We start from the raw sequence: 72,089 nt of genomic DNA, 5'->3' as shown, positions 1-72,089 counted from the left end.
TTTTAATGACTCATATTCATTTGAAATAGTGTTTGACAATGGCATCCCAGAATTTGTTTTGTTTGTGACCAATTTATCTCACATTAAGAAAACTAAGGTGTGAATGAAATGACAGAAAAACGCGAACTCAAATTAGATTCAGATGATTACATTTTTATCGCTTGCCACAGATCCCTGGGAAGATTCTCTGATTGACTTTCCTGAGTGCTGGATGAGGTTAACTGCTTTCATTTAGTGAAAAGAAATGTATTTCTTTGGAGACCTATTAGTGCCAAACTCAAAACTCATCATTTAAAAATATGTGTCTTTGTCCCCAAATTTACTCACTTCCTGAAAACCAAAGATAACAGGCCATCCACATTATGAAGCAGATAATTATCACATCCCAACTTATATGAGATAAATATCTTTTTAATGCATGTCAGGTAATGATATGATTTGAGCAAGGGAAAATGCATTTAGCATAATAAGAAAAATAATAGAAAAATAATAGAAAATAATATGCACTGAATTCCATGATTTTGAAAGAACTTAATCAAATTGTTCATGTTGTATATCAGAGCTTTTCAAACATTATAATAGGCAGGCCATCAAAATATCTGAATTCATTTGAGAAATGCTTAGCAACCTAACACTGGAACTGGGAACCATTCTTTCCTTCCCCTTCAGTGACATCCCGCTCAAATCAGGGGTGGTCCAAGACATTTTGCTGCAAAGGTCAATATGACTCTCCCTATGTTGTGGCTTTGCCTCTGGTGGTGGGGCAGCATCCCTGAACCCTTCATCCACCCACACCTGAGGCAACCATCTCACCTTACCTCATGAAAGGGCTGCCCATGTCTCAAATGTTCTTATCTGCAAATAACAAAAATCTCAAATTTCTCTCTGCCTATCGAGTCATTAAGGCCATTCTCATGTAAGAGTGTACATGAATGGTTCATGCAGAACTGGTTCACCTCAAGTTCAGAAGTTCACTCGGGGACCAAAATGAACCAGGCCCAGTTCAGGTGAAACAATCTGGCACAGTAAGGGGTGGCTGGGCAGGGATGGCAAGAGAGGTAAAAGCTGTTTACCCAGCAGGTGCGGCTGCTGGCACTGCTGCTTGCTGCCGCTCACCCTCCCTGCTACAGCCCCAACAAGTGCACTTTTCCCTCCTTTAGCAAGCTGCTGGCTTGGTGGTAGCTTAGTTCTGGGTTCCACACATGCGTGGAGGCCACTTGCATGGGGTCCGGGCGTATGCTTGTTGGGGATACAGGAGGGAGGGCGAGTGGTGGCGAACTATGGTGTTGGCAGCCACGCCAGCCGGGTAAGCAGCTTTTTACCTTTCTCACCACCCCTGCCTGGCCCTGTACTTATAAAGGGGAATTCTCACCAGATTCCCCTTTACAAGTATATCATTTATTTATTTATTTATTTATTTATTTATTTATTTATTTATTTTTTAAACCACCCGAACTGGTTTAGTCACCTGAACCACCCAAACCGGTTTAATCAAATCAATCAGACCAGACTGGCTTGTTGTTTGACCAAACCAGTTCAGAGTAATGTAGTTTGGTTCAAATTGATTTTAATTCAAATCAAACCCTGTTTTTTGGTTCATGCACACCCCTATTCTCTTGACCAAATGTGTGTGTGTGGGGAGAAAGTAAGCAGGTTTCTACCTTCCTGCTCACATACAACATGAGCTTCCTCTGGGCTCTGCCACTAATTCACCCACATGAGCAGTGCGGCATTGGGCTCCAGAAATCCAATGGGAGGAGGAAACCTTGCATTAGATCCTCCAGGATCCAACAGTGCAATGTGTAAGCAATGAAATGGCTGTTCTCAGCATTGCAGCAGATCTGCAATGCCTGAATGTTCTTTCCCCCCAACTCTTTGAAAAACATGGCCACCAGCCCACTGGGAGCAGTGATGGAAGCAGCTGTGGAACAGACAACCAGAAAGTGAGTTAAGAAGAGGTTTGTTCTCCTCCTTCCTCACTTTTAACCTGGGTAGTTGAGCTGGGCTATCAAGGGAAGGAGCTTCTAGTTCTGGAGGGCTCCCGCTGGGTAGCAAAGGGATAATCCAGGTAGCTCTGGTCATGAGAATGGCTTTACTGAGAGAGAGCTAAAAATTATGATCTAATGTGCTCGTCTAATTGGAGAAGGAAAAACAGCTTTAAGAAATTACAGCAATTGTTAACTATCCCTTAACATTCAGAACATATGAAACTGCCTTCTTTTGAATCAAACAATTTTCATCTACATTGTCTACTCTGACTGGTAATGTCTCTCTGAAGTCTCAAACAGAGGTTTATCCCAGACTTACTGACTGAAATTCTTTTAAATGTATAAATGCCAGGGGTTCTTGTTGGGATGTTCTATAAGCAATGCATGTGTTCTTTCAATGAGTTATGGCTTCACTGGAGAGGCGTAAATAGATATAGCCATGAAGCCAACATCATTGACCAGTTGCAAATCATTGCTACAATAATAGCTCCAATATTTTTTCTACAGTAAGATGCATAACAAGAGTAAGACAAGAACCAGGAGGTTAGAATGGAAATTCAACGACTGCCTAAGGATCTGTGGTAAACTCTCGGGGTATATATCCCATCTAGATAAAACCGAGTTAATAAGCCATTGTTTTAAAGATTGAGGACTACTACTACTACTACTACAACAACAAATATTTATATACCACTCTTCAACCAAAGTTCTCAAAGTTCTTTACACAGAAAAATAATACATATATAAGACTAGATAGTTCAGAACGCAAGCACAGAGCTCACACTGATCCACTTCGGGGGGACCTCAGTCTCAATGAAAGTTGCGGGAAGGAAAGGGTCCAAGTCAGTAAGATCTCTGGTGCAGTAGAAAGGTAGCTTAGGCTTCCCAGTTCACCAGCAGAACCAGATTCAAGGGAAGCAATCCAAGAATAATCTAAGCACAGTCTGTAGCTGATTTGGGGGATTGGGGGAAAGCATGCACATCATGCAATTTCACATGTGTACATACACACACTACACATGGACTGAAGGAAAAAGGAGAATCCTCTATAGAAATTCTTTACCTTATTACCCATGTTGAAATGACCCTCAATGGCTGGTAACAAGTGGTTTGATTGGGTTTAGGGCTGGTGATGCCCACTACTCCATCCAGGTAGTTAACAGTCAAAAGGCAGATGCACTCTCCCTCTTTGAAGATCAGCAATTCTCAGACAATCAATCTGGGGGTACTTTAGCTTCTATAAAGGGAAAAAGGTATGCTAATCTTGCATACTCCCTGGAGACATCTGCTGTTCTCATTGTTGTCCTATTTGAAAAAGAAGCCACCTAATGGCACAGCGGGGAAATGGCTTGACTACCAAGCCAGAGGTTGCCTGTTCGAATCCCCGCTGGTATGTTTCCCAGACTATGGGAAACACCTATATTGGGCAGCAGAGATATAGGAAGTTGCTGAAAGGCATCATCTCATACTACGCAGGAGGAGGCAATGATAAACCCCTCCTGTATTCTACCAAAGACAACCACGGGGCCCCGTGGTTGCCAGGAGTCAACACCGACTCGATGGCACACTTGACCTTTACTTTAGAGCAGGAAAGCCAAATTAATGTCAGTGCCCTTATCAGCTCAGGATATGCTCAAACTTTTTAAAATGGCTTGTTCTTAGTCCTGCTCAAGTCACGTTTTTCTCTGGGGCACTGGGAAGGCCAGATCATGCTGATTGTGTTCCCATGCTCAGAGGCCAATCATGGCTACAGTGGGGGTTGGGTAGTAAGAAATGGGGGTTCAAACTAGCTGCCTTTAGCAGACTCTCATTTTCATTTTAAAGGGAAAATATTTCTTTACTCAGCTTTTTCTGCCTTCCGTGTAACACCTGTTGAAAAGAGAATAAGCTATTTTTCATTATTTGCTTCCATATTCCTTTACTTGTTTGTCTTGGGTTTTTTAAAAATCAATTACGTTGCCATCCGGTGCCTTTGCTCATGACAGAAAATTTGATTCCTGAAGATTTTATTTTTTCTTTCCCAAAAACTCATGTAAGATTTGTCTGTCCCATCAGAAGAGCAGTGTGGGAAGGCCTAAACACACAGTGTCTGTATTGGTTCATTGATGCATCAGAGTGTTTATCTTGTTACTGCATTTTACGATTGAGCAAAGCTTCTTCATCTGGCATGAAGCAGGGAGGTGAACAGTACTTTTGAAACCAATTTCTTCTGTGGATGTGTGAAATGTTTCCAGTGAAAGCCAGTGCCTGATAGGCTTTGTTTTGCCATCAATTTTTTAAAAAGAAGACCTCACTGATACTCTGTTAAGGGATATTCCGATCAGTGTTTTTGCTACATTTCGTCAACCATTTATTCAAGAGTTCAACTTCAGAGGATTTCAGGTTTGCAGCCTGTTTGCTATGTTGTGCTCTAGTTATCCTAGACAGATAATGATACTGGCAGGCCTAATACAGACAGCAATTATCACCAGTGCTTATGCAGCCTACTCATTATATCAAGGGGAAAGTGCATTTATATACATGCTGGTTAAGGATGAGTATGTTGTTATTAAGGAAAATAGCATATCCTCCAACACCTGGCTTTTAAGGGCCAGGTTGAATTAACAAACATGGCTGCTGTTGCCACCTTGAATGGCATGAAAGGCAGAAATTATCAAGTGAAGCTCTTCCCATCACTTTGTATGCTGAAAAAACTTGAACTGTTGATTTTAGGGTGAGTGGATGCAAAACAGGTCAAGGATACTGTATTTTTAATGGCTGTTTAGAAGGAGGACTTGGGCAAGTGCACTTTCTCATGGGTAGGAAAATGAGGGCAATTGAAATGCTGCTTGACTATGAAAGGTACACAAATTTTGTCCTCTTTTGCATCAGATCACACATGTTCATCTTTGCCTATCTCGAAACAGAGGCACAAACCCTCTGTACACAAAAAAAGGGAGCACTGCTAGATAATTCTAGGTGTACTTTGGAAAATCCTATCATTCTATGTATCTCAACCATTTTTTGACAACCATTCACTCCAGTGACTAGCATTTTTGGTCTTAAATTGACACCATGGGATATCTAATGTGGACCAGGGGTAGAAAGATTTTGCTGTTTCTATTCCATCTGAATTTGGCACAGTCTCCTTTGATCCATTCTGCCCTGTTCCACTGGGGACTAAAAATCCCCGGATTATTTTTTGGTGACAGAAAAACAATATTTTAGGGTATTTTTCACTAATGTTCATATATTTCCTACCCTAACAGCTGGAGCAATAATATGTTGGAAAGCACACATTTAAATACGTGTTTTTACACAAACATGGAATACATAGGATAACTCCATCCATATCTCCCAAAATCTGATCCACTGGGGAGCTGAAGTGATATGATCCATTGTGAATTTTTTCAAGAGTGATATGTTCCATTGTGAAATTTTTCTAGATAGGAATTCAGTAACATCTCTACTGTGGACTTCTGGGTTTTACAGCCTGAATTATTTAGTCAGTTATGCATCAGTTAAGAGCTGCTGCTCAGGTGACCTCCACCATAATGTAGATCGTATAATCTCAGCTATAATGCCAAGCCCATTTGCACAATACATTCAGACATGTCAGCAGAGTAGGCTCCATGTTATAGTGTTGAAAGGCGCTCTTTTTATACAGAGCAGCTATTTTGTTCCATGCACTGCACAATGTCCAAAGCTTACTGTAGTTCCATCCTCACTGCGCAATAAGCAAACAGGAGCCACGTGCTCTTTGAGGAATGTAAAATACTGGCCATTTTTACAACCTTAATCAGATGTTTCATATTTTATACCTCCAGGACTCCTTTTTCACACTGACTTGTCTGCCAAGGAACTCCGGAGCATCTGACACAAAACTCTGCAGAGTAACAGGGCACATACTCAGAAGTATTCATTCACTCATTCCCAGTGTGCTTTGCACAGAAAAAACATGTTGGTTTTCTATCCCCAAGGAGACCAAACTCTAAAAAGAACACAATGGGCCAGTTCAGAGGATACTTCTTCCACAAGCCCAACTCCATGGGATTAAAGACATGTGGGTAGCCACATCCTTCCCCCTTCCGGCATTTATTTGGGTGGGGGAACTGGTCATCTGAACTGCTCTTCTACATGTGCCATGTGTGTAGACTAGAGACCAGCAGCAGTCATTGGAGGGAAGCTAAGCAAAGCTATGCTGGGATGAATAGAGTCACTGGCTCCTCCACCCCAACCCCCAAAATATAAGAGAGTAAAGTAAAGTGTGCTGTCAAGTGGATTTCGATTCCTGGCGCCCACAGAGCCCTGTGGTTTTCTTTGCTAGAATACAGTACAGGAGGGGTTTACCATTGCCTCCTCTCACACAGTATGCCTTTCAACATATTCCGATATTGCTGCTTCCTGATATAGTACCAGTGGGGAGTCAAACCGGCAACCTTCTGCTTGTTAGTCAAGTATTTCCCCACTGCTCCACTTAAGGTGGTTTTTTAAATATAAGAGAGTCACCACTTTAAAAGATGACTCTTTGGCTAGTTAGCAGGGTTTGATATGAGGTTCTGGCTGGGTCGGGCCTCACTGTTTCCCCATGTGAACAGAGTGGGGCCATTCACAGGACCTACTGGGTATTTGGTTGTTTGGATGGGGCTGGGGGGAGCCAGTTGATGCTGCAGCTGCAGGTAATGACCCCAAGCTACCATCACCAGTTTTAAGAGTGGTGTGCCATTCCAGCGCCATGCACTTGCTTGCCGTGCCTTCATGGTGATCCAGAGGGAGAGGCTCCCAGGCATACCTTGAAAAGGCTGTTCTCACTCTCTGTGCCTCTGTACTGCTGCCAACAATCCTCAGGAATGGGGCTGTGGGGTCTGCCAGTACAGCACCACCATCTCTGCCAAGCATCCCTCTGCCACCACTCTTGCCCTCTGGGTGTGAGGGTTAGGCCAACCCAATTTCAGCCAACGCAGTGTTGGCAACCCTATCTCCTAGTCACCACAACGAACCTTGCTCCCTTGTCACGGGCAGCTCCTGCACCTGTGGGCCCCCAATGCCCCAGTGCCTGCAGCAAGTGCCTCCTTTGCTGAGTTCTGTATCTTGCTTCCTCCTCCATGGTGTTCAGGGCCATCTCCATTATGCTGTGGATTGTAATGCTGGGTGCTGTGCCAAACATGGCAAAACCATCCCTCTCTTGTTGGCTTGGAGGTCGGTGTTATGGGCACCACAACATATTAGACTCAGAGGTACCAACCCAGAAATATATGGAATTCAGGCCTGTGTCTGATTTCATTTTATATTAAGAGTTCAATTAAATGCCTGAACTTGAGGTGAACATGATGCCTAGATCTCATGACTGCCCGTTAAATGATTTGCAGAGGTAGGGGAAATGTAGCATTGGTTATCAGTGTTTGTGGAACTCACAAGAGACACAATGGGTCAGGCTTAATTACCAGTCTCACACTGCTGAAATTAACCTGCTGTCCAGTAATCCCCTGACCTCACTGACAGGATGCTTCTGCCTTAGTCAAATGTATTGATTAACTCATCCCACACATGTACCCCTTTTTAATGTTACTTTGAACATTCTCTTGTTATAATTACACACTAGATAGAGGTACACAAGAAATAAGGTAATTGCTGTCTCACACAAATAGAACTCATTCTCTCACTAACCCCTGACTTTTAACACCTTTTGGGAAGGGGCCCATTTGCAACTCAGAGATGCAGATTTGCTTTGGCAATGTCCCCTCCTCAAGATAGCAGCTAACAGAAGATGGGATTAAGATCTCTCTGGACAGACCAAATATCCTGAGCTAATTTTGGTAATTAAAAGACAATATTCAGAGGATAGCAGGAATAGACGCCTTTTGTGATCCAGAAGACTCAAATGGACATCAAAGGATGGAACCACTATAAGAAGGAGTCTCTGGACATGGCAGATCAGCAATCTTGTGCCTACATGCAAGGTCTGCTCACAAGCAATCCCAGAGTTTGCTGCTAAGCCACGGGGCAACAAGCAGGAACTCTGTCCATGGACAGGAGCTGTCTGTGACTTCCACTGCACAGTGGAAAGTCAAGACTTCCCCAGCCATGGTGCTCTGACTCTCAGTGCTCTGAGCAAACTGCATGCTTGATCCAGAAGATCCTGTCTCCAGCCCAAAGGCCTTGCTCCTTCAGCTGAAGAGATCCACCGCTCTCAAGTCTCTCTGATCCTGGTAATATGCTGTCCTTACAAGCCTTGGATCCCTCCATCTTTCCCCCTCCTTCTCCTCCCCCCCTTTCCCTCTACTAATTCTTGATCTCCCCAAACCATGCCAGTCCTCAACCTTCCTTACCCCCCCCCCCCTTTTCTGTCTATATCTGAATTATATTAGGCTTTAGGAAGATTTAACACACACACATATGTTAGTTAGGAACACTGGTTGAATATTGGTGCTGGCTAGGATGTTCTGTTTAAATACTGTTATAGAATGTTCTGCTTTCTACTCAGCTAGATTGATGTTGTTATTCCTTTATATTCAATAAAGCCCATTGAATCCTTTTAGGATTGGTTTGATCTCCTTTCTTCCTTGCGCCCAGATCCTACATGGTCACTATATAAAAGAACTTGGTCACTTGGTGACACTATGAGACAGGCCTAATTTTATATGCTAGCTAATGAGCATATTTAGTATATAAACCAGGCCTGGATGGTAACATCGGGTGATGACGCACACCTACGTGGGAGCTACCTGCTTGGGGCATGCCTCCCACTTGGGGCATCCAAGAGCTTGGTGATGGGCGGGAGTGCCTGCCCACCCAACTTGCACAGCTGGCAGAACAAGGGGGTGGTGTCCCTACAAGGGAGGGGACTTTCATTCTGTGTGCCCTGCCTGAGGCATGGTTTTGACCCACTGTTTGTGGCACCAGCCCTTCCTCCCACTTCATGCCCAGGAAGCACATTGGCATGTCCCATTTATGGTCCAGCACACTTGCCTTGGTTATTGGACAACTCAAACACAGCTATGTCAGAATGTGTGTGGGTTCCCTCTCTCCCGCATGTGCTACATTCCCAACCCATTGATTCCTTCCTTGCCAGGGACTTTTACACACAGCAGGCTTTACTGTGTGTGAGAATAAGTTGTCCAAAAAAACCAACGCAAATAGTGGATTTTTTTTACCCCAGATATAAATTGGGCTACTCTCTAACCCACAGTGAAAAACCTGAATTGTGTGTGAACAGCACCCCCATCTGGGTAAATCTGGCAGATATGTGAATGCAGCCCCTCCATTCCAGAGGAGATGCATGTTAAAGGGCTTTAAAAGCCCCGTGTGAAAAACCTCCAGGGGAGAGTGTGCTACTTGGAAAGGAAGTAAGAGCAAGACTGTCTAAGTTGTCTATTTCGCCCCAAACTCCATTTTGGACAAAGTGGGTACATCCATTATTTTTTAAGCCACCAAAGGGGCCCTCCTAGAACTTGTGTGCTGCCTTGTGCATGCTGCCCCTGCATGTGTCAGCAATGGCTCCCCTTCCAGCACTGGCAAGAACCCTATCGTCCTTGGCAGGCTGGCAATGGTTGCATGGTCTGCAAGAAAGAAGTGTGCTATACTTTTCAAAGCAAAGGAAAATCCTTTATTTGAAGGAACAAACAGCCTTTGCAAACTGCAAAGAAGAAAACATCCAACAGGAAAGATGTGCACATAGGACATGAACCTGTGTGTGGGCTGAAAGGTTTGTGGTTCGTGTTTGTTTTAAACCACTATGTTAAAAACAAGCTGAAGCTCCTACAAAGTGCCTTCTGAAAAAACTGAAAAGCAAGGTGGGGTGCTATGCATGATAAGTGGCATCCACCTGTGAAGGAGTACATAGAACACTGTTGAGCAGCAAGCCTACACAGTGGCGCACCTAGACAAAATAGGCGCCCGGACTGCCCCTGTCAAGAGGCTCCCCGCCACCACGATGCCCCCTCCTAGCCGACACTGCGGGCTTGCGACACTATATTGTAACTGCAAAGGCACACCATAGCGCTTCACAGTTCTCAGAGGTTGCTGAGCTGGACGGTCACACTCAGTGACCATTCCTGCTCTGCCTACCACCACTGCCGCCATGGGTGGGGGGAGGCCTGCTTGCTTCACCCCACCCCCACCCCTGGGTAGTTGGATTATCGAGGCGGGTGGGGAGGGCAACTCACAGCGACCGGGGCTCATGGGGGCAGGAGGCCTTCACGGCCTTTGGAGGCCCCCCAGGCCTTGGAGGCCATGGGCCGGGCCCCAACGTCCAGGGGATAGAGTGCCTCTGAGCCTGCGTGGTGGAGTATGATGTTGTGGGGGTTTATACGGACTCCCCTCCACTCTGCTCTTGGGGAGCAGTGGCTTGCACATGGCCATCACTGTCAGTCACCAAACTCCTGCAGTCATGCGACTGGCAATCTGGGCAGGTCTATGTAAGGCTCCATCTGTTATGTGCATGCTTGTGCAGCACTGGGCACTTGTGGGCGTGGCTGGTCAACTACTCCACACACAGCAGGAGCAGAGACATGCACTCAAGCTCTCATAAAAAGTACATACTGCATACAGGCCCTGATAGTGCAGTAGAGCACTTCCACCCGAGGGGCAGCTGCAGGGCAATAGATCCTGCCAAGGACAACTAGAGTGGGCTTATAGGGAGGAATTTGAAGGTTGATGAACATGTCAAAGGGTGGCCTTGGAGGCCCCCAGACTTTGCATCTGTGCCCTATTCTTGAAGCAAGACAAGGTTTCTCTCACCTACCAAGCCCCTCATCCCACGATTCCCGTAATCACCCCCACATTGTGAGGCACAAGCATAGGAGGTGAAATAGCAGTACAGGTGAAACTCAGAAAATTAGAATATCGTGCAAAAGTCCATTAATTTCAGTAATGCAAATTAAAAGGTGAAACTGATATATGAGACAGACGCATTACATGCAAAGCGAGATAAGTCAAGCCTTAATTTGTTATAATTGTGATGATCATGGCGTACAGCTCATGAAAACCCCAAATCCACAATCCCAGAAAATTAGAATATTTTCAAGCAACCACTTATAGTTATTGAAACTCTAGTTGCAAATCCCCAGACTGTGATTTGCACCTTCGATTTGTAGTGAGGTCTACTGCCTAGACCTCAGGTTCTCCAGTGCCAGCATTACGTCTGGATACTGGCACCACAGTCTGGTTGCTTTGCAACTAGAGTTGAGGGAGGAGCTCCTCCCTTGCTCTGGCTAGTATTGTCTGCCTGGACTGTCCTTCAGTAATGAAGGAAGCCCAGAGAGCCACTTTCCGCTCCACTCTGCAGTCAGCGAGACTGCAGATTGGGAGCTATCCTGAATGTCTGAAATGGCATGGGAGAGAGCGGGGAGGGGGAGTGGAACCTTGGACCTGCTGTTCCACATTACATTACATTGGATCTGCTCTTCCACATTATGTCTGAAGGTGGTCATACATTTTTCATAAAGGAGAACTCATTGAGAAAATTACTCAAGCAACCACTTATAGTTATTCTGCCCATGTATGCAGTTTGCACTTGGCTACAGATCTTGAGCATGAGGGAAGTGACTTATGGATATATTAACAGTGAGCATTAACAGAAGTGGCATTAGAGAGAGAGGTGTATTTCAAGGGAAGTGAAAGACTCCTTCCTGCAGTGATCACACATTCTGAAGCAAGCCCCCCCACACACACCTGTTAAGCAAATTTTCCAGATCGGAAGAAAGGAGCCATTCTCCTGCACAACCCACACCTGATCTAAAGATTAACCAGTATCAATGAGAGATTTTAGAAGAGATCATAAGAACAGCCCTGCTGGATCAGGCCCAAGGCCCATCTAATACCGCATCCTGTTTCACACAGTGGCCCACCAGATGCCACTGGGAGCAGACAGGCGGGAGTTGAGGGCATGCTCTCTCTCCTGCTGTTACTCCCCTGCAACTGGTATTCAGAGGTATCCTGCCTTTGAGGCTGGAGGTGGTGTATAGTCTTCCAACCTTTATTTATTTATTTATTTATTCATTCATTCATTCATTCAATTTCTATACCGCCCTTCCAAATATGGCTCAGGGCGGTTTACATAGATAAATCCTATACCATAAAATGGTTAGGTGTGCGGCCGTGCTGCCCGTGTCTTTTTTGGGCTGTTCTGGGCATGCGCAGAGCGCATGCCCAGATCAGCCCCAAAAGATACGGCCGCCCAGACACGGGCAGCCATGTTGATTAAGATTAAGGGCCAAATCGGCCCATGTATTTCCCCCCACGGCCACCACCGGCGACCGCCCTCCCTCCCACTTTTTCATCCACCCCCCCCCCCATGTTTAAGAGCCAAAAAAATATACGGCCGCCCAGACACGGGCGGCCATGTTGATTAAGATTAAGGGCCAAATCGGCCCATGTATTTTCCCCTGCGGCCGCCGCCAGCGACTGCCCGCCCACCCTCCCTCCCGCTTTTTCATCCAACCCCCCCCCCCCGATGTTTAAGAGCCAAATCGGCCCATGCACTTACCCCCGCTGCCGCTGCCACCGACTGACCGATCACCCGCCCGCCCTCCCCCCCAGCTGCCGAGACCTCTACAGCCCCGGAGAGAGGAGCTCGCATTCAGAGCTCCACTCTCTTTAAAGCCTCTTCCCTAACTGGCGCTATGGACGCAAAGGACGTCCTTTGCGTCCATAGCGCCAGTTAGGGAAGAGGCTTTAAAGAGAGTGGAGCTCTGCATGCGAGCTCCTCTCTCCGGGGCTGTAGAGGTCTCGGCAGCTGGGGGGGGAGGGCGGGCGGGTGATCGGCGGCAGCGGCCATGGGGGTAAGTGCATGGGCCGATTTGGCCCTTAAACGTGTGTGTGTGGGGGGGGGGTTGGATAAAAAAGTGGGAGGGAAAATACATGGGCTAGCGCCCGTTATTATAACGGGCTTCAAATTACTAGTAATAAATAAATAAGATAGATCCCTGTCCCTAAAAGGCTAGATAGACACTAGCAACAGTCAGCGGACATACTGTGCTGGGGGTGAATAAGGCCAGTTACTCTCCCCCTGCTAAATAAAGAGAATCACCACGTTAAAAGGTGCCTCTTTGCCAAATTAGCAGGGGTTGCCAACCTAGCAGGGACTAGTAGCTGATGATAGACCTCTCTTTCATGAAGAAGTTATCCAAACCCCTCTTAAAGCCATCCAGGTTGTTGGCTGTCACCACATCTTGTGGCAGAGAAATCCATAAGTTGATTATGTGTTGTGTTAAAAAGTACTTCCGTTTGTCCGTCCTAAATTTCCTGTTAATCAATTTCATGGGATTATCCATGGTTCTAGTGTTGTGTGAGAGGGAGAAGAATTTCTCTCTATCTACTTTCTCCATACCATGCACATTTTATAGACCTCCATCATGTCTCCCTACAGTCATCTTTTTAAAAATCTAAATAGCCCCAGGTGTTGTAGCCCTGTCTCATAATGAAGGTGCTCTAGGTCCCTGATCATCTTGGTTGCCCTCTTCTGCACCTTTTCCAGTTCTACAATATCCTTCTTTAGATGTGGTGACCAGAATTGTACACAGTACTCCAGGTGTGGCCGCACCATCGTTTTGTATAAGGGCATTATAATATTAGCAGTTTTATTTTCAGTCCCCTTCCTAATGATCCCTAGCATGTAATTGGTTTTTTTCACAGCTGTCGATCCTTTGTTGACCATGTTGAAGGCGTTCAAAGGATTTCATGAAAGCATACCAGACTATATAAATAGTGCACTGAACAAATCGTCAGCTTAGAAAGGTCCTGTTTCCCAGGCAATTAGAAGCTTAAAACAAGTGGATGATCCCAGAAGCAACAGGTACTTGTCACCTGTTACAATGAACTGATCAATGAGAATGGTATGTTTCTTACATTATTATCCAGCTAAATGAGCCAGTATGATATCAATACATGCCAACTAAACATAGATGTGCATAACATTATTGCTACATTACATTTTTATCCCCTCCTCCCCTACATTTTATCCTCACCCCCACCCTATGCTGTAGATTCAGTTAAGAGGAAGTGGTGGACCCAAGGTCAGTTGAGGAAGGTAGCTCAGTAGTAGAGTACATGCTTTGCACGCAGAAGGTCCTAGGTTCAATATCTGTAGGTAAGGCTAAGAAAAGCCCCTGTGTGAAATTTGGGTGAGTAACTGCCAGTCACTGCTAGGCCCTGTGCTAACTAGGGAAAGAAACACCTTTCTAAATGGTGATTATCTTATATTTAGCAGGGGGAAAGCAAGTGGCCCTGTTCAGCCCCAGCACAGCATCCTTTCAGTGGCTACTGCTAGTGTCTATTGTGTTTCTTTTTAAGCTGTAAGCCCTTTGAAAGGCAGGGAACCATCTTCTTTTGTGAGCTGCCCAGAGAACAATTTGTTATGGGGCGGCTAACAATAAAGTTATTGTTGTTATCCCCCCCCCCCGCCATTATTTCTATGTAAACCACTTGGAGAAAATTTTAGTTGAAAATAGTAGAAAGTAGAATAATACTGAAATAGATGGGTCAGTGGTCTGAATCAGTGTAATAAAGGGAGCTTCATACAATTTGTTTATTATTTACTGATTTTTAAATTTATATCCTGCTCTTCCTCTGAGGAGCTCAGGAGCTCCTTCCTCTGAGGAGAACATGGTTATTTTTTATCCTCACATCAACCCTGACAGTTTTTGTTCCATCCCTTTCCAGCTTCTGTTTGGAAGCCTCTAATGAGAAGTCCCCCACTAGGGATGTGAACAAACCAAGGTTAGTGTACAGGATCAGCACCACTGAGAGTGGCAAGTAGGACCTTTAAAAAGGAGTATGGAGCCTTCAAAAGGAACCATGTGTATGCCAATGCTGCACATGGGTTCTTGGGTGGGGGACACACCATTATAGCAGGAAGCTGCATAGAGTAGTGGAGACCTGCTCAACTCCTTTTTAAAGGTCCACCTCACTGCTCCCCCCCCATGGTGCCAAACCAGTTTGAATCTCACCTGAACCAGTTTGGTGCTGAACCTGTGCATGAACTTCAGGTTGTGCACTTCAGTAAATGGGTTTGTAAAGCTGTTGTCAGGAGCCTGTCTGTCTGGCATCAAAGTCACTGTCTCTGTCAAGGTTGCTGGAAGGTCCTCAGAATCCTCCTTGGTCTGCAAAAGAAAGAGACATGTTACTATCAGCATTTAGCTTCAGCCTTTGGACTTGATTTATAGCCAGGCTTAATTGCTCTCTGACTTCTACCAGCTGACACAGATTCAGGATTTATATCTCACAAGGGTGCAAAGGCGTTTCACTGTTTACTTCAGTGTTCTGCACTGTAGAGATGTGCGAAACATTTCAGATACAAAACGTTTTGTACCCAAAACAGCCTGTTTCGTGAGTTTTGTAGACAAAACAAAACACCCATTTCCAGATCCAAAAGTTTTGTATACAAAACAAAACGTCCCTGTTTCGGCTACAAAACGTTTTGTTGTTTCGGACCTCCATTTTGTGTTGATCTCTGAGTCAGTCTCCATTTTGTGTTTGACATCTCTTTGAATTTCCCACCCTTCCAGCCTTCTGATTGGTGACCTAAATCATGGGCTGACCTGCTGACAATTCCCTCCTTGTTCCCCATTGGCTCTTTTGCTTCTTGCCACTCTTTACTGACTCCACATTGGCCAGGGGAAGGATTGCTAACCCATGGGGTGCTGGGTTCTGTTGATTCTGTGGTGTTCTGAGTGTAGATTTTCTGGTAGCATATGAGAGTGGATTCTTGTTTTTCACTGAAAATCTCATATGCTACCAGAGAATCTACAATAAACACCTCAGAAACAACAAAACCCAGTACCCCACAGGCTTGTGGGTATGGGGATGGTTGGCACCCTATGTGCACTACACAACCCCTCGCTCTGGGCAACCCCAGTGCCCCCCAAGTGGAATTATGGGGCTACTGAAACCTAAACCTCCATTATTCCCTATGGGAGAAATCTTAGACACGTAAACTTCATCAAATCACAAAAGATCAGCCCTTTGCCCAATTTCTTTGAAATAATTCTGGATGTTTCCTTGCCGCCATTGGGCACTACCACCCATCACACTCCGCTCTGGGTCATCCCTTTCCCCTCGATTTGAAGCGATACATTTGCTGAAATCTCCATTATTCCCTATGGGAAAATTCTTAAAGATGTGTAAACTTTAAAAATTCACACAAAAAATCAGCCCTTTGCCTAATTCCTTTGAAATTTGGCTGCTAGCTTCCACCCTTTGGACACTACCACCACCCACTCTTTTTGCCCTGAGACCCTTTTTAAAAATCCAAATTGATTCAGATTCAGATTCGGAAAATTCAGCTACAAAACAAAACAGGACTGATTCGGATTCAGGAAATTTGGGTACAAAACAAAACGGGGGTGTTTCAATTTGGATACAAATTGAAACAAGAAAATTCCAAAATGCACACCCCTACTGCACTCCATTCCCTGTCTCTGCTACCTCTGATTGTCCCGTTTGTCCAAAAGCTTTGACTGGACTTGCCTCAGGTATCTGCTGTGGGCTGACAGCCAGGCTCTGCCCTTCAAGTTCCCCTGCAGCTGCTGGCAGACTGCCAGCTTTCCCTTCCTCTTTGCTCTCTGAGGATGGAGACATGACAGTTGTGAAGAGTGGCAGGCAGTGCTTCAATGTTTTGATTTTGCTTGAAGTTCAGTGATCTCAATAATGCATGATGGTTGGTTTGTGTGTTGGTTTACTCACATGGGGCATCCTGGAACTTCTGGGGGCTGTGCAGCCCCCGATCCCCACAGCCCCCACTGTGATGGAGCCAGCAGTTGATCATCTGTGGGTAGAGTGGGCTAAGCCCTCTCTCCCTGAAGACCTCATTTCAGTGAGTCTCACTGATCACGAGATTCTTCTCTATGTGATTTGATCAGCTTCTCTTGGTTTGTGTGTGCTTCTTTAATTAGCTCAGGATTCCCATCTGCACATGACTGATCAAGATTTTCAGCTGCAGCTGTAATTATTGGCAGTAGATAAGGAAACTCTTCAAAGAAGGTAGAAGTTTAAAAGAGCTTCTGGTGTGACCACGTAAGCTTGTACTTCTCTCTTCACATGCTTGCCTTTGATTATCTGCATGTTAGCTGCCCAGAGATGTAAGTTTGGGTGGGGTATAGATTTGATTAAATAAATGTGCTCAAGGTTGACTCAGCCTTCCATCCTTCCAAGGTCGGTAAAATGAGTACCCAGAAATGTTGGGGGCAATATGCTAAATCATTGTAAACTGCTTAGAGAGCTTCCAGCTATAGAGCGGTATATAAGTGTAAATGCTTGGGTCTTCCTCAATAATTGGTTTTATCTGTTTTCCATATCATTCTTTGGCACATTTGAACATTTTGGTATGAGCATTGATAATATTTTCTATGCCACAAACTTTCTTATACTTGAATTTCTTGTCATGTGACATCATCAAGGTGCCTACTAATTTCAGGAAATTTTTTGTCTCCCTACTGAACATGCTCCCTGATTAAGCTCAGTAATTTTTCGTGGGATATAGCAACAGGCTTGTCCTCCAATGCCTCATTTGTCTCTGTCTGACAGATGATACAAAGCGAGCAGTTATTTTCATATCTTGCTACTTCAGCTCCACGAACTTCAGGGTGGGAAATGCCTTCCATTGTTAATCAATGAACAACAGTCTCAATGATATTTAGGTGGCTCTGAGGATCTGAAACACACACACGAACACAAATTGAAAGATATACTAAAACAAACTTGTACACCTCAAACCCTTAACTAGGGGAATGTCATGATGATCTGGGGTTCAGCTGGTTTCCGCAACATGCAACTCCCCTCCCCACTCCAAACCTCTGATAATGTTGAATTACATTTGTATGTTATAAAGGAAGTTAAATCACTAACTGTGGTTAATTACCTTGTCTCTTGGTTTAACAGACATGAATATTGTTTTTACATTATAAAATTAAAAAAAAAACACTTTCTACTTTAATGAGGGATTATTTAAAAAAACAGGAGATTCGCAGACTGCCAATATGTTTTCTTGTTTTTAGAGGTATTCTGAAAATAATTACACAAGTGGTTTGCTTTCATCACAAAAATCCCACGAGTTTCCAAATCATCATATATGCTCCCGCACTATCTATTTGAGTGACCAGAAAGTTCTCAAAGGCCAGGAACCCTCATTCAGCAGCACTAGGTATCTTCAGTGCTTTTTCTCACCAATGACTCATTGTCAATGACCTCTGTGAACTGTGGCAATAAGTGGTTTCAAGTACTTCTTAATTAGGGTGTTTTATTACTTTATCCGTAGGTAAAAAGCATCCCCTTTTAGCATTTTTTTCCAGGGGTTGAATTAAAAGAGAGGCAAATGTGTTTGCTTAGAGTGAGAGTAATCATTGATCTGATTGAACAAGTTTATTCAGGTAAGCAGAAAAGCATTCCCTTGACCCTCAGTTGGCTTTGTGTACCCCAGTGCAATTTGATTTAATATTAAGCATTATAATGTAATAAAGGATCACTACACATTTGCTGGAAAGGAAGTCCTAACTAGAAAATAATAACACTGAAGCAGCACCAGAGATAAAACAATAATACCTAGCAGCAGCAAATTGGTCCAAAAAAGATGAAGTTTGAAGCCAAAAAGTTTTTTTTAGCCAAAATCTATATTCTGGCTAAAAAACTAAAATGGACTGAAAAATTGAAATTCACAACTACCTTACTTATTTATCTCTCTATAGAATTTCAGGGTGGCGATTGTGGTTGTTCAGACTTGGTTACACCTTCATTATGGTTGTTCAGATTTGGTTACACCTCCATACTTGGTTACAAGCAGTATAAAAATATGTTCAAGCAAACAAACTAACAAACTAAAACTAACATCCTTGGTTCACTGATCATATATAGGCTACTGTTTCTTGGAGTTCTGCTTAAGCAACTCCCATGGTAATCGGTTTCTCTGAGACAAAGTGAATAGCTTTTAATTAACCTGAGGATCTTTCTCTAGATCTCAACTTACTTCACTCTGAGCCCTTTCTCATGACTGAGTAAGAGGGCTTGATGGAGGGTGGCATGGAAGACAGCAGAAGCTTGCCTTCCCAGCAGACGAGCACCATGGAGTTGCTGGGCATGCAAATGGAGCACCTGGATGGTCCACGGCAGTGAGGAGGTGCAGGGGGTCAAGACCTATCATCCCGGCCCCCAGAAACCCCACAATGCACCATGCAAGTGTGCAGTGCATTGTATGGATCCCCCCAGTGATGGGCGAGCCCCCATCAGTGATTCAGAGCCACACTGACAGTTAAACAGGGTTAAGGGGGTGACCACATCTTCAACCTCACTTAAGAGCCCAGCTCCTTAGAGGGTTTGCCGTTAAGGAGCTGCCGGGAGCCATGTGGCACCCAAGCCTGGGCTTAGCTGTCCTAGCCCAGTCTTGGCTGCTCATGAGAACAGTTGCTTTGTCTTACAAAGAAAGCAGAACTAAAAGCAGAGTTACATATTACATTACTTTACGTTACATTCAGGATGTGCTGACATGTTTTGGTTCCCTCACCTCTAAATAGCAGCCCTGAACCTGCTTGATCTGGATTGAGACCAGAGCATGGAGGAGAAAGGGCACATTAAACCTTTGCCCATATAGCAATAGCAATAGCACTTACGTTTATATACCGCTTTATAGCCGGAGCTCTCTAAGCGGTTTACAATGATTTAGCATATTGCCCCCAACATTTCTGGGTACTCATTTTACCGACCTCGGAAGGATGGAAGGCTGAGTCAACCTTGAGCCCCTGGTCAGGATCGAACTTGCAACCTTCTGGTTACAGGGCGGCAGTTTTACCACTGTGCCACCAGGGGTTCTCTCATATCAGGCCCCCACTCCAGATTGCCTTCGCCATGGCTACCCTCCTGAGGCTACCTTGTCTGTTCTACCTACTTTTACCTTTCCTTACATGGCCCACTTTGTCTTATATAATTTCTCTGAGGAATTTGTAATCTATGTTGTATTTATTGTTGAAAATTATTCTATTAGCAAACTAAGCAATAAATAAACATGTGCAAGCTATTTAGGTTTCTACATCTACAATTGCAAGGTTTTCAGTCAGCCATGGTCATTTCCTGGGAATTGTAAAGAACAGCATAGAAACCATTGCCTGCCATTTTGTGGGTAAAAACCTGATGTTTTCATGACCTTTCAACAAAATTAGGAAGAGAGGTAATTAAGCCTCCTGAAAAAAAATAATTTCCAACCAGAAACATTTTTACTCCTTAGTACATTACTGATAGTTTTACCATACACATGAAAGCAATTGATTCAGCAAAATGTGGTTTATTTTTCTGGAAACCCACTTATAAAAATCACTCTTTGCTTGCCAACAGGGAAAAAAAAGTCCTTTCCTCACCACAGTTTCCATAATGACTTTACTCCAATTTTCAAAATTACAGTGAAACATGCAAGAGAAAACAAAACAAGTACAAAAAAAGCCATATCACAGATCACTCTCTGTGCAGATAGTTTGTGTCTCTTCGTGTCCATTTTAATCAGACTTTTCACTGGACTGGAGTAGGGGGTAGGAAGAACAGTAACTCAGAAGAGCAAACAAAACCACTCCTTTGAGTTAATCATGGGAAATGACAACATACTTTCATTTTCCTTCTTATGGGGAAAGATTTTCAAAGCAGCTCCAAAAATGACCAAGGAATATAAACTACAAAATTCAAAAACATTAAGTCTCTGACTTACAACCATCATGGCACATGTTGCCTGTTCCGTTTGAAAGTATGCATCATCAGCTGAACTTCAGGCATTTATCACATCTTCCTGAGCACATCGGTCCTTTCCTTTGGATTTGAGCATTTACCATTTGTTTTGTATGTTCTCTTTACATTTCCACATTTGAAGACATTCTGGACTCCATTTGGACATCTGCACAACGTTTTTGTATATTTTGTTACTTCATTTTGTAATTTTATATGGCCTTATGTTTATCCATGTTCACATGTGTGTTACCGATGTGGCTGTCTGCTGTTATGTATGTTTATAGCTGGTTTTTCATTTTTTCATAATACACATATATTTATTGCAGTCATTATTTCTTTTGTCTAGGGAGGTGCAAAAAATTTTGGGCACAGAATGATCTGTGCCCGAAACGAGCAATTTCGGGTGATTTGGGGCCGAACCAAATCACCCCCGATGTCCCCCGATATTTTTTGGGCCCGAGCCATATCACCCGAATTTCGGGCCCAAAAAATTCGGGTGATTCGGTTCATGGTTGATTTTGCAGGATTTTTTGAAATTTTAGCGACTTTGGGGCATTTCGGGGGCATAGCATGGGATCTGGGCAAAAGGAGTGGGGTAGGGTGGTAGTGCCTAATGGGTGCAGACTACCACCCCAATTTCAGGGGGATTGGGCAAAGGGCTGATTTTTGGGAATTTCTGAAGTTTTCATGTCTTTGGGGCAGATTGGGGCAGAAAGTGGGGCCTGGGGCAGAATAGTGTGGTGCAGTGGTAGTGCCTAATGGGTGGAGGCTACCACCCCAATTTCAGGGGGATTGGACAAAGGGGTGATTTTTTGAGAATTTTTGAAGTTTTAGTGACTTTGGGGCAGTTTGGGGGCAGAAAGTGGATCTGCACCCAAAGAGTGGTGTGGTGTGGTAGCGCCTAATGGGTGGAGGCTACCACCCCAATTTCAGGCGGATTGGGCAGAGGGCTGATTTTTTGGGAATATTTGAAGTTTTGGTGTCATTGGGGCAGATTGGGGGCAGAAAGTGTATCTGCCCCAAAGGAGTGGGGTGGGCTGGTAGATAGTGCCTAATGGGTGGAGGCTACCACCCATCCCCAATTTCAGAGTGATTGGGCAGAGGGGTGAATTTTGGTGAATTTCTGAGGTTTGTCTTCATAAGGTGAAGTATGCTAAATTGATTACTTCCTCATATTCATAGTAATTGAGAGTGTGAAAAAGTGAAAGTGGGGTCATGAGAGTTGTTTAATTGAAAAAAATCTCATTTGCTATGATAGAATGAGAATTCACACCTCAGAAAAAAAACTTCTGAGTCACCAACATGAGATGACTGCCCATAAAGGATGTGTTTTGTGGGGAAACCATGCTGTTGTTCCAGAAAGGGGTTGTTGGAATGTCGCCACACTACATGCAGCACATCTTGGAATTGTTTGCATGAAAACTTTGGCTAGAAGTTATGTCTGGTGGCCTAGAATTGACTCAGATATTGAAAACACTGTAAATGAGTGCAGCACATGCCAGACTGCTCAACGTAACACATCTAGGGCACCTACCTTTCCCTGGGAAGTGACCACAAAAGGTTGGTCAAAAATCCATATTGACTTTGCAGGGCCATTTCAGGGAAAGAATTTCCTGATTGTGATAGACTCTTACTTGAAATGGCTTGAAGTGGTCTTAGTGCCCTCACAAACATCTCCTGCAACAATTAGAGCACTGCACCATTTTTTTGTAAGCCATGGATTGCCTGACACTGTTGTCTCGGACAATGGGTCTGCATTCATATCAGCTGAGTTTAAGGACTTTATGGACAGAATTCTTATCCGGGCTGTCACAATTACACCTTGTCATCCCCATGGAAATGGCCAGGGTGAATGGATGGTGCAGACAACAAAGGATGGCTTGAAGCAAATTGTTGGAGGAGACTAGTCAACACGTCTTGCCAGGTTGCTGATTGCACAACATGTTACTTCTTGCTCAACAACAGAAGTCAGTCCTGCTAAGTTACTTATGGGACAACGTCTAAAAAGTTGTCTTGACTGTCTGCATCCAGATTTAACTGAGGACTTGCAAGGCAAACAGGAACATGCTCTGGATGCTGTTCTGTCAGCACCTACTCTCTGTTCACTTTTCCACATGAACAGGCTTTTGCAAGGAACTATGGATCTGGACCAAGGTGGTTCCTTCCACTATCACTGAGGTCATAGGACCAGTGTGGCATCACCACATTGATCAATTGAGAAAGCATTCTTCCCAGAATGAGTTGGCCCCAACTGATTCATCATTGGCCCCTTCCTTGGAGCAATCTGGAGATGATGGGTCTGCCACACTCCCTGTGGAATTACCAGAGCCATCAGAGGATGAGAGTAATAGTTGTTCCTTGCCTGGGGCAGTTGCTGAGGTGCAGTGCCCTGGACCTTCAACACCAACAGTAGACTTCAGAGACCATCCTGTGAAAGGGTTCTCCCTCACTGGATGAAGGACTATGTTAGCAAAGTGTGGAGGGGTGTTATGTATGCCAGGGGTGCTGTGTTGTTTTGTTGTGCTTTTTGTTCTTCTGAAGCTCCTGTAGTTTTTGGGAACTGTCGCTGTTGGGTAGAACTTCTGTAGATCCCAAGTGTATCAATAAAGAGCAGTTATGTTTTTTACTCCTGTGTGTTCCCTCCAGTTTTCCTGCTACCTATACAGCACCTTACACAGCTATAGGCATGTGGGCCCTTCTCACTCATTCTGCTCAATATGCAGATACCAGAGGAGGGAGTATGGACATTATGTGTACTAATGTTGCAGCCAGCAGGCATGACCTCACCGTATCATTTGTATTTGGGTGTGAGAGACTTTCCCCAAGCTCTTCTATATCTCATGCAAACATCTCGTGATTCTCTTGTAGTCTAACCATTAGCTCCCACTGAGGAAACATCAACCAGCCAAATTGGACTATTAACTGGCAATCTAGCTAACAAAATAATTGTCAGCAATTATTGCTTTACATACCATTGCAAGAGGTGTGCCGATTGCTGTACATATCATTACAAGAGGAGGTAAGAGATTAAAAATTCTGCTTATACAATATATGACTTTGCTTTTTCACAAATTATGTTGGTTATTTATAACATTTTGTGGGGAATAAGTGAAACAGTTAAGAGTGATGAATATATATGGAAACTTCCCCCCCTTTCCGTTCAATTTGAAATAATAATTATGTACAATTATGTACATTTTTGTGTGTCATCTTTTGCCAGAACTCAATAGTGAGCAAATCTTTTAACAATGCAAGGAATATTTATATACCACTCTTCAACAGAAGTTCCCAAAGTGGTTTACATAGATATAAACAAACAAATCAATAAAATGGCTACCCGTTCCCAAAGGGCTCACATTCTAAAAAAGAAATATAAGATAGACACCAGCAACAGCCACTGGAGGGATACTGTGCTGGGGATGGATAGGGCCAGTTGCTCTCCCCCTGCTAAACAAAGAGAATCACCACTTTTAAAAGGTGCCTCTTTGCTCAGTTAGCAGGGGAGCAAAGTTGTAACTGAGCAAAGTAACTGAGCAAAGCTCAGTTAGCAGGGGAGCAAAGGAAAGGGAGGAAGTCTGCAATTGAAGGACCAAGGAACTTTTAAGGAACATTTTTAGTTTTCATTCAAAGTTTCCACTAGAATTAATGCTGCAACAGCCATATAAATCAGCAGTAACTCATTCCATCAGATTGTCTATATTGCTGCATTTATAATGTTAATTAAAAAACTTGCAAACAATACTTGACAAGGAAATGCAGGAACAACTGACCTCTGATATTTCTGTCATAGCATTTATTGAACCATCCACATTTCTTGCACAATAATTAAATGTTCTCCTCTAGTAGCAAAGTGTTAATGATACAAGAATTTTCAAGTGAGATCTTGTCTTCTTAAAGACAATTAGTTACCAGTGCTAATTATGAACTTTTGAAAATTTTAAATTTATCTTGTGATTCAGGGGAGAAATGTCATGTTAACTTAAATAATAATAAATTAACTATTATACCTGCATGTCCAGGAATAATAGGGAGTAGTTATGAGTATTTTCCTTTTAAATGTAGCATGGAATTAATGTTGTAATTCTCCCCCCACTTAAGAATGAAAATTAAAAAAGAAAGTTTTAAAGAAATAATCTTATTTGAGATATTTCAATGAATATATGCTGGTTATTTATTTATTTATTTATTTATTTATTTATCTATTTTTACATTTCTATACCGCCTTTCTTTAAAAACAACCCCAAGGCAGTTTACAAAAATTAAAACATACAATTAGAGGACAGTGGGAGATTAGAGATAAGAAATAACAAGCTCTTTGCAAAAAGCTGCAGTAAAATTAATATATTGCTCACTATGCCATTTTGGGGTGCTTCAATGTACCTCTCAAACACACTCTGCTTGGAAGAGAAATGCTGGCTGCCTTCCAGACAAAGGAGCGTTCTGTCAAGGCATTTCCCATATTGCACCTTTACAATCAGTTTGCAACGGGCTGAAGGAAATTCCCCTCTCTGATTGCATCTGAGCATAGGCAGAGAGAGATGCAGGACAGACCCAATTTAGAGTTGAAAAGAGACAAAAGGAAGAGGAATGCAAGCTCTCTTCTTCCCATGTAAGATGATAAGTTGTTTCAAGGCCAAAAAACATCTCACCTCTTTTCCTCCCAGCCCTTATCAAATGAGTGGAGCAATACCAGATAGCATGATGTGCCCCCGCCTTTTCTATTTAGATGATTGCCCAAGGCAATCTCTTTTGTGAATCTTCCTTTTGACTGTGGGAGCATACAGGGCAGCCAACCCAACATAACCTAATCAAGAACCAATATCCATGTCTTATTTGGAGTAGGGATGTGCACAAAATGCAGTTCGGGCACCAAATCGCTTCACTTCCCCCACACATCTAACAGGAAAGAGAACAGGTCCATACCTGCTCCTCCTCCACTTGCTACCACAGGAAGTTCAGCTGCTCTCCCCTCTAGCTATGATAAGCGGGGCATCTCCCAGCTGCCCTCATGTGGTGCTGGCGCATGCATGGAGGCCATGTGTGTGCCAGCATCATGCAAGGGCACCTGGGAGATGCCTGCCTGCATGTCATCATAGCTGGGGGGAGTGCTCCCAAACTTCCTGTGGTGGCGAGCAAAGGAGGAGCAGATATGGACCTGCTCTCCTCCTTGTCAAAGGTGCAGGGGATGTGTAGTGATTTGGTGCTTGAATTGTGTTTCATGCACATCCCTAATTTGGAGTGAGTCTGCTAACATCAGGAATTTCTCAAGGAGGGCCTGCAACTCCTTAGACATGCCTCGGGGTATATTTTTGCCTATAAGCAACCCTCCTTATGCATGGCATCATGCTTTTGCCTCCTGCATTCACCACAGTTGCTGTCTGTGTGTCCATGTGCATCCTACCATCAGACATAGTGCCCCACACTACCTGGGTGCCCCTCATTTGCTTGCCTTGTGCTTGAATCATTGGAGAGATGGATTCCCCTAGCTAGACGCAGGTAGCTATGACAAAAGCTTTTTCTCTTTCTCTCTCTTTTCACCCTCATGCCTCTTCCCCTTCCCAATACTGTAGCCTGACATCACTTTCCCAGATTCTCGGATGCCACATCACTTTTCTGCTGTGATTCTTGGATGTGAGTACTAGATTAATTAAAAAATATTTAAAAATCAATGGATGGGCAGATATAATTTAAATTAAATACACAGAGTCCTGCCATCCTCCACTACATTTATGTCAAATTTCAGAGCTTTCTGCCCATGCATTTCCCCCCCAGTTTTTTAAACTTTCCCCTTAGACTTCTATGGGGATTTTAACCAATGTTTATATTGGATTCATCAGAAATCTATGGTACTGAGAACAATGTTTTAAAGGGCCCAAAGACCCAATGCTGATACCTATCATATCATATTCAATATACATCTGATATTTATATCAGACCTGCTAAATACACATTTGCAAATACTGAAATATGAAACTGATATATGAAACATTGACAGTTATCCTTATACTCCCACTAGCTCATATATCAATACTTTCTGTGTTAAGTAAAGACTTAGCACAATTAATTATAGACTAGCGACAGGGGTTTCTGGGAATTCATCATGCCGTATTAGATAACCCTAAACAGTAGGCCCCAGCCATGGGCCCAACCGTCTTCTAACAGATGGAATGTGATCTATTTCACTTCTCACTCATCTTTATAGATGTCTGTTAATATCTGTAAAAAACCACATTCATCTTTTCTCTCACATTTCTGCATCATTGCTACTGTTAATTTCTAGGTCTAGGCTGAAGCAATTTATTTCTGGCATATGACAATCAAATATTCCATTGTGAATACTCTAGGGGAGACAAAAAGAGAAATGATCAGAATGGTAGCACTTACTGCTGTAAAGAATAGATGAATAAAGGAGAGTTTCTGAAGAATTAGCTGTTCATTCATAGTAATTCTTCTGGTAGCTACTGGAAGGCAAGTGAATGGAACAGGGCAAGCTCAGTGGAGAGAAAAGTCTAGACATGCTTTATTAACAGGCTTAGCGAGGTCTCTTTGCAAACACATACTGGGGTGAATGTTAAGAGTAAGGCTTCATACAGAAGCTGTTCTCACACATCTGCATTTAACAAGATCCCTAAGCTCTATCTTCTGTAATAGAAACTCAAGCGCGTTGCATAATAAGCTGCACTATCCATTGCTGTATGCTCCAAACCATATCCAGCTGACTATATTAAATCTAAAAAATTACCAAAATTCTGAGATAAATCAGAATTTTACTGATATGTCAGGTTGTATATGTGTATGGGAAGAGGTCTGGTCTTGTGGTAGCAAGCATACATTATCCCCTTTGCTAAGCAGGGCCCACCCTGCTTTGCATTTGAATGGGATACTACATGTGAGCACTGTAAGATATTCCCCTTAGGGGATGGGGCCACTCTGGGAAGAGCATCTTTCGCTGGCATCTCCAAGACAGTGCTGAGAGAGACACCAGCCTGCAACCTTGGAGAAGCTTCTGCCAGTCCGTATAATCAGTACTGAGCTAGATGGACCAATGGTCTGACTTAGTATAAGTCAGCATTCTATGTTCCTATGTCATAAATTACTATTCCTAGTCAGTACTCTACACTACCTCAAAAGTTTAAATATTCTAGAACATATCCAGTTGCATTGTGTTTGATTGAAATTTACTTTGAAGATATTCCATATAATCTAAAGATGTTTTACTAAGCCAGAGGATGCTGACTAAGATGTATGTGGAACTATATTAAGAGCTTCCTAGACAGCCTACTAGAAAGCCTTTTTCACTAAAACCTGGGATATAATGTAGAATATTATCCTTCAGGTCAACATAATGAAAAGACTAATAAAAATCACTTCTTTTAATAAAAATGGTTCAATAAAAATGAGATTGGAGTATGGGGAACCTGTGGGCTGTGGAGGAGGTTAAGGCACGCACTGATTTAATACATTATTGTGAGGAATTATTGAGAGATAAAGCTACATGTACACAAAATGGGTGGTCAATGTTTCTCTTCAAAATCTACAGTCTCCCTTGGATAAAGCTTAACTGGTGGTATAATGTACATTTTTATGTGACTGTCCAAGTTACACTAGTTTTCTTTCTTTCTTTCTTTCTTTCTTTCTTTCTTTCTTTCTTTCTTTCTTTCTTTCTTTCTTTCTTTCTTTCTATGAAAATCTCAAAATAGAACCTGTAGACCAATTACTGTTGAATTATCTATTATCTAAGCAGTGCTCTCCTTTTAAAAATGCATATATGAGGTACAAAGGCATGCAATGGCTCCTCCAAATGTGCAGTAAGAGCCAAAGATGGATAAAACATAGCAATTCCAGCTGAGCACTCTGAGTACATATTCACTCTAAGTGCCAAAATCATATATAATTGAAATCACTTTCAATTTTCTTTTCTCTTTCTTCTTAAAATATACAAGGATATAATTTTTTAAATGTTCTCTCATACACTATTAAGAATCCAGCATTCTGTAAATTAGGAATTGTAGCAGATAAGCGCCTTTATCTCAGAGCAATCTCACATGAGGGACAGAAATGCTGAATCATCCCTGCTGAGCTGCCTGGTTTGGCTTCTCCTAAAACTGTTCTGTATTATCGGTAGATTCAAAATGCTGCCACCACACCCCCTTTTGCCTACAGTAACTCTCTGGGCTTGGAGTGGGATAACCCAGAAAAAACTGTCTTAATTTGACTCTTGGACAGTACAAAAATCTTCCATGTGCAAGCCTACACATAGTGAGAAAACTGATAGTTGCTGAGTGTTTGAGGACATGTTTGTACCAGAGAAATACCCCTTCACCCCACCCCCCTTTTCCTGAGTTAAAAAACTACTTGGAGAGACTTGTAAAAAGAAAAGAACTGAAATACAATTTATTCAGTTACTACAGACTGCTTCCGCCTGAGGCTTTCTCAGCTTAAAATACAGTTAAGAATACTTAATAGGATTACAAAAATAGGTTGTCTTAACACACACTTAAATGTTTACAATAGCTTTTGCAACACCCTAGGTGTATTGAGAGTAGGCTAATGTTTCTTATGTCAATTACATTGCAGGTAAACTATAATAGAGCAGTATGCAGAATATGCAGAACACACACACCAAAGAAATATAACTTCTAATGCAAAGTCTGGCTAAACAAACCTTCCCCTAAATTAATCTTCCTGAAGCCAAAGCCCTGGCTCCTTGCCTTGGACTCACCAAACTCCTAATGAGAATTCAAGCTTTCTGTCTTTCAAGGATCTGCAGAGTTATTCTCCTCCAGCCAGTCTCTATGGCCACATGCTCTCCTGTGTACCTCCAGCATAGCTTCTACTGTTAAAGACTTCCCTTCTTCCTGGCAACAGCTCTCTAGTTCCCACCCATCTGATATGCTGATTGGCTGAGCCCTGGAGTTCACCAGCCTGTCAATCAAGACAGGGTTCACTTCCGGTTAACTATTTTACTAACAAGTTTTATCTGAACATAGATAAAATATTTAGGTCTTTGAAGCTTGCTTGTCAGTAGTCATACAAATGTAATGTTCTATAAATGAAGGCATTCCTTTAAAACTTCAAAAGTAATCATTATTTTCTAGGCATCCATTAAAACTAGGGTCATGCAAGCATGGGAGGTTTAATGCCACCATCTTGCAAAAACTTTTAACTGCTTCAACGCCTGCTTCTTGAAGAAGTGCATGTTCACAAGATGTGGTGATTTAAACAGTTAGTTTGAATAGCTTTAAAAGGCAAATTCATGAAAAATGTAACTATCAATGGTTATTAGCCATGATAGCCAAATGCAATCTCCATGCAATCTCCAGGTGACAAACATCAGGGGGAAGTTATAACCTTCATGCCTTGCTTCCAAGTCCCATTGCATCTGACTGGCCACTTTCAGAAACAGAATACTAGACTAAATTGTTCTTGCACTGACCCTACAGAGATTGTATTCTGTTCTAATGCAACAAACACAACCTAAATTATCACTCCTCCACCCAAAATGTGCTAAACAGATTTTCTTTACAAGTTTATTTTGCTCCCAGATTTTGCATCTACATAGCAACTGCCAGCCTTGTTAGCTGGCACTGCAATGGACCCCAACAAGTCCACCATTTTCCTGAAAAGCAATGTGAGCTGTTGGAGATCAGCGTGAGACAAAGCAACATGGGATTGATTGATTTATTTAACATTATTATATGCCACCCAAAACCTTTGTCTCTGGGTTGTTTACAATAAAATAGTACAAATTAAAACAAAATTAAAACAGTGAAAAATTAAAATAATTTAAAATTTAACACAATGTTAAAAACTGTAAGTCTAATTAAAAGTATGGGTGAATAAATGTGTCTTTTCCCAGGCGGTCATCCATCCATCCAAGAACCAGACCTGAATCTGCTTCACTTTAGCAAGGGCACTGCTCCATGTCTCTTCACTCCATGCCTTGGTTCCTGGTATTTGTACATATAATGCCCTCACAGCCTTATAATATTCAACCACCAGTGATAAGATTTTTAAATGACCTCAAAAACTTAATTTTCAAAAGTAAAATCCAATCATTGCTTCAGGCAAAATTTTGGAATCAAATCTAGCAGATTCTGTTTGTCATGTACAGCCGATTTCTGAGTTTGTGAATGCCAAGGAATTGGTGTAGGAACGTAGGAAACTGCCTCAGACCATTGGTTCATCTAGATCACTATTGTCTTCACAAACTGGCAATGTCTTCTCAGAGGGACCTTGTAACTTTCTGCATGCAGATGCTCTTCTCAGAGCAGTCCCATCCCCTAAGGGGAATATTTTAGTGCTCACATGTAGTCTCCCATTCAAATGCAAACCAGGGCATACCCTGCTTAGCAAAAGGGACAATTTATGCTTGCTACCACAAGACCAGCTCTCCTCCCTATAGACTAGCTCTCCTTCCCACAAGGGTAGGTTGGCTGTGTTAGTACAGGAGCTGTCTAAACATGAGTATGGCGGGGGAGGGGTATTAGGGTATTCCTATGGCACCCCCATTTCTTGCACAAGTCTTTGATACAGAGTGTCCACCTCTTAAGCTGAGAGGAGATTTCATCTGTCTCTAAAGCATTGCCACACTTTCAGGTGACAATAGCAAAGAAGCTTTGAATATTCTGTGATATACATACTCTCAACTTCCTGCTGTTACTCTTAACCTCATTCAGTCACCTACAGGCTATTTATATTTCTTGACTGTTTTAACCATGCCCTGCTGTCTGTTTCTAACAATCTACCCCTTTGTCTTTCTAAAGTTAAGCAATTCTGTTTTCAACTTTTCCTCAGACACAGTGTTATTCGTAACCAATGATGGCATTTAAATGGCTGTTAACTTCAAATGTTCAAAAAGAGATGAGTCTAACAAGTCTTCCACCTAAAGCACAATTTAAAATTGAACACATGGAACTGAAAATTATGAAACATTACTTTCCATTTCTTTAGTACGGATCTGCAATACGTTTGTTTCCAAGATGGCAGCTGCAGATGAGCTGGGAGTGACAGAAAATGAGCCATGGGTGTGCTGGTCATTCACCCTTCCTGCCCCACCCAGGGATCTCTCCCTATGTGCTCAGCCTGCCCTGAGCTTCATGGGCTGTTATTCACCTGGTTCGGGATAGGAATCCCTTACTGTGTGACTATGGATTTGAGTAGCCTGGTTGGGGATTCCTATTCCCAACTGGGTGAATGACAGTTCATGTAGCTTGAGGCGGAGCATGACGGGAGAAATAGGCAGCTTTGGTGGGGGCAGGAAGTATGAATGAGGAAGTGTGAATGAGGAGGAAGGGTGACAGGTTCGTGTGTGGGTTGGTAACTGGTTGAAGGACAGGAAGCAGAGAGTGGGAATACATTGACAGTTTTCACAAAGGAGCGAAGTAAGAAATGAGGTCTCCCAAGGAACTGTACTGGGACCAATGCTCTTTAACTTGTTCATAAATGGTCTAGAAGTTGGGGTAAACAGCAAAGTGGCCAAATTTGCAGATGACACTCAACTTTTCAGGGTAGAGAAATCAAAACAGATTGTGAGGCACTCCAAAAAAGATCTCTCCAAACTGGGGGAGTGGGTGACAAAATGGCAGATGTGGTTCAATGTAAGCAAGTGTAAAGTGATGCATATTGGGGTAAAAAAACGCCAATATACACTGATGGGATCTGAGCTGTTGGTGGCAGACTAGGAGAAAGATCTTGGGGTCATGGTGGACAGCTCGTTTAAAGTGTAGACTCAGTGTGCGGCAGCTGTGAAAAAGGCCAATTCCATGCTAGGGATCATTAGGAAGGTGATTGGAAATAAAAATGCTAGTGTTATAATGCTCATATACAAATCGATGGTGCAGCCACATTGGATGTTCAGTTCTGGTCACCATATCTTAAGAAGGACATTGCAGAACTCGAAAAGGTGCAGAAGAGGCCAATCAAGATGACCAGGGCCCTGGAGCATCTTTCTTAGGAGGCAAGGTTACAGCATCTGGGGCTCTTTCGTTTGGAAAAGAGGCGATTGTAGGGTCTCTGTGGTCACTAAGAGTCAACATCTACTTGACAGCACACTTTACCTTTACAGGGAGACATGATAGAGATGTATACAATTATGCATGGAGTAGAGAGAGTGGACAGAAAGAAATTTTTCTCCTCTGTCACAACACTAGAACCAGAAGCCATCCCATGAAATTGAGGGTCAGGAAATTTAGGACTGACAAAAGGAAGTACTTCTTCACACAGCACATAATTAACTTATGGAGTTCTCTGCCACAGGATGTGGTGATGGCCACTAGCTTGGGTGGCTTTAAAAGGGGCTTAGACAAAGGCAGGGAGGACAGGTTTATCAATGGCTACTAGTCAGGATTAGCGCAGCTATGCAATCTTCTTGCCTGTGGGCTTCTTGGAGGCATCTGGTTGGCCACTGTGTGAACAGGATGCTGGACTTGAGCCTGATCAAGCAAGACTGTTCTTCTGTGAATGAAAATGACACACCTGTGACCTTTCCACCCTCAGGTCATCTGCAGTGGCCACCCCTGTTTGTTTCTTGAAAATCCCTTGGGCTCTTCTTTTGTGCCCTCCACCTGCTGTGATATAGGTAATTTAGATAGAACACAACCCCACTTTGCTGCTTTGATGTGCTGCCCCATCCTTCTAGCAAAAGGTGTTACTGATCCTCAGTAACACCCAGGCATACTTGGAGAATGAGATATCACAGCCCTTAATAGCTGTGTGGCATCCATTAACTGTTGGAGCAGTCACAACATCTCCTAATCTATCCTAATCTAATCAAACCCTAAAAAAGAGAAGAGCCCTTCGGACACTATGGATCTGTACATGTGCACATGTTTTTGACTTGTGAATGCCTATGCATGCATTGATTTTAAAATGAAATGTGAATGACTGTACATGCATGTTGTTGTTTTAACAGGGATACAGGCCCCCTCAAATGAAGGATATATATAGGAATTGTACTACTGTTTGTGTGTTGAACATAATATGTGAATAACTGTCCATGCATACAGATCTGTACATGTGTACACATTGTCTGTCTATCTATCTATCTATCTATCTATCTATCTATCTGACTGGCATATTTATACACTGCCCTATATAGAATCTCAGGGTGATTTACAATTTAAACAAACAGCAACTAAAATCTACAAACCCTATAAAACAGATTAAATTTACTGTCCAGGTAGGTGGACTGCTGCTTCCCCCACTGTAGCACAGGTCTTTGGGGGTGGAGGCCTCAGAAATGCCCAGGGGAGGGGGTTTGTTGTCATCCTTGTCCTCCTCCTGGGTTGGCTCATGTCCTCCAGCTCGGTCCCTGCCTCTCTCAGGCAGCCTGGGACTCCTGGTGTACCACCACTCATCATCAGCCAGCCCTTGTTTAAATAGACCTGAGCGTTCCCGGCAGCCCCAACACCCCACCCTGAGCCACGGCCCCTCTTTATTACACTCTTACGAAGCTGAGCCTGTGATTCTCCTGTTAGCCCAGTTTCTGTTCCTTCCTCCAGCCCCCTTCCTTCTGCAGGTGGTGAGGCTCTTATGTCATCAGGCAGTGCTGCCTCCTTTTCAGCTGGTGTCCACTGGGCCTGCTCATGGGTTGGTGAGCTGCCTGGGTCTTCGGCATTCATCCACCTCCCCTTTGGATTGGGAGATCCTGCCACCCCTGGCTGTTCTGAGCCACCGCTTGCCTCGCTGGCCCCTACCTTGCAATGCACCCCATTGGCCTTGCTGGCCCCCACTGGAGTCAGCAATCCCCACTGGAGGCTTAGAGGTAAGTCCGGCAGGCAGGACCGCTGTACACTTACCATAAAACAAACATTAACACTTTAAAACATCGTAAACTAAAAGCCTGATCAAACAGGCGTGTTTTCAAAAGTCGTTTAAAAACAACCAGAGATGAGGAGATTCTAATTTCATTTAGGAGTGTGTTGCAGAGCCCTGGGGCAACCCCAGAGAAGACCCAATTTTGGGTTTCCCCATGATCATAATACATGGGGATGTTCATGAAGAAGACGGTGCTCTCTTAAATACCCTAGCGCCGAGACATTCGGGGCTTTATACATTATAACCAGCATTTTGTATTTTGCCCAGAAACTAATTGACAGCAAGTGTAGTTCTTTTAAAATCGGAGTATTATGGTCTATACTGGTGGCCCTGGAGACCAACCTGGCTGCCAAACTATGCACATGATCTTTTAGAGGGAGTGTAACTCCATCCTGAACGGACCAATCTAAGCCACTTCCCAAGTGCCAGCCTCCCACATTGAATACCTCCATCTTTCAACTTCAGGTTGTTCTCCCTTGTCCAGCCCATTACCAATTCCAGCAAGCATTTAGAGAGATTAAGGTTGAAGTTCATATGGAGAAATAGATTCGGGTGTCATCAGCATTTTGATACATCCTGCACCAAATTTCCTAATGATCTCTCCCAGTGGTTTCATGGAGAAGTTAAAAAGCACTGGAGATAAAATGGAGCCCTGCAGGACTCCATACAGTCGCTCTCACTTGGAAGAGCAAAAATCTCCAAGTGACACCAACTGGAATTGGCCTGAGAGGTAGGAGCAGGACCACAGCAAAGCAGTGCCTCCCACCCCTAACACCACTCAGGAGGTCCAGAAGAATACCATGGTTGATAGTATCAAAAGCCTCCAAGAGAATAAGTTGATATGTTGGAGATACAATGCACATATTAACTCCAAACTCTCAACAAAAAGACCTTGAATTGTGCAAAGAAAAACTAAAAGTTGGTAAACATAAAAACATAAGACGTTTCAGTGTGACACACCTTCTTTAGTTAACTAAAACAAATGAGCACAGATGAAAACCTTGGTTCCCCAGCTGTTAAATTCCTTAGACATGATAACACACAGTTCCCTGACTGGCGGAGATATAATGAATGGGGGGCAGGGGAAGAGAGAGAGAAGGGGGAAACACCTGATTCTTCTCAGAGGCTAATAAATTTCATGGCATTGGTCAGTGCCTCCTGAGCATTAATGTCAGGTCTCAATTTCTCTATAAATAATGCTTCTTTGATTTTCCTTCTTTATAGGTTCCTTTTTATTGGGCAACAGCAATACAGGAAGGTGCTGAAAGGCATCATCTCATACTGTGCAGGAGAAGGCAATGGTAAACCCCTCCTGTATTCTACCAAAGAAAACCACATGGCTCTGTGGTCACCAGGAGTCAACACCGACCTGACAGCACAACTTTTTTCAATTCCTAAAATAAATATTTTAGTGCACACCATTTGGCCTTCATGCTTAATCCTCATATGCAATGACCAGGGTTTCACTCTCTTTGCACAATGCCTCATATCTGTTTGATGTTCTTTATATCTCTCTTTAAATGACCTGCCAGATTCCCCAATCTAGAATTAAGTGCAACCTAAGCATTGGATTTCCTTCCACAATTTCCTTCCCCATTCACAAATTTCACTATCTTATACATCACATCTCCTATCATACAGTCTAGAGTTAACTAACAATCATGTTAGTTAAGTGTCATTGGTGTTGTGCAAACCACATTCACCTTAATTCCGTGTCTTTCCAAGATTCTCTGGGTTTATAATGTAAATTTATCAGTAATGAGTGCTACCCATTCTTCCTAATTAGGTTTCCAGCTCTCTCTCTCTCTAGATTCCTTTTGATGTTCAGCTGTGGGGACATCCTCTGCCCTCTTTATCACATTTTTCCTAATTTGTATTTTCACTATTTTGGGGTGTGCTGATTAATTATTTAATAAAATGTCCTTTTTGGCTGATTTTCTGTACCATTTGGTCTCTAAATGATTATTTCTAAATTTAATTTCCATATCTAGAAAAGAAAGCCAGCCCTCCTCACTTGGTTTTTCCCTCATGCGTCTTATACTCCCTCCCATATTCAAGTTCTTAAATATTTCATCTGCCTGCTTTTTTTGTATGTACCTTTTATACAGAATTACGTCAGCATTGATGCTTCTTCTCTCCTTCCAAGAGATCCAAGAGGATCAACAGAGTCACACTCCCCCTATTGATTCCTAATTGGAGATCATCCATCAGGCTGACCAAGGCAGTCTCCACCCCTTAGTCCACCTAGAAGCCAGTTTGAAATGGGTCCAGATAATCTGCTTTCTTCCAAGAAGCCACCACCCTCTCACTCACCTTGCCCAACCACGGCAGATCAGCCTATAATTGCCTAGCTCTGAAGAATCCAATGCAGGTTTCTTCAAAAGTGATCTAACAATTGCCTCCTTGAGACAATGATAATAATAAGACCCTCTCCAATAACTTCCTTGCTAGATTGTATAAGCCATGTAGGGCAAGGGTCAAGTGAACAGGTGGAAGGCAAACCTCTCCAGGTAGCATGTCAAATGTCACAAACTGAAGTTGATCCAGTCTAACCATACAAGAGGAGTTTCTGGACACCTCCATAACCATGAAATTCAGTTCAGCTTGAATCCAAGAGATTTTGTCCACAAAAAACTCATTAAAGGTGTCACAGTGAGTCACCAATGGCTCTATGTTCTGATTCAAGGGAGGAGGAGCACGTACTCATCCCCTCATAACCCTGGACAATTCTGCTGGACATGAGCTTCTAGATGCAATGCATGCAGGGGAAAAACCCTGCTTCTTTGCTGCATGCATTGCCTGAGCATAGATCTTCATATGTACTCTGTCGGATTTGAATCAAATCTTTCTTCACCTTCACTCTCTACACCTGCCTTGCTGCTTCAGCAACCATAGTTCCTTTGTATACCAAGGGGCTAATTTAGAAGTGGGTTGGGAGCAATTGTGTCTACCATCCTAGTAAGTTCATTATTCCAAGTCTGAACCAGAGCGTTGACAGGGTTGCTGGAGGAACAAACCTTAAATCCCCCCAAGACTACTTGGAATCGTGTTGGATCCAATAACCTTCTCAGGCGGACTATCCTAATAGGTCCTTCACCCCTGAAGAGGTGGTTTGTGGTTGTCAGTGCAACCTTGACCAGGTGGTGGTCTGTCCATGACAATGGGGAAATCACTGGTGTCCCCGCCCATGGAACACCACCCTGACCAAAGCAGAAGACTAAATCAAGCATGTGACCAGCAATGTGCATCGGTTCTGAGACCACTTGGGACAGGCCCATATTTGCCATGGCTTCTATGAACTCCTGAGCTGCTCCTGACAAAGTGGTTCCAAAGTGAACATTGAAGTCCTCAACCACCATCAACCTGGGTGACTCCAATGCCAGCTCTGCAACCAGGTCAGTCAGCTCAGTTAGATATTCTGTTGGGCAGTGGGGTGAACAGTACACCAAGAGAAGTCCCAGTCTGTCCCTTGTCCACACATTCAATAGAGGCTAATTCCCTGTCAGGGATCCTGGTAAGGAAGATATTATTATTATGGACCCCAGCCACTCCACCTCACTGCCCACATCCTCTTACCTGCTTTACAACAGAGTGCCCTGGCAGGAGAATCTGGGACCAAAATGGACTGCCAGCTTCTCCCAACCAGGTCTCCATGATACATACCAAGTATTTGTGTTGAATATAATGCGTGAAGCACAGACATAGTTTTTTGCTAGGAACTGAAGTGTTTTTTTCCAACCAGTCACAAAAATATCAGCAGTTGCTGCATATGGGTTCATAGTTCATACTCATATCAGGTACTATCCATAAAAAGAGGACTAAACATTTGAGTTTATAGTATTTTGTTTTCTGCTCAATTTGTACCATCACAGGAAATAAACAACTGACTACAGAAAACTTCAGTGATAGCTCAGCGATAGCTCAGAATTGTCCATGATATATCTTGCCTAACCTCCTTCTTGGAAGCCATCTTTCATATATAGGAAAATGTTCCAGGCAGAAACTAAGGGAAAAAAATGGGAGAAGGAAAGATAATCAATGTAGCCATTCATCCAGAATGCTAAATTTCAGAAAGACAGGAGCAGCGGTCCCCCAGGAAATCTCTGTTGAATGGAGATGTGTAACATTTCTGTATACTGGAGTTTAAGGGCTAAAGTAAAACAAACACAGAAAGAAACAAGTGGTCTGGGATAACCGAGTGAACTAAGAATTGGGAGAATGCATCTGGGCCCCGGAAACACAGTAACAGAAAAATATAAATGAATTACACACATAGGGAGATTAGATGGGATGGATAATGGAATGGGTAATTTAGGAAAAAATGGAATGGGAAAGAGTGCATTAATTTTAAAAAGCACACCCAAAACACCTGCAAATTTCACTCCCACAGAACTCACATGGGGTAGAAAAAACCATTAGTCCAAGACCTGTAATGTTTGCACATTTCTGTAGTTCCCTCCCAAAATTGCACTGATAGGAACAAAGGTAGCACCAATTAGCAGCATTCATTCAGCTGCTGTGTGCCTCAGTGATAGATCAGAATTGTCCATGATATCCCTTCCCTAACCTAAGAAAAAAGTGGGAGAGGGAAAGATAATAAATGTAGCCATCCATCCAAAGTGGCTAAGAGCTGTGTCACATGATTTCCCTGCTTCATTTAGGGACACCCCCCAAAAAAACAAAACAACCCAGCATGAGTGCAGGATGATTAAATTTGCAGGGTCATTCCTTCAGCCTCAGAATTTATCATGAAGACACTGAAGTGGTGGATAGTTTCTGCCTTTTAGCATTGACCATCAACAGTAAAGGATCCAGAAGTAAAGAAATATGCTGCAGACTAGCACTTGGTAGGGTTGCCATGAAGGCCTTGGAAAGGATATTTGGATGCCGTGATGTCTCTAAACTACGAAGATTAGAATCATCCGGACACTGGTTTTTCCTGTGATACTCTATGGATGCGAAAGCTGGACTTTGAAGAAGCAAGATAGAAAAGATATTGAACTTGGGTGCTGGAGAAGACTTTTGAGGATAACACAGACAGCCAAGAAAACAAACAAATGGATCATAGAACAAATCAATACAGAATTTTCACTCAGGGCACAAATGACCAGGCTCAAACTATCAAACTTCAGACACATTATGTGAAAACCCAGCTCCCTTGAGAAGTCCATAATGCTGGGATAAGTTGAAGGAAAGTGAAGAAGACGGCCAGCAGCAAGGTGGATGGACTCGATTATGACAGCAATGAATGTACCACTGAGAGACCTTAAAGGCCAAGTTGAAGACAGGTTATCCTGGAGAGAATCTATCTATGTGATTGCTAAGAGTTGACACCGACTTGACAACACTTAATCAATCAGTCAATCAATCAATTCCTTCCACACCTCTAATCATGACTTGTAGCCTTTGATAGATTTGCCCTCCAGAATTTTCCTAACCTCCTTTTAAAGCCAATCAAGCTATGGTCATTGCCACATCTTTGGCAGTGAATTCAGAAATAAATTGATATGTTGTGTGAAGATATACACACCTTTTGACTGTGATGAATCTTCTGCCAATCCACTTCAATGGATGTAATGTTATAAGAGAGTTAGTTAGTTAGTTATTTTTATTTATGGTCAATGGCCAAACAAAACAGCACCCGAACAGTAAGTACACAATTAGAACTCTAAAACCAAATAAATAAATTTAAACACCAGTTTCCAAGCATCTTATTTTGCACGCTGCAGCACATGTTATAAGAGAGGGAAAGAAAACACTCCATCCACTTTCTCCCCACTATTAATAATTTTATAAATCTCAGTTATGTCATCGCTTAATTGGTGGTTGAATATATATCTATATGTCCACTCCTTGTAACAGCAGGATATACAAAAATGGGAGCTGGTGATGTACAGTGCAATCCGATATATGTTTACTCGGATGTAAGTCCTTTATGTGCAGCCCTCCTTTGAGGTAAGGGACCTGCTGGGGCTGGTCTGCAACTTCAAAGGCAGCCCTGAGAGTGTAGCAACAGGGCTGCTGTGGAAAGACTTTAAAGTGTTTCTGGGCAGAAGCTCAGTGCTCCTTCCATTCTTTGCATTTGAAAGGAGTGCTGCACTGCTGCCTAGAGCACTTTAAAGTCTTTTTCATAGGAACCAAGGAAGCTTAGTATTGTCTATACCAGGGCTGATCAGCTTTGGCTCTCCTGCAGGTGTTGGCCTACAAATCCCATAATACCTGAGACTACTGGCCACTGTGCTTGGAGACTATGGGAGTTGTAGTCCAAAAACATCTGGAGGGCCAAAGTTGAGCAGCCCTGGTCTACACTGATGGACAGTGATTCTCCAAAGTTTCAGACAGATACCTCTCCCAGCCCTACCTGAGATATGTTTCCAGGCAAAATACAAAGTGCTGGTTATTACCTTTAAAGCGCTGAACGGCTTAGGTCCAGGTTACCTCAGAGAGCGCCTTCTTCTGCGTGATCCCCACTGCACGTTAAGGTCATCTGAAGAGGTCCGTCTCCAGTTACCACCGGTGTGTCTGGTGGCAACTCAGAGGTGGGCCTTCTCTGTAGCTGCTCCTGGACTGAGGCAGCTGTGAAAAAGGCCAATTCCATGCTTGGGATCATTAAGAAGGGGATTGAAAATAAAACTGCTAATATTATAATGCCCTTATAGAAACTGATGGTGCGGCCACACCTGGAGTACTGTGTACAATTATGGTCACAACAACTAAAAAAGGACATTGTAGAACTGGAAAAGGTGCAGAAGAGGGCAACCAAGATGATCAGGGGCCTAGAGCACCTTTCTTATGAGGCAAGGCTACAACACCTGGGGCTATTAAGTTTAGGAAAAAAGATGACTGCAGGGAGACATGATAGAAGTTATAAAATCATGCATGGTGTGGAGAAAGTGGACAGAGAGAAATTTTTCTCCCTCTCACGTAACGCTAGAACTAGGGGTCATCCCATGCAATTGATTGCTGGGAAATTTAGGACCAGCAAACGGAAGTTTCCCCCCCCCACACACAATGCATAATCAACTTGTGGAATTCTCTGCCACAAAATGTGGTGACAGCCAACAACCTGGATGGCTTTAAGAGGGGTTTGGATAACTTCATGGAGGAGAGGTCTATCATCGGCTACTAGTTGGGGGGCTATAGGCCACCTCCAGCCTCAAAGGCAGGATGCCTCTGAGTACCAGTTGCAGGAGAGGGCATGCCAACAGCTCCTGCGGTAGGCTTCCAGTGGCATCTGGTGGGCCACTGTGTGAAACAGGATGCTGGACTAGATGGGCCTTGGGCCTGATCCAGCAGGGCTGTTCTTATGGAATGCACTCCCTGCAGAAATCCGCAATTTGAATTCTTTATTGGCTGTCAGGAGAGCCCTCTGTTTGGCCTGGCCTTCCAGGGTTTTTAAATAGTTATAAATGTTTTTAGTATTGTAACCTGGTTTTTAAATTGTTCTGATTGCTTAATAGCTGTTTTATGATGTTTTAGTTGTTAATTGTTGTTGTTTTATGCTGTTTTATAATTTCTGTTTTAATTGTTAACTGATTTTAATTGTTTAGTTTTAATTGTAAACCACCCTGAGCCATTTATTATTATTATTATTATTATTATTATTATTATTATTATTAATTTTACATATTTCTATACCACCCAAAACCTATGTCTCTGGGCGGTTCACAACAGATAAAAACAGCATTAAAACATTAGTTAAAAACAAAAACAAGAAATTTAAAACACAACAATTTAATTTTTTAAAAAACAATGTTCTAAAACAACACTAAAAACAATCAAAACAGTATCAGTTAAAAGCCTGGGTGAACAGATGTGTTTTTAGGGACCTTTTAAAAGCTGTCAGAGATGGAGAGGCTCTTATTTCACTAGGGAGCACATTCCAAAGCCTCGGGGCAGCAACGGAGAAGGCCCATCCCTGAATGGCCACCAGACAAGCCGGTGGCAAATGCAGACGGACCTCTCTTGATGATCTCAATGGGCAGTGGGGTTCATAACGAAGAAGATGTTCTCTTAAATACCCAGGGCCCTTCCATTCTGGAAGGGCGGTTTAAAAATTGAATCAATCAATCAATCAATAATAAATAAGACTTAGGAAGATAATGGTGGGGGCATTGTTTCCAGAAAAAATTAACCAACCAACCAATCAACACCCACCCACCCCCATTTTCCCACTTCCTCGCAGTCTTTTTCCAGGCCTTCACATCTCTAGCCCTACCTGGATATGCCAGGGATTGTACCTAGGACTTTCTGCGTGCAAAGCAGATGCTCTACCACTGAGCTCCAGCCCCATTCTGTAGGAGCCTTGTACCTATAGCACTGGGGCTGCCTTGGAAGCCCTGGTGGGTCCCTTGCCTCAGCTGAGGACTTCACAGCATAAGTCCACTTTGCTGAGTGTGACTGTCTCCCAGGCAAGTGAGCATAAGATTGCAGCCCTCGAGCGAAAAACTCTGAATACCTGTGTTTGCTGGAAGGCTGTGATATTCTCATACCATTCGGAGCATGTTTTCAGACCAAAACCAGAATCAAACTGAGTTCAGTTAATAAACCGTAATAATTTTAAACTTATTCCCCAGGTTTGAAGGTTATTTAACTTTTTGCATTACAGCTTTCCCTGGAGCATTCCATGTGCTATTTCGTACTTTTTTGTAAGCATGAGACAAGGTGACAGGGTCATGGGCGTAAAATATTGTCACCAAACTGAGGAAACTCATCTCTTGGGAGTAGCTGGTTCTAGTGGTAACATTTCAAATGATGCTAAAAATGCTGTGTCTTGCAATGTTCTGCAGGTGCATCGGCACATTTCTTTGCAGAAATAAAAACTGCATCTAATTTAAATTTAAATTAATAAAGAAGATGCATTTGTATATACACTCTAACAGCACACAAAAAGGGATATAAACCTGATCCTAACTCAGGGTTTCTTAACCCCCAGATGTTGGACTACAACTTCTAGAATCCCCAGACATGGCCTTTGTGGCTGGAGTTGTAGTCCAACAACATCTGGGGGCCCAAGGTTAAGAAACCCTGTCCTAACTAATACTGGATAAGAGGATCAAAGTTATGATATGAATAACATAAAATGAAATAGAGTTAAACCTAGGTTGTGTGTTGATGGCTATTGTTGGCATGGCTTGTGTCATAGAATGGGTCCTCTGAACTCTGCATACGTGCCCCAATCCAGACTTGGGTGTATGTAGCAGCCAGTCTGTACATGCATAGTGCTATCCATCATACCAAACAAACATTGGTATGACTGCCAAAATGTGGGGGAAGGGAAGCCAAAGAAAGCAGCTAAGAGCCACTTCACATGGTTTTGCCTAATTTCAGTACTGTTCGAAGGGACCTGCTTCCCCCCCCCCCAGCAGGAATGGGGCAGCAGAGAGACTGAGGCCATTCACAGCCCAGTTTTGTATGTGTGTGTGTACTGCCAGGATCGGGCCTGATCCTGGAGGCACCGCAACAGCAAACCCGCCAATGGAGCCTCCCTTTGAAATGAGATTAAGGGAGCAAGCACTCCCGTGACATCATTTTTTTCAATTGTCTGTGGCACTCTCGGGGAGGGAGACAATGCACCACACGCTCCATAATGCACCACACACTTGTGCAGTGCATTATTAAATCTCTAGCCGGGGGGACAAGGGGCTTTCACTTCTTCAGAAGTCATGTCAACATAATGAAGCACTATTGACATCTGCTCTAGTCTTGATTAGGGACGTGCATGAATCAAATCACCCTCCAATTTGTTCTGGGTCCAAATCTGCCCCCTTGAATCACCCCAGATTCGATTTGTACCAGAATTTTATGAATCTGAATCCAAATTGATTAGGATCAGGAAAAAGGGTCCCAAGGCCAAAAGAATGGGGTAGGTGGTAGTACCCAGTGGGTGGAAGCTACCACCCAAATTTCAAAGAAATTGGACAAAGGGGTGATATTTAAAAAATTTCTGAAGTTTGCAAGTCTTCAAGCTTTTCCCCATAGGGAATAATGGGGGTTTCAGCAGCCCCATAATTCCACTTGGGGGGCACCAGGATGGCCCAGATCGAATGGTGGTGTAGTGCATATAGGGTTCCAACCACCCCCAAACTCACAAGCCCATGGGGAACTGGGTTCTGCTGTTTCTGAGGTATTCTAGGAGTAGATTCTCTGGTAGCAAATGAGAGAGGATTCAATGACAAACAAGCGCAGAGAGGCCTGTAATGAAACAGGCCAAAAATGACTGAGGGGAGGTCAGCGGAGAAGGGGGGAACCTCATGAGACCCCCCACAGCCATGCAAGCACCCCCAAAACTCTGCAGTGGAGATAAGTCCATGTTGTCCACCTGCCCAAGCCTGGCTGAAACCAGTTTGAGACAGACTGGGCCTGGCTCTAATGTGCACAGAACCAGACTGGACCTGGTTCATTTTGAGTCCAGTTCTACTTGAACCGAGCCAGTTTTTCTGGTTTTGTGCACATACCTAGTGTGTGCTGCGTAACTTGATGCTGATGTTGATGTTGGCACCCTATATGCTGAAGCCGATAAAAAGCACCTCTGGCTACCGCCTCAACCTGGGATCCTAGGGAGAGTTCTGGATCCAGAAGCCTGCCTACCTGTTCATTCTGAGGCAGCATGACCCCATCTACAACTGTCAGATCAAAATCATCTCCCAAGGTCCGACCTCGTATAATAAGTACCTACAACTTATCTGGATTCAGCCTCAGTTTGTTATCCCTCATCCATCCCATTGCTACCTCCAGGCAGGCATTTAGGGAAGTTATGTCTTCTCCTGATGCTATTGACATGGGGAAATAGATTTGGGTGTAATCAGCATACTGATAACACCTTGCACCAAATCTCCTGATGATCTCTCCCAGCAGTTTCATGTAGATGTTAAACAACATTGGAGACAATACAGAGCCCTGAGGGACACGATACAAAAGTTCAGATTTGGAAGAACAACAGTCTCCAAGAGACACCATCTGGAATCTGCCCATGAGGTAGGAGCGGAACCACTGCAAAGCAGTGCCTCCCACCCCCAGTCCCGTCAGACGTTCCAGAAGGATACTATGGTCAATAGTATCAAAAGCTGCCAAGAGAGCTAAACGAGAACAAAAACAAAAAGAGAGCCAAAAGAGAACAAAGTCACACTCTCTCTGTCAATTCCCAATTGGAGATCATCCATCAGGCCAGCCAAGGCAGTCTACACCCCATAGCCCTCCCAAAAGCCAGTTTGAAATGTGTCTAGATTATCAGTTTTCTCCAAGACCGCCTGGAACTAGGAGGGCACCACCTTCTCAATTACCTTGCCCAGCCATGGAAGGTTGGAGACAGGCCTTTAATTGCTTAACTCTGAGGGATCCAAGGCAGGCTTCTTCAGAAGTGGTCTAATGATTGCCTATTTGAAAATGAAGACAAGAAGGCATCCTGCCCTCCCTCAGAGAAGCATTTATGTTCTCTAGGTTCTCTACAACAGTCTCTCTGCCAGATATTATAAGCCATGTTGTTTAAGGATCAAGAGGGCAGGTAGTAGGCTGCACCCTTCCAAGCAACTTGTCCACATCCTCAGGGGTCTGAAGATGCATCTGCATCTGAGATGCAGTTTGAGGGAGGGACCTTTGTGGGGAGGTGTCGTCTCTCTGAATGAAGCCTGGCCATGAAGTTTCTCTCTCAGAGCACATGGATTTCTGTGCAGGAAAGTAGGGTTTGATTTGTTTTCGAGAGCACTTGCTTCATATCCCTGCAGAAAGGATAGGGTTATCTGATAAAGCACTGACTTCTTTGCTTTTCAGAGTACTAATTTCTTCAGTTTATATTCATCCCTGTGGAAAAAGGCCAGATTCATTTGAGAGAGAATAATTTCTTCTGTTTGTATAATATATCCTTGCAGAAAAGGGTCAGATTATTTGACGGAGCACTGACTTTGCTTTTCAGAATAATTTCTTCAGTTTATAGAATGTATCTCTGCAAAAAGGGGTCAGATTACTTGACTGCTTTTCTGATATTTTCAAAGCTCAGGTGGTTGCTTTGGCTTGTTGCCATCTACTAGCTATGCACAGAATGCCTGTCCGGGGTGGGGCGGATATTTTTTTTGTGTGTGTTTATTTTTTATTGTTAAATTTATTTATTTATTTATTTATGGTTAAATTTATATACCACCTTTCATTAAAAACAATCCCAAGGCATTTTACAAAAGTTAGAAGCATACAATACAAATGACAATTAAAAATTAAGCTAAAAATATGAAACAAAGATTTAAAATATATAAAATGCAAACATAAAAACTATACGTGGGTCAGATGTACCTGAAAATGGGATTGCAGTGAGATCTGCTTACCCCAACCTTACCTTCATTTGTCTGATCACACATGTGCACTTTCTAGCAGTGGTGGCTGGTAACAATGGGGATGAGAGAGTGGAAGGCAGGGTAAGGCGGGTGCAGCTGCTTCTCTTCCTGCCTCGGCTGCCTCTCTCTTTCTGCCCTGGCACAGCTTTAACTTGATCTGTGTGGGCTGGACATTTACAGATACCCCCACCCCAGCTGCCTCTGCCTTCTTGATCAGATTTTGAGGGCTTATTCCCCTCCATGATTCAGGGGACTGTCCACTTTATTTTTCAGGTGACCTGAATGCTCATGTGTTCAATTATTTGTTACATACATTTTTAAATGCATTGTATTGACACTGACCAACTAACTAATGCTGCCTGCAGCTAAAAAAAGCCCCCCCATGTGTGTGCGCACACACACACACGCGCGCGCGCGCACGCACACACACACACACACACGACTAGCAGGCCCACTTGTGAACTGCAGGTGCTTGTGTGGGGTGGGTTGATTTTTCCTTACCACCCCTCTCCCCAGAAGTGCTCCATGAAACCTGGAAGGAGGTCATCTCAGGGACCTACTTCCATGTCATACAAGCATTTCTAAGGGCAAGGAGGGATTGGTGAAAATTGCCCTTCAACATGAGGCCAGTGAGCTTCACAATGAGCATCTGTGCAAAATCTGACAATGAGCATCTGTGCAAAATCAACTACAGAAGGCAGATTTATAGGCAACCGTTTACAAAAATACATTAAAACAATCTCAGCAGCATAAATGTTTCAATGAAGAGGGAATCTTCATTGCCGGGGCAAATAAAAATGTTTTGACTTGGTGCCCCAAATAGTACAGACACTTAGAGGTTGAACTTGGGCTGAATCAGGCTTCTAAGTCCCCACATATTCCACTTTTAGTTGCAAGAGTGCAAACAGTTCTTATCTAGAGCTCCATGTGTGCTTGGGTGCAAACACACAGCTGTTGCATTCATTCATTCATTTATTCATTCGATTTCTATACCGCCCTTCCAAAAATGGCTCAGGGCAGTTTACACAGAGAAATAACAAACAAAAAGATGGATCCCTGTCCCCAAAGGACTCACAATCTAAAAAGAAACATAAGACAGACACCAGAAACAGTCACTGGAGGCACTGTGCTGGGGATGGATAGCGCCAGTTACTCTCCCCCTGCTAAATAAAGAGAATCACCATGTTAAAAAGGTGCCTCTTTGCCAAGTTAGCAGGGGTACATATGCTGAATCATCATCATCATCATCATGCTATTTGTTATTGAATTGATTTGGTACTTTAGTTATCGGGCCCTTTCCAAGGGTCTAGGATAACTACAGAAAAATTAAAGATAGTGTTGTAGTAAATTCGTGCTGTCCCGAGTAATGTGGCCTTCTGTAGTTTATTATTATTATTGTTGTTGTTGTTGTTTAAACAGTCAGACAGGTGTTACTGATTGGTTTGTTTTATCCAGACATCGAGTACTTCCCTAGGACCTGGGATGGAATTTTATTATCAGTGTCGTTGCTGTTCTTATTATAGATATCATTGCAGAATATAGGCTGTTCCCAGTAAAGTTGCTTTTTGTAATTGGCTGATGGTGATTTCTGTGGCTCCTATGGTGTTGAGGTGCTCTTCAAGGTGTTTTGGAATTGCACCTAGGGCACCAGTTAGTACTGGGATTATTTTGGCCTTCTTCTGCCACAGCATTTCAGTTTCTATTTGTAGATCTTTGTATTTTGTTATTTTTTTCTATTTCTTTTTCTTCTGTTCTGCTATCTGGTATTGCTATTCTGGTATTGCTATGTTGATTATTTTAACTTGTTTTTCTTTCTTCTCAACTACAGGTCTCACACGTCTCTGGTTTGAGCCCACCCCTGTAGGCATATGCAGCTCAGGAATGACACTCTGCTTATACATAGTGCAACCTGTTGTGTAAACTGGTCCTGATAAGTTATGGGAAAGAGTAAAGAATGGGCCACTGCTAAAAGATCTGAAGGACTATGAGAATGTACCATTCATCAATAGAGATGTCATGCTCATATATTATTGCCTTCTTTTATGCTTCCCAGAGAGACATAAAAGCTGTAAATTACAGCTAAACTCTCTTCAGTGTCTTTTACAGTATGGTAAAAAACAAAATGATCCATATCTAAATTTGGATCAGTATATCTTTCCCTTTGTTTTAGCCTGTTTGGAATTTCAGATGAAGTGTAAGATACGTGGAGAAGCATTAATGCCAAGATGACAATACGTATAATAATGTATAGGACTTTCCCCCCTCTCCTTATATTTAAAGTATGGTACATCCTGGGTTGGGAAATTAATTACACTGATATTACATTTTTACTTCCCTGCTAGTCTTTGGGTAGTGCGGCTGTTTTATACATTGCAAATATGCAGGATTATTCAGATTCACAAACTAGTTAAGAGTGATTCTGTGGCAAGGCCTTAAGACTTAATAATTAATTATAAGGAAAATACAGGTTCATGAAATAGCAGATTTTGCATTTGTGAATGAAAAATATAACTCTACAATATATGACCTCTAAATAAATCTGTGGCCATTTTTTACTTAGCGTCTCCTATGACATCAGCAGCACAACTTGGGCTCTCATTCTGCAAGAGAGGATCGGAATAAAGTGAAAAAGTCCTATTAAATACTTTTTAACAAAATTAAGTGCTTCCCCACTTCTTTTCTACACATTTTAAATATTCTAAGGTTGTTCTCACATGCACCCTAACCGAGGCTAGGGAAGCCTAGCCTGTGTTAGGCTGTGTGAGAGAACCTCCAGGATCATGCCCAATCCTGGTGGGGCAGCCCCACCTAGCCCAGCTTTTAAACCCTGCTTTTAGCCAGGGGCTCTGGTACCATCTGTTTACTGAGGTTGCGTCCAGCCCCAGCGGACACAGAGATGGGTGTCTAGACCACCAATCTCCTGAGGGAATCCCCCAGTGCACCATGCTTGTTGCACAGTGCATTGTGGGATATCTGGAGGCTGGGACACATTGTCCCAGCCTCCAGAGCTCCATGTTACATGAGGCAGCAAGGATCATATTGGAGCACGGTCCGGACTCCCAGCAGTACTTCCTTGCTCATCTGTGGCAAAGGTGAGTTGGGGCAACATTTCCCCACCATCCACCGTCCCGGTCCTGTGAATGGCCCTTCTGTAATGGAGTGCATACATTTAGTATTGCTTTTATTCTGATAAGCAGCATCACATACTGAAGGCCATTGTGATTGGGGATGTTGCAATCCAACAACTTCTAGGAGCCCAAAGCTGGGAACCCGAATCTAGGGATATGAAGAAATCTGCTGAGAAATCTCACTTTTCTTATAGAAACTTGTTTGGTTTCCCTTGAAAATTCTCAGGCCTTCTCTATGCATAAATATCTAGTAATCTTATTGCAGTGGTATGTTGACAAGTATTGTTGGGGGTGGGCGAATAGCAGTTATTAAGAATGTCAAAGTATTGTCCTGCATGGTGTTTCTGTCTAGTTGTTAACAGAGGATCAAAATATGTAAGAAGCCTCACAGCCTCACAGATGCATTGCTATGACACGTACACCAAAAGTTTGGGTGGAAAAGCATAATAATGTTGAAGTTCGAAAGGAGAAGCAAAGAGAAAGTGATTGATACAAGCTGTTGCTTCTTGAATTCTGAACTGGTCCATCTGTGTAGCCTGAAGCAATAGAATGAGGTAAAGACATATTTGGAAAGTTCATCTAATTTATTTAAAGCTAAAATCACTGTAAGTTTAGAAGTTAACGCTTTCCTACTTGGTTTGCAATGTAGCTGTGAAAATAAACAAAGGAACTGGATGGGAAAATAAAATGGATGTGATATCCTATTCAGCAGCGTTGGAGTGTGCAAATATTATGCATAGAGTTTGCAACCAGCTGATTTCTGAATTGCTCCAGTAGATGAGTTTCATGGATGTTTATTTTCAAATTGAGTTGTCAGCATACTGCCAATTCATAAAACTAATCCTGCAGTAATATCAGCCCATCACTAAATAGGTTGACAGACTGCACTGTATTTTTTATAGTGGATCATTTAAATCATGAATCATTCATAGCCTCACACAGGTGCTGAGAACAGAGCAAAACCTTCTGTCATGCTAGACAAGCCTGGCACAAGCATACTGCAGTTGACAATTTCTTTCTATCTTCTGCAGCAGACCAAATTATATTGGTTTAAACAGACAAATGGCAACAAAACCATTGCTACAGCAGAAAGAAAGGGCCTATGTAGTCTGTTTTTAGCATGGTGTGTATGTGTGTGTGTGTGTGTGTGTGTGTGTGTAGCAGGAATATCTTTCAAAGTATCCTTAGAGACATAGGAACATAGGAAACTGCCATATACTGAGTCAGACCATTGGTCTATCTAGCTCAGTATTGTCTTCACAGACTGGCAGCGGCTTCTCCAAGGCTGCAGGCAGGAATCTCTCTCAGCCCTATCTTGGGGAAGCCAGGGAGGGAACTTGAAACCTTCTGCTCTTCCCAGAGCAGCTTCATCCCCTGAGGGGAATATCTTGTAGTTCTCACACATCTTTCATTTATTCAATTGAAATACAGAGGTAAACTGATACAGGCCAAACCATTTTGGATAATGAAACATATCCTGTCTACCAGAAACCTTTCCATTGCGCAGGCACATATTTATTTATTTACATCTGTGTAAACCACTTTGGAAACTTTAGTTGAAAAGTGGTATACAAATATCCATTGTATTGTATTGTATTGTGTATATCTGGGGATAATTAGTAGCATTTCTGGGAGGAGAGCTGGTCTTGTGGTAGCAAGCATGAATTGTCCCCTTTGCTAAGCAGGGTCCACCCTGGTTTGCCTTTGAATGGAGACTACATGTGAGCACTGTAAGATATTCCCATTAGGGTATGGGGCTGCTCAAGGAAGAGCATTGCAGAAGGTCCCAAGTTCCCTCCCAGGCATCTCCAGATAGGGCTGAGAAAAACTCCTGCATGTAACCTTGGAGAAGCCTCTGCCAGTTTGTGTTAGGGATGTGCACTAATGTTTCGTTGGGGTAGGGAGTGGTTCTTTTAAGCATGAGTGAAGCAGGTCCTTTCCTGTTCCTCCTCCACTCCACCACGTTTCTGGGTGCAGAGCTGCGCCACTCAGAAGTCCATGTGTGGCCATGGGGCTTCACCCAGCAACCTACACGTGATGGTGGGACACATATGGCCACTGCTCATGCACAGTGACCACGTGTGTTGTCAGCATGGTGTTGCTGACCACGCACATGGCCACTACACATGTGAGGTAGTCATGTGTGTTCGGCCACCATGCGAAAGCAGTTGGGTGAAGCCCCATGGCCATGTATGGACTTCTGAGTAGTGCTGCACTGTGCTCTACCCAGAAAAGTAGCAGGACCTGCTTTACTCATGTTTAAAGGTATTGTGCCCTGCTGAAATGATTAGGCGGGCCACGCCGAATCGCTTCGTGCACATCCCTAGTCTGTGTAGGCAGTACTGAGCAATTCAGTAGCACATGCTATAGTCACTTGAAATCCAATATTGTTCATACCTTGAAAGCAATTGTTCAAGTGAGATTCCTGTATATGACATAGAAATCTGAAGTTAAACCATTTAAATATTGTTTCAAGTGACTACAGCATGCACCAATTAATAGACAATAAGGCTCTATTATAAATATGCAATGCCTGCCATGATTAGGAAAACCACTCAAAGTAGTCCCATGGAAATTCAAAGGACAAGTTAGGCACTGCCCAACTTGTCTTTTTAATTTCAGCGGCGCTACTTTGCAAAATTTTCTTCATCACGTCAGGCAACAAAATCAATAACAGACAATAAAACTGTAGATAATGCTGATTCAGGTCACTGTGACTGTGCACAGAAGAACATGTGTGTAATCTGTAATTGAACATGTGGTCAGGCAGGGACAAATGGCCCAGAGCCTCTGAGGAAGAGAAGCATTCTGGCTGGGTGATAGCTCTCTTTTTACCCCACACCACGCCCACTCTCCAACATGCTGCTTGCTCCTGATTGCAGGATTCTTCTCACCTTCAAAAAAAATGAGCCCTATCTATCTATCTATCTATCTATCTATCTATCTATCTATCTATCTACACACATACACACACACAAACAGCTAGGGCTATGCACACATGAAAGTGTGTGTGTAAAAGTGTCTGAGTGGGTGGAGAGGGTGAGATATTGTTGCCATGCTGAGAATGTTTTGTTTTTTTAACCATGTCCTTACATTCTGCAGCAAAGACCACGGTCTGGGAGGAGAAGAAGGTGGGGTGGGGGGAATATTCACTGTTGTACTAGGGCCCCCTCCCACCTTGCTGTGCCCTTCAAGCATTTGCCATCCATGGAAAGGATATTCATCAAGCACACCAGCTAGATACACTCCCTGGCACTGGCACACTCTGTGGCCATTCTCCCCGCTGTCTCTGCATTCAGAGCTTGTCTGCAGAGGGGAACACTGAACATGGAGAGAGATCCTTCCTGTGATTAAGAACCCTGAACATTCAGGATAGGATGCTATTATGGATGTTCACGGAACTGGCTAGCCCGCTTCAGCTCAAATCCGGACTGGATTCAAGCTGCCCCAGCTGGCTTGGGCTCAGGCTTGATTGACCTAGGGCCTGGTCCAGTCTGGTCTGGCCATCGAGCTCCCTCGCAAGCCAGTGTAGTGACAGAGATGGTCTCTACACATGCACGGAGGTCACTGTAATGGCAGTTGTGCTTGCGCAGAGGCCCAAAATGGGCTGCATCGTGACCAGCCTGTCATTCGGGATTTTGAGCTGGACTTGGCTTGACCGGCTCTCAGACCGGCTCTCCTCTGGTTGGGTTAGAGAATGAGCCTTCGAGCTGAACCAGCTCTCACACCCCTAGATGCTATCCCCACAGATAGCATTCAAACTCACAGTATTTACATACCTTTTCAGATACGACAGACACTGCTCAGCCATCAAAACCATACACATGTATTTTGGGTAATAATGATTCTTTTCCCATGAGGACCTCCCAGTTCACTTTGGTCTTGAGTCAGCAGGAACATAACTGCTTCTCTCCGGAAAATTGATCTGATGAACCTCAAAAAGCTATGGCCTAGTACCCCTGTGACAGATGATCCCCAGAGATTACTCATACAGAGTGAATATATATCCATCCCTTCTTGAGACAGAAGAGGGAATGGACTCCCTGCAGCTTCTAGAGAAATAGTGAGACACATCATATTTTATGGAGAAGAAGCAGGCAGATATAGCAGAAAATCAATATTTGAGCTGTCATTACTAGTAATCGTATCTGTGGAATGTAACGTACAGCTTGTAATCCTTGTGCTAGACTTGATGACTATCCTAAATCAAAGGGTTTCATATCTGTAATGCATACTGAAGTGCAGAATATTTATTTATGCAATTTTTATCCATTTCCTTCAAGAAATGCAAGGCAGTCCCCGCTCTGCACAACTTAGCCTAACAACTCTGTGAAGTGGTTAGGCTGAGAAGTAGTGATTGTCCCAAGGATAACCAATACAATTCATGGCTTAGTGGGAATTGGAACCTGAGCTTCCCCAGTCCAAGTTATGGATCCTACCTCCTAATTGTGCTGCTATTCCCCTAACTACATAGATCTGTAATGCTCTGGAGAATGTGTCCCACCCCTGCTAACTGAGCAAAGAGGCACCATTTGAAGTGGTGGTTCTTTTATATTTAGCAGGGGGAGATCGATTGTCCCTATTCAGCTCCAGCAGAGCATGCCTCCAATGTTGGCATCTACCTTGTGTTTCTTTTTAGATTGTGAGCCATTTGGGAACAGGGGACCATCTTATTTATTATTTCCATTTCCATGTAAAGGTTCCTTGAGAACCTTTGCTGAAAGCAGTTTATCAATATTAATGTTAGTAGTAGTGGTGCACACATGCAGCTATAGACTTTTCAGTGTTGGGAACAGTGTTCCCTCTAACGGAAAATCCCAGATGTTGCTGACTGCAACTCCCAGCATGCTCAGCCCAAGCCTAATGCAGCTAGGGATTCTGGGAGCTGTAATCAACAACATCTGGGATTCCCTTTTATGGGGAACACTGGCTGGAAATCATGCATGCAGCAGTCTGTGATGTCACGAGCTTGAGACGATCTCTCCCAACTGCACAGGTGGGCTTCGCAATCAGAAAGAGATGCTGGGCTGAACAGAGAGGCTCAGTGTTGCTCTGGCCGCTGCTGGCGCTGGGGTTGGGTGAGGTGTGTGTGTGGGGGGGGGGAAGGACTGCTGAGCTCACCCCCCAGCAGCCACATGGCAGCTGAAATAAAAACAAAATGGACATTGGGCATGGTGGGGCAGGTGTAGGGTGGCTGCCGGAGGCCCCCTGGGCCTTGGAGGCCACAGACTGGGGGCTCAAGGTCTGGGGGTTGGAGTGCCTCTGGATACATGCGCACTCATGGATAAGAACATAAGAACAGTGTTGCTGAATCAAGCCCAAGGCCTATCTAATCCAGCATCATGTTTCCCAGTTATCTACCGGATGCCTCTGGGAAGTCCACAGGCAAGAGATGAAGGCATGCCTTCTCTCCTGCTGTTTCTCTCCTGCAATTGGTATTCAGAGGCATTCTGCCTCTGAGAGTAGAGGCAGCTATGGCCATCAGGACTAGTAGTCATTGATATATCTGTCTTCTATGAATTCGTCTAAGCCCCTTTTAAAGCCATCCAAGCTGGGGCCATTCATCTTGAGGCAAGGAATTTCACAGAGTAATGATGCACTATGTGAAAAAGTTCTAAATTTCCTAGCAAACCATTTCATGGGTTGATCCTTGGTTCTAGTTTTCTCTCCAGTGGGCGCACTTAGGTAATTTTGGAGCCCAGACCTGAAGGGCTTTGGAGTGTCTTCCCCCACCACTTCAGGTCAGAGCATAATTTTTTAAAAACCTATTTAAAGCACCACTATGCAGTGGGGGCAGGGGCTGCCAGCAGGTATGCGGGCACTTGGGGGAGGGAGGCAGTGGCAAAAGCTCCTTCTGTGGGCAGGCTCTCAATGGCCACCTGCTCTTGGAACTTCCGAGCTGCCTCAAGCTCGCTGTGGTCTGGGGAGACCATCTGCTCCAAAATCCTGATAAGCTCCATGGCAGTGTGAGGTGAAGCCAGGGAGGGAGGGAGGAAGGAGGGAAGGAAGGGAAAAGGGAAAGAGAGAGGACTGGAGTCAGTGTTCACTGCTGCTCTTCCACTCGCTCGCTCAGTCAGTCAGGCTCTCCCTTTGTGCTCTTTACTTCTCCCTCAGCTGCAGGGCAACCACCCCCCAGCAGAAACAGCTCTCCTCTGCTATTTCCCTTCCCCTCCCCCTCCCCACACACCTTCCTTGTAGCAGTGGAAGAAAATAAGGGGAGAGGAGGGGAGGAGGAGGAAGGAAAAAGAGAAGAGGGGCTAAAAAAGGTTTGTGTGGCAAGGTGAAACGAAGTGATTCAGTGAGCTAGAGTCTCAGGAGCGGGGGGCTCAGAGAAGGCACTCTTGCTGCCGCCTCCCTCCCCTGAGTGCCCTCTGGCAGCCCTCATCCCCACCGTGCAGCGACGCTTTTAAAAAAGGTTTTTTAAAAAAGATTTGACTTGCCCAGCGGGCATGGGGCAGCAGCAGGGCTCTGGGGAGGTCCCCCAGAAGACAGGAGGCCACGGACCAAATCCCCATGGTGTGCCTCTGGTTTTCTCTATCCAGGAAGACAGACCTCTATAGACCTTTTTCATGTCTCCCTTTAGTCATCTTTTTTTCTAAACCAAAAACCTCAGATGTGGTAGGCTTGCCACATAAGGAAGGTGTCCCAGGTGCCTAAACATATTGGTTGTCCTCTTCTGCACCTTTTCCAATTCTATAATGTCCTTTTTGAGAAATGGTGTCCAAAACTGTACACAGTACTCCAAATGTGGCCACACCATAGTTTTGTTTAAGGGCATTATAATATTAGCAGTTTTATTTTCAGTTTCCTTCCTAATGATCCCTAGCATAGCATTTGACTTTTTCCCAGCTGCCGCACATTGAGTTGACACTTTCAATGAGCTGCCCACCATAGTGCCAAGATCCCATTTCGTGCCTTCATCTCTTGCCTCTCTTGGTCAGTCACTGACAACTTAGTCTTCATTGGGGTGTGTGTGTGTGTGTGTGTGTCCCAATGTACATTATTTTACATTGAACGTCATTTGCCATTTTGTTGCCCACTCACCCTGTTTGGAGAGTTTGGAGTTCCTACTAATCTATAATAGATTTCACTACTCTAAATAGTTTAGTTTAGATTAGAGAGTAGAGACAGGCCTATAGTCATCTGTAAATTTGGCCATCTTGCAGCTTACCCCAACTTCTAGATCATTTATAAATTCTATCTATCTGTCTATCTATCTATCTATCTATCTATCTATCTATCTATCTATCTATCTATCTATCTATCTATCTATCATATTTTTATACTGCCTAATATATAAATCTCCTGGCAATAATCACAGAATAAAAACAATTAAAAACAATTCACAAAGTAAGACAATTAAAATAATTTCACAGGATAAAAACAATTAAAGAGTTTAAAATTAATTTTAAATAAATGCCTGAGAAAACAGGGTCTTTTAAGGGTCCTTTTAAAAGCAATCAGAGATGGAGAAGCTCTTATTTTGACAAGTAATGCATTCTAAAGCCCTTGAGCAGCCATAGAGAAGGCCTGGCCCCGAGTGACCCCCAGATGGGCCGGTGGCAACCATAACCAGACCTCCCCAGGAGGTTTTACAGAAAGGTCTTCTACCCCGAATCTCTTTCAGAAGAGAGTGTGTGCATTCACACACCAGCCAAACTTACCCCAAAGTTGTTTGCCAAATGCAGAAGTAACTCCCGCACATGTGCCCGCTGCCGCGTGGGCCGCCAATGTGCGTGTGTGCCACACACGTCACAGTGACTTGTGTGATGCACGTGGCGGCAGGCGCATGCGCCGGAGTTACTTCCGCATTTGGCAAACAACAAGGGGGCAGGGGCGGCAGGGAGGACTGCTTCCGCCCTGAAGATTTTGCTTAAAACTAGCGCCAGAGGGGGGAAAGCAGTGGGAGGGGTAAGTACAAACCCACCCACCCCCGCCCTTAAAGCAACACACACCCCAGCGACGGTCCACCGGACCAGTGAACTGGTTTGCAGGCCTCCAACATGGCCTGCGAACCAGTTCGTGCACATCCCTAGTGATACCTACTACCCAACTCACAAAAGAATGGGCAAGCAGGGGATTTTGAACAAATTTCTAGCCTTTTCCCCAAATCCCCATATTGATCCTATCAACTGACCAGTCTGTACCAATTGTAGTTTCTGGACTATTTACAAAGGCAGCCCCACGTAGAGGGCATTACAGTAGTCAAGCCTGGATGTTACCAGTATATGCACCACAGCAGGTGACAATTGTCACCACACACTGTATTTTTTTAAAAAAGGAAAAAATGGGGAAATGAAGGAGATATGAATTGCTGATGATGATGATATTGCTCAACTCCAAAGGTTCTAGGTAAAATGTATACCAGTCATGGAGAGTCAGCTAGGGCCTTTGAGCTCTTTAAGCACATTACAGTTTGTTTTTCCCCTAAATTGTGTTGAATTTTTTTTTGTTTTTATAGAGTAGCACATACCGAGCATCACTGTAGTGATGTTTTTGATCCACTCTTTCTGTACCCAATATTTTGTGAACTTTTCTGTTCACAATGTTTTCATGAGCTTTGTCAGCTTTTATTGAGTGGTGACAAAGAGCAAGAAAACATATTTGTAGTGTTGGTGACCCCCACCATTGTGTTTTAGTGGCTGTTTATCATTTGTAAATGCCATCATTTACTTTGTGGGCATGATCTGAAGGCTGTGTATACCTGCACTTTTTCTGCCCCTTCTCACAACAAGGCCTCTTCATGGCACAGTTGATAAGCAGCTCTCTCTGTGCACTTAATACAATGGTTACATATTCTTGCATTTGGTTATTATGCTATTTATTTCTTTTTGCTTTCTTTCCTCACCAAATATAGGCCTCTAGCTGGGCTATGTGTCCTCACAGCAACTCTGTGGCACTGCTGAGCCCTATATTTGGTTATGAAAATGCTGCCTTACACTGAGTCAGACCTTTGGTCCATCTAGCTCAGTATGGCTGCACTGACTGGCAGCAGCAGACAGGTGTGGACCTGTCCAGAAATATCATCTAAAGGTGATAGAGAAGGTATGGACCAGTTCAGAAATATCAAGGGGTGGAACATTTCAGAAATATTATCTAAACTGGTTCAAATTCCTTTCCTTATCTCACATTCACAATGATAATTCATTCACTCAGATTGTTTTGGAGAAAATAAATGGCAGATCCTAAGCTATGAAAACACTTTCTAAGGCCCCCTTCAGGTGTAATGTGGAACCACGGGTCCAATGTGCCCATGGTTCTGCGCCCCCCACTCTCCTGAACGTCTTCAGACATTCAGGAGGGCACCTTTTCTGCAGTCTTGCTGACTGCAGATAGGAGGGGGAACTGGCTGCTAGGGCTTCCTTCTTTAATGATGGACAGTCCCAGCAGCCAATTGCAGCTGGAGTGAGGGAGGAGCCTTCAGTTGTTTAAGGGGGAAACTGTAGTGCCAGTGTTCGGACTTAATGTTGGCACCACCAGAGTTGAAGGTGCTGAAACCTTATGATAACCAAAGCTAGAAACTGGAATCCAGGGAGGGAAATTGTGGGTCCATTTCTGAACAAAACTAAGATTACCCACATTCAGATGCACAGTTAATGAAACCAGAAGTGAAGGGACCTCCAGTTTTGTTCTACATGCAAATGCGGCCTAATTGTCTAACAGTCAAGATTACAGTGTTTGAAAATCTGGTTGAGGACTGCAATCCCATACACACTTACTTGGATTAAGTCTTAGTGAACTCAATGGGACCCGAGTAAACATACATAGACTTTGGCTGCATATCAGTACATCTGACTTCCTGAGGAACAGAGCTCTTTCCAACATTACCCATTTTTTCCTGTATGACATCTTGCCTTAACCAATGCTAATTTTGTACAGGTTCTTCTGTCTTCAACAGAATCATTCAATAATGAATTCTTCAACTTTATGTGAATAGGTATAGCAACTGGAGCAGGAAATCATGAACACTTTCTGAGAAAGTTACCAAATTACCCCTTTGCTTTTCAGATACAAAGCACTGCATATAAAACAGTTTTTCCAGCTATAATGAAATGATGATTAATTTATTTCAGACAGAATCCCTTGTGTGGACCTAATAGAAGTTCAATTCATTTTTGGTTTTGCCTACAACCGTTCAGCCATTTTTATTAGTAATACCATGACTCATCGCAGCATTCTGACTTTGCATTACAAAGGGATGACTAAATGTCATCCTGACATACCACTACAAAACTCCATTTTTTGGCAATGCAGGTGGGTGGCATAAATCAAAGTAATGAATCTGTATAAGCTTTCATTTTCCTGACTCATTTGGGACCATAGATCACCATGAGCTGAATATCTTATAATCCCCCTTGGCTGAATAGAGAGCCACATTTTTCAAGCAATGGTGTACTGTCATGTCACATATTCCCATAATCATTAAAGAAAAGACAATTCTATAACACCAAAGACAACCTTCCAAGGATCCAGCACTTTACAGGCATTGTCCTCTTACTCCCAACTGTCAACAGTGCTTGTCTTCAGTTGTACAGGTGAAACTCGGAAAATTAGAATATCGTGCAAAAGTCCATTAATTTCAGTAATGCAAATTAAAAGGTGAAACTGATATATGAGACAGATGCATTACATGCAAAGCGAGATAAGTCAAGCCTTAATTTGTTATAATTGTGATGATCATGGCATACAGCTCATGAAAACCCCAAATCCACAATCCCAGAAAATTAGAATATTACATGGAACCAAGAAGACAAGGATTGAAGAATAGAACAATATCGGACCTCTGAAAAGTATAAGCATGCATATGTATTCAGTACTTGGTTTGGGCCCCTTTTGCAGCAATTACTGCCTCAATGCGGCGTGGCATGGATGCTATCAGCCTGTGGCACTGCTGAGGTATTATGGAAGACCAGGATGCTTCATTAGCGGCCTTCAGCAATTCTGCATTGCTTGGTCTCATGTCTCTCATCCTTCTCTTGGCAATGCCCCATAGATTATCTATGGGGTCAGGTCAGGCGAGTTTGCTGGCCAATCAAGCACAGTACACTGTGTACTTTTCAGAGGTCCGATATTGTTCTATTCTTCAATCCTTGTCTTCTTGGTTCCATGTAATATTCTAATTTTCTGAGATTGTGGATTTGGGGTTTTCATGAGCTGTACGCCATGATCATCACAATTATAACAAATTAAGGCTTGACTTATCTCGCTTTGCATGTAATGCATCTATCTCATATATCAGTTTCACCTTTTAATTTGCATTACTGAAATTAATGGACTTTTGCACGATATTCTAATTTTCCGAGTTTCACCTGTATATTCTACAGCCTTTTCCCTGGAGCTGTTCCCAGTGGTAGTTAGTTCTGGAAGTTGTTGTTGTTTTAAATTACTTAATCGTAATTGAGAGTTATAAAATATTCAGTAATAATAAACCTCCAGCTTAAGATGAGAGTTAAGATGGGCTCACATTTTCACTTGTGTTCTAAAAAGCATGGAAATTCCAAGTTAAGGTTCCCATCTTAACTTCTATGCCATTGAAGCTATAAACACTTCATACAGTCTCGTATATCATGCTGGCTTTAGAAATGAGGCTCCATGCACCCACACTTTGCCTTGATCCTTCACCTGGACATTGGGCTGGGGAGGGATGCATCCAGGCAGACAATAAAGAGGTGCAGCTTGTGCAATAACTTCCTAGAGATGCCCGGTTAATTTCTCCATCTGATGCTTCTCTAAAAGGCACAGTACTACCCTCACAAGGCCACCTATTTATCTGCAGTCCTAAAATGATCTGCAATAGATTCAAGAGGCCATTTTAGTTCTGGGCACTTGTCCTGGCTGACACCAGGCAAAGTCCTGGCAAAGAGTGAGTGCATGAAGCATCACTTCTAAATCCAGCATGATATACAAGACTATACAAAGTCTTTACAGCTTCTATGGTGTAGAAATTAAGATGGGAACCTTAACTTGGAATCCTATGCTTTTCAGGGCACAAGTAAAAATGTAAGCCCATCTTAACTCTCATCTCAAACCGGAAGTTTTTTATTACTGAATTTGCAACATTTTTGAAAAGGAAGATCTGGTTTGCTTAACTAGCACACAAAAATTGCAGCCATTCACATACACACTGCAGCCACACACACACAAACATGCACACTGCATGCACACACACACACACCAGCCTAGAGGAGCCCAGAGGAGCCTGTCGCAGCATAGCTAACTGGAGCGCATCTCTCCCCCTCTCCCACTTACACCTGGATGCACAGAGCAGTGCACTGGTTTTGTCTGGAGGTTGGGACAAAATGATGTGGATTTGGAGAACCAGCGAGCATCACACACACACACACACACACACACACACACACACACACACACACTGCATCCACCCCCCCACACACACACACTCCAGCCATCCCCCCACACACTGAAGCCTAGAGGAGTCCAGAGGAGCCCTTCATAGCCTAGCTAAATGGAGTACGTTTACACTTGGTTGCGCCAGATGAGCATGCCATTTTTGGCTGGAGGTCGGGATGAAATGCACGTGGTTTTGAAAAAAGGACAAACGTGGAGTAACCAATGACCAGAGCTGAAAAGTGCTAAAGAGCAGTATTAAAAGGTATAGCTGCAGTGGGGGAAGCAAAGAAGAGGACAGGGAAGGAAATGGAAGGGCCATGCTCCCAAGGCTCAGACAGGGAAGTTGCTGACCACCATACTGGTTGTAGGCAATGCTGTGGGCACCACAGCTTCCAAAGTTCTATGGTACAAACTCTTTTAGAGGTAAAGATGCATTTTTCAGTATCTTAAATTGCAGGTTTGAGGATCAGTTGTGAAATAATTGGGTCCCAGAGGGATATACAAAAGGCACTTTTCTAGCATGTAGTCTAAAGGCTAAAACTATGCAAATAGACTACAACATCATTTAAATGCCACTTCCCCGGACCAAAAGAATGTCAACAACTCTGTAAACCCCTGTTCAAAAGAGAAAAAACTTAAGCTGTGCTATATAACGAATTTTTCAATGCATCTTCACCAAATATGCAGGGGACATGTCTCTTGTCATCTAGTGAATGTGTGCTGATGGCCAGGTAGATCAGACAAATGGTTTTGATTTTATAAGCAATAGAATGTTCAGGGCTTATAATGGTGTAACATTGAAACTACTATCCATCTTAACAATACTGGCATGACTATTCCAGTATAATAGTTGTAAACCATCCAGAGACGTAAGTTATGGGCGGTATAAAAATATGTAATTATTATTATTATTAATAATAATAAATTCTTCCCCCAGTGAGGCACTACCTTGGCATGGTTTGGGGGCTTGTGTGCTCTGAGGAGGGTGGGAGCTATGCCAGAGGTCCAACCATACTGGACAGGTCTCACCAGAGGAGCCAGACAAAGAGTGACTCTCCCATTAACAATATGGTGAGACGTAACTTTAATAAATCTATACCGGATTGGTAGTCGCCGGGGTCAACAAGGACCATGCCAGGTGCTGGAGTCCCTGGTCATCTGGTGGCAAGTGGGCTACAGGACTCAGGATCTTCAGTTGAGCACCCAGGGCTGAAGACTGCAAGGTTACTGGAAGAAACGTTGCTTAACCAGAAAAAATATACGAAAAATGCCAACAAGGAAATAATGATCTGCTATTACAAGTCTAGTCCAACTAGAAGAGGTTATTTAAAAAGAATGTACCAAATTTGAAAAGAGAAGCATCCAGATACAGAAATCACAGAACAAAGACTAGCAGACCAGAGAAGATTCATAATAAGAAATAGAGTATTCACAGAAGTTGAGCTGGAAGAATTGCAAAGAGCAACACAGGCTCAAAATATGGAAGAAGAATTACTACCAACTGAAGAAGTTGCTCAGGTGCTGGTGGAGGAGGTGTTGGAAATATAGGATGCAACTGTTGTTGAACTGTTCCAAAATCAAAACCAGGCAACCTCCCCTTTGCCTTCACCTCAAAAACTCAAATGCCGTTTAACAGAAAAGCAACAAGAACTAAAGCAAAACATTACTGAGCACATGAACCAAACAACCACCAGGGTTCGACTTCCAGCTCTAAAAACAGTTGCCAAAAAACAACCTGCTCAGGCATTAAAAGATGTCAATGCTGCACTTGCAGAAATAACCAAGAATTTGCAAGAAAGAAACCAACAAATGTACAGTGCAGCAACAACACGAGAGCTCGGATATAAGATCAGTGGACCTGTAAAAAAAGAAAGCAGTACATCACCTAAATGGAAGATTAGATTAGAAAATAAAATCTCCAGGCTTAGATCAGATGCTAGTAAATTGAAAGATATGAAAGACAAGAAGCTGAAGAATGAAAACACCAAACATTATCTGATCCAAAAATACCACCTAGATTCAAGGAAAATTAGAGACGTCATGGAAATAATAAAGCAGCAAATAACAGCAGCGTCAAAGAAGATTAGCAGGTATGAAGCCAGAATTACACAACACAGGCAGAATCTCCAATTCCAGACGAATCAGAGACATTTCTACCAAAGCATAGAAGGAGAAACAGCAAGAAACCTAGAAACACCAAATAAAGAAGAAACAGTGTAATTCTGGCGGAAACTATGGGACAATCCAATAGATTATAATAAAAAAGCAGGCTGGATGAAAGAGGTCAAAAAATGTAACCAACAAATGCAAGATCTAATAATAACACCAGAATTAATAAGTGAAAGAGCAAAGAAAATTAAAAATTGGACTGCGCCAGGTGACGATGAACAGCATGGCTTTTGGCTTAAACACCTAACAAGTCTTCATAAACAACTATCAAAACAGTTCAATCACATTTTGCAAGGAGGTGATATTGAACAATGGCTAACAACTGGGAAAACTCATCTCATCATGAAAGACCCAGCAAAAGGTGCAGTTCCAAGTAATTATAGACCGATAACCTGCCTGCCAAACATGTTCAAATTATTAACTGGAATAATAGCAGATGAAGTGATGCAACACTTATTAACTAACAAAGAGCTTCCAGTTGAACAGAAAGGAAATTGTCCGAACACCAGAGGCACAAAAGACCAGCTGCTGATTTACAAAATGCTTTTAGAAAATTGCAAGAGAAGAAAAACCAATCTAAGTGTTGCATGGATTGACTACAAGAAAGCCTTTGATTCATCGCCTCACACATAGATACTAAAATGTTTAGAAACAACTGGTGTCAGCAAAAACATTCAGATATTTATTTTAAAAGCAATGAGCAATGAGCATGTGAGCAGTTAACAATCAATGGCAAGGTTATCATGGGCAGGTTAGCATTAGAAGAGGTATTTTTCAAGGGGACTTACTATCCCCTCTGTTGTTTGTAATCACCATGACCCCACTTTCACAAATACTAAAGAAAATAGGCCTCGGATACCAAACATCTAAAACATCAAGTAAAATCAACCATCTGCTCTACATGGATGATCTGAAGTTGTATGGAAAGTCGCAGTCAGAAATCGAATCACTGCTAAACACTGTCTGTATATTCAGTAGCGATATAGCAATGGAGTTTGGACTAGACAAGTGTGCTGCATTAATAATGAACAGAGGAAAAATAAGAAAAACAGAAGAATAGAACTGCCCAACGGAAGCAACATCAAGAACCTGGAAGAGAAAGAACATTACAAATACTTGGGCATTCTCCAGGCTGATAACATTGCATACACTGAAGTTAAAAGAAAAATTGGAAGTGAATACATCAAGAGAGTTAGAAAAATCCTCAAGTCCAAACTCAATGGCGGGAACACCATACAAGCCATAAACACCTGGGCTATACCTGTTATCAGATACAGTGCAGGAATAATAGACTGGACCCAGGCAGAGCTAGAGACTCTAGATTGTAAGACAAGGAAAATCATGACCATCAATCATGCTCTGCACCCCCGCAGTGATGTTGATAGGCTATTCCTCCCTCGCAGCTCAGGTGGAAGAGGAATGCTTCAAGTCCATCAAACAGTAGAGGAGAAGAAAAGAGGCCTTGAAGAATATATCAAGGACAGTGAAGAAGATGCACTTCAAATGGTGAAGAACAAGAAACTATTCAACACCAATGAAACAAAGCAGTCCTACAAGAAAGAACAAGTCAAGAACCGAGCAGAAAAATGGAAAAATAAGCCCCTGCATGGTCAATATTTGCACAATATAACCAGAAACTCAAACATCACCAAGACCTAGCAATGGCTTAAGAATGGCAACTTGAAGAAAGAAACAGAGGGTTTAATACTGGCTGTGCAAGAACAGGCACTAAGAACAAATGCAATAAGAGCAAAAGTAGAAAAATCCACAACAAACAGCAAGTACCGCCTTTGTAAAGAAGCAGATGAAACAGTGGACCACCTAATCAGCTGTTCTAAAAAGATTGCACAGACTGACTACAAACAAAGGCATGACAAGGTAGCAGGGATAATACACTGGAACATCTACAAAAAATACAAGCTACCTGTAGCCAAAAATTGGTGGGACCATAAAATTGAAAAAGTTGTAGAATATGAAGATGTAAAAATATTATGGGACTTCCGACTACAAACAGACAAACATCTGCTACACAATACACCAGATATAACTGTAGTCGAGAAGCAAGAAAAAGAAGACAAAATAATCGCCATAGCAATACCAGGTGATAGCAGAATAGAAGAAAAAGAAATAGAAAAAATCACAAAATACAAAGATCTACAAATTGAAATTGAAAGACTGTGGCAGAAAAAGACCAAAATAACCCCAGTGGTAATTGGCGCCCTAGGTGCAATTCCAAAAAATTGCACCTGCCTACAATTGGAGAGCACCTCAGCACCATAGGGGCCACAGAAATCACCATCAGCCAATTACAAAAAGCAACTTTACTGGGAACAGCCTATATTCTGCGACGATATCTATAATAATAACAGCAACAACATTGATAATAAAATTCAGCCATCCCAGGTCCCTAGGAAGGACTCGATGTCTGGATAAAACAAACCAGTCAGTAACACCTGTCTGACTGTAAAGAAGTAGAAGAAGAAGAAGAAGAAGAAGAAGAAGAAGAAGAAGAAGAAGAAGAAGAAGAAGAAGAAGAAGAAGAAGAAGAAGAAAGTATGAAGACAGGATTTTCTAAGCTTCTTCTTGTACTGGAACACTTAGGGACTGGAGCAAAGAAGGAATGAATTATTAGAGCCAGTAAAGCCTGCATCTCATCATTAACCCAGCATTTTATCTGAGAGTTAGTGATGCAATACTTGCTTCTACTCTCGAGTGATACAAACAGTGATATCAGTATAGTGAAGATTGCTCTCATAGCTGTCCTCTGTCCCTAAGGTCTAGGAGTATAAGGAGTAGTGATGTGCGGTTCGGTCCGGATCCGGACCGGTTCATCCCGAACCGGTCCGGATCCGGCGGTTCGATCCCGGACCGAATCGGGCCCTTCTGGGACCGATCCGGACCGAATCCGAGTCGGTTCGGCTCCGAACCGGCTCGGGTTTCCCGAACCGGTTCGGGAGTTCAATTGAGTCTCTGGAGTCAGTGGAGTGTCCCTTTAAAGTTTGAAGTGTGTCCTCCATTTTGTGGCTCATTCCTGAAACTTTTGCTCCTAGCATCCATTTTGTGATGCTATTTTCAGGCATTGTATTGGCTGCGCTATTGATCCTTTGATTGGCCAGAATGAGTCCTTTGGTCTGGTAGGCTGCTTGGCTGTTGCACTGTTGAGAGCTGGCACCCTGTTGGCCGTGGGGGGAGTGCAAAGGTGGGGGCTCCCAAAGGAGGGAATTTCAAACCTATATAAACCCAAGCCTCTTCTCTGGAAACTTCTCTTGGCTGCAGTTGTGGGATCATCTCTGAGACCTTGCTTGCTCTTTTGCTGCTGGTGTCTGCTGTGAGTCCCTGCTGACTGTGTGTCACATTAGTGTGTGTCTGTCTCTCTGCTCTCTCTGTGTGTTGTTGTGTGCCACCTTGTCCATCTGCCCTCTGTCTGTCTCTGTCCAAACCTCTTTAATACTTTCCCCTCAACTTTTTCCAACTTTTCCTGTTGTGTTTTCTGTTCTCTTCACCCTTTCTCTCTCAACCCTTCTCCCAAAGTTTTGGCTTTCCCTCCTCCCCCCCCCACCCCCATCTTCTGCATTGCTTTCCTGTTTTTGTGCCTTGCCTGACTTTTGTTCCACTTTTTGAGTTTCATTCAATTATTGCTTCTGTGTAAATTTATATATTTGCTGATTTTGGTTTTTAATTAATAACTTCTGCTATTGTTATTGCTGGCTGCCTGTCTGAGTTGTGTTTCTGAGGATTTAGTTTATATTATTGCTGCAATTTGATTCCTTGTGTTCTGATTTTGATTGTTAATTTGTTCCCCTCTGGCCCTGCTCCTAGCTTCCCCCCTCCCTCCCTCCCTCCCACCCAGATAAGATTGTTTCCCTCCTGTGCTGCTGCCTGTTGAGCCTTGCATTCTTTGGATTTCTTTGTGGAATTAGGTTCTGGTTTTGGTTTTGCTCCCTGTGTGTGTCCCACCCACTCCCCCAGTCCCTCCCCCTGGTAGTTGTTACCCCCCCCCCCCGCCCTGAGACTTTCTGGCTGCCCTTTGGTTTCCTTTTTTTTACTTTGTGTATAGATTGTTTTGATTCAAATTTGATTGTTCCCCTGTGTGGTCCTGCTCCTAGCTTCCCCCCTCCCTCCCCTCCAGAAACCCACTCCCCCCACTGCCACCTCCTCCTCCTCCACTCCTGCCCTGCCTGCCCCCTCCCACCCAGACTGAGTGTTGTTCCCCATCCTCCCTGGTGCTGCTGCTGCTGCCTGTTGAGTCCTGTCTTAGTTACTTTGTTTTTTTGTGTGAAATCAATTAGCTTCTTTTGGTTCTGGTTTTGCTGTGTGTGTGTCCCATTCCTCCCTGCTGGTTGTTGTTGGTTCCTCTCCCCCCCCCCCAGACTTTCTGCCCATTGTTCCCAGGTGTTTTTTTTTTTTTTGGACTTTTTTTCATATTGTTTGGTTTGCTTTGATTGATTCATTGATTGTTCCCCTCTCTGTGTGGCCCTCTGCTCCCAGCTTCCCCCCTCCCTCCCCTCCAGAAACCCACTCCCCCCACTGCCACCTCCTCCTCCTCCACTCCTGCCCTGCCTGCCCCCTCCCACCCAGATTCATCCCCCTTGACGCATACTAATCCCCCCAAAACACACCCTGCTATCTGGTCTCTCCCCCTCTTGCCCCCCGACTCCCTGCTACATACCCCAGACCCCCTGAAACACACTCCACCCCCCAAACACCCTCTGTTGGTCTCTCCCCCTCTTGCCCCCCTGACTCCCTGCTACATACCCCAGACCCCCTGAAACACACTCCACCCCCCAAACACCCTCTGTTGGTCTCTCCCCCTCTTGCCCCCCTGACTCCCCGCTACATACCCCAGACCCCCTGAAACACACTCCACCTCCCAAACACCCTCTGGTCTCTCCCCCTCTTGCCCCCCTGACTGCCTGCTACATACCCCAGACCCCCTGAAACACACTCCACCCCCCAAACACCCTCTGTTGGTCTCTCCCCCTCTTGCCCCCCTGACTCCCCGCTACATACCCCAGACCCCCTGAAACACACTCCACCTCCCAAACACCCTCTGGTCTCTCCCCCTCTTGCCCCCCGACTCCCCGCTACATACCCCAGACCCCCTGAAACACACTCCACCCCCCAAACACCCTCTGTTGGTCTCTCCCCCTCTTGCCCCCCTGACTCCCCGTTACATACCCCAGACCCCCTGAAACACACTCCACCTCCCAAACACCCTCTGGTCTCTCCCCCTCTTGCCCCCGACTCCCCGCTACATACCCCAGACCCCCTGAAACACACTCCACCTCCCAAACACCCTCTGGTCTCTCCCCCTCTTGCCCCCCGACTCCCCGCTACATACCCCAGACCCCCTGAAACACACTCCACCCCCCAAACACCCTCTGTTGGTCTCTCCCCCTCTTGGGACCGTCACCGCTGCTGCTGCTGTCCTCCTCCCACACCCGAATCCCCCTCCCTGCTGCTACATTACAGCTCCTCCTCTCTTCTTCCTCTCTCTCTCTCTTTCTCTCTCCTCATCCCTTCACTTCTTCTTCCTCCCACAGCTGCAGCCACACAGTATCCTACCTCCGACCTCACCTGGAGGTCCCCGCCATCGGTTATTTTTCTTTTGAAAGTTGTTTTATTTCATTTGTCTCTGCTTGGGGGTGAGTTGAGCAACAACACATAAATAGTGTGGTCTCCTCACTTCTGCCCCTCCATCGTTGAACTACCCCGGTTGCCTGTGCCTCGTGCGGCCGCCCTGTTGTGTCCCAGCCCAGGGGGTTGGCTGTTGGCGGCGCATCCGTGACCAGCAGTGAGCGGCAGGAGAAGGACCGGAAGAAGAGGGGTTAGTGCGTGTGCAATTGTGCACCTTTTGTTGCCCCCTTTCTCTCCCTAGCTGGCGGTTTTAAATAGGGACACCCCTATCTTGAAATGCATTTGGGTGTGGGGAGGAGGGAGAGGAGATGTACCGTTGTAACTTGTGTCTTCATGCCCAATAAAGAAATTGCTGCTGCTGTGTGTTGCGTTGCATTGCATGCGTCTTGCAGGTGGTTTTTGAACAGGTGCCTTCTTCCAGAGTGTTTCCTTGCCTCTGGGGCAGTCTGAGTGGGGTCAGGGGATCGGATGCTGCCACTACATGCTGGGCCAATGCCATGCCAGAGTGCTTCCTTGCCTCTGGGGCAGTCTGAGTGGGGTCCTGGGTTCTGATGCTGCCACTACATGCTGGGCCAATACACACATATGATGATGATGTTCAATCCATGATGCTGCCATCAAGTGTTTGCTGCTGCTTGCTTGCCATGGCATTGGGCGGGCAGAGTCACAGAGTGGGTGGGTTCAACCTCTGTTTAGGTGTGACTGGGTTCTGGTTTTGGTTGTGTGCAATTTAGAGTCACTAAATAGGCTGCATTGAGTTTGATGCTCCCCCCACAGGAGCATTACTTGAGAACCACCCCCCAGAACCCACACTTTGTGTTCCAGTTCACTAAATAAGGCTTTCCTCCTTTGATCTGCAGGTTCCCAAGCGTTGACTGCGTCCCTCCCCCACCCCCGGTAGGTGCTGTGCCCTCCCCCCATCCACTCTCCCCCCCCCCAAAAGTTAAAAACTTGCCACCCACACCACAACTACTCCACCCAACTGCCCGTGCCACCCACACCAGGGGTCCACCCTTTAACCCCCTATTTTTTTAAAAAACCCTCCCAGACCCATCTCCCCAATTGGCTTGGTTGACTCCCGAGTCCCAAATTCTAAAAGGACACCCTCCCCCTCACTTCAATTGGCTTCCCCCCCATCAAAAAGTCTTCCTTTCCCCACAATTGGCTTCCTTTTTTAAAAACAAACTCCCCCCCCCCCCGCCGTCTCCAAATCAGCTGCCTTTTTTTTGGCCCCTAAGCCCCTCCAAATTATTTTTTTGACCCTGTCTCTGGCCTTCCTCCTAAAGTCTCCCTCCTTCTGACCTAGCAGCATGTCTGAGCGCCGTGTGGTGGGCAGGGCTCGCTCAAGGCTGGCAGGCAGAGGTGGGAGAGGCCAGGTGCGGGGTGCGCCTGCGGCACGGGGAGGGAGAGGACGCGGGGAGCCTGAGGACACCCCTGTTCTCCCCATTGGAGAATTCTTTGCTCCGGCCCCATCTTTGGTGCGCAGGATTCAGTTCCCCACGCCTGCTGCCGCCAATCGCGGCAGAGGCAGAGGCACCGTTAGGGCTGTGGCGGGTCCCTCCTCGCCGGCGGCACCAGGTGCTGCTGAGCTACCGCCAGTTGTTGAGGTGGAGGAGACTGTGGAGTTGGAAGAGCAGGTAGAGGGCGGTGAGGACCGTGCGGCTGGCAGCGATGCAGCCAGGTTCTCCCTCCCTCTGGGGCCCCTTCCCCCTATCCTTTCGCCGCTCAGTGGGCCCCCCCCTCGTGAAGCCCGACACTCTGGTGGGGAGCGGTCTGGCGAGGTGGTGGAGGAGAGGCCTGCCTCTCCGATGCCAGTTGAGCCGGGCCCTTCCTCCGCTGTGGAGGGCGGAAGGGGCGGGTTGGGTGGCAGCAGTGGGCAGGCAGCGGCGGCCGCCCCCCCCTCCCAGGACTGCAGCCACCCCGCGAGAAACGGCCTAGGACGGCGCCCAGGGCGCAGGAGGCCAAGGGCAGTGGTGCATGGGTGCATTTTGAGGTCCCTC

Source organism: Hemicordylus capensis, chromosome 1 (assembly GCF_027244095.1).
Source record: "Hemicordylus capensis ecotype Gifberg chromosome 1, rHemCap1.1.pri, whole genome shotgun sequence".
Lineage (NCBI taxonomy): Eukaryota > Metazoa > Chordata > Lepidosauria > Squamata > Cordylidae > Hemicordylus > Hemicordylus capensis.
Note: the sequence above shows the minus strand (reverse complement) of the source record.